Raw genomic sequence first — 60948 nt, 5'->3', positions numbered from 1 at the left:
ACCAGACCAATGCTCAAGAGCATCAGAGATGGAGAAAAAAATACATACATGCATTTTCCTAAAAACTCAGACATTCAAATCAGTCTTAACATCTTCGGTGTGATTCGACCTCCCTCTCATCACAGCTGATGAAACAGCCTTTTCAACAAGGGGGTAGCCTGCATGATCAGTCATTGATGACAGAGCCCCACTGGGGCCACGCTGGCTCGTTTTAGGACCAACAACTCGATTCCGAACTCCAAACAGAAGTAGGACACGGGCCTATGTTTTGGATACTTCAGCCAAAAGGCCTTCACTCATCTTCCCATCATCTCGCACGAAACAGCAGAGACAGTTCACACTTTTAAAACCAACACGCTATGCCTCATCTTTGATGGATCTAGGTTTTCTTAAGACAAAATTCCAGTCATATCATGACAGTGTAGGCTCAAGCAATAATTCAGGGTGCACAAGATACCTGTCCTTCACACCTAGACCAAGAGGCCTCTGTTGAATGACCGCTTTGTATTTTTGTCTCCTCCCCATAAAAAGGAGCATAGTCCATAAATTTGGAGCCACATTTAAAACTGAAGAAAAGAAATGAAGCCAAATGTTGTATAATCCAAATGCTAAAAGTCCTTCTTTCTCCTCTTTAAGAAAAACGAAAACAAACAAACAAACAAAAAACACTTGACTACATTAAACATGAGGCTTTGCAAACCCTGTGAGCGTATAATGTACAATAAAGCAGCTGGAAAATGGATTTAACATTCTGTAGCTTATTTCTGGAGTGCAGCTTTTTTTTCTCTTTCCCTTTGGGGAAAGAGAAATACACTCTCCCTCAGCCTGAGGGACACTCACTCTAACTCAGAGCCCTGGGCCTCAGACCCAGAGTTTTGTTTCCAGTGACATTGACTGAGCACCTGCTGTCCATCAGACAATGTCTTCTGTGCCTTCACATAACCTGCTCTTTCTTGCTGATCTTACTCTTGTGGAATAACGTACTCTTGTGAAGCAAGAGACCTGTTTTTTTTTTGTTTGTACTGACGATAGTAACATCATTATAGCTTTGATACTATTAAAATCCATAAGAAGCGGGGGAATTTCTAATTAATTTTTTCCCCTCTTTTTCACTAAAACCCTGGTGTTCATTTAGGGCTTCTAATTCAGCAGCTGTTTTATTTATTTGGGTTTTCTTTTGTGTGTGTGTGTGATTAGACAATCGTATCCAAGCAATTTATAAAATGGAAACTGTAGGACAACTCAATGGGGACACACATATTTCGGTTGAATTATAGTGACTTAAAAACTTAAACTATTTTCTCCGAGGGAAAAAAAAAAGTCGCCAAGAACAAACCATTCAAGATCAGCACATCTTGAAAACAGCTTAGGAAGCGGAATTTCTTGCATGGTGGTTTATGTCACCAGGTGACCTCTACCGCCACCTAGTGAAGGATGGTGGAGTGGCAGCTGGATTAAAACAGCTCTTGCTTTGCTTGGGCAATAATAATTTTCCATGATTTTGCTTTGTTTGGAAACAAATGATAGGAAATCATTATTTTACAGGCCAGGGGATACTGTCTAGGTCACATAAACTATAAGCACAGGATACTTCCACCAGGAGAAAATTCAGGCCCCTGACCCTGCCATGTAAGTGACCATTTCCCTCCAGCTCTTTCTTAGTACCAGAGATGGAGGGGAGGCACTGGTCCTTGCCATTCTGACCTACATCACATCTCATTTCAAGTCACTCCCAGTTCATCAGGAAAGATGGTCATGGGTCACAGCTTCATGTACATAAGATGCAGGTGCAGTCTGTGTCATCAACACACTCTTTCCTGCACGCCAGGTCTGGGGCTTTGGAAGCCCCGCTCTCACCTGCTTTAGGATGAGAGAGGCCATCTACTCAGACAACTCACAGGTTTCTGCCTGGCAGACGCGTGTGGCTTGAGCAACAGTTTCACTCACCAACCCAGGCCTTCACCCTGTGTCAACTTCATCATGCAATGAAAAGTGTGCTTGGTTTTGTTAAGAATCTTGGAAGGAAAAGGAGGGAGAGAGAAAGAGAGAGAGAGAGAGAGAGAGCGCTCACAGTTGTGGAAAGTCAGCTGACTGAGGGCTGGGTCAGAGCATCACCTGCGGGGGGAGGGGACTACCTCCTTCTGGGTAATCACTGAACACTGATAAGATGATCACTTCCTGGCCTTTGAACCCCCTCTTGGCTCTTTCTGAAGGCCTGGGTAGGCAGTCCGGGGTAGCAACGCTATACGAGCAGAAAAGGAATGGGTGCACAACAAGCAGAAACGGCCGAGACAGACAGTTCCCAACTTTTCTCAGACGTGAATGTTGGCGTCTCAGTGTGGAGCAGAAAAGGATAGACTGTCAAATGAACCAACTAGAAAAAAAGATAATAATGACTTCAAAATGAAAACACAGGAGTCCCCGAAAACAGAGCTCAAAAAACCCACTCCAAAACAAGCTGATTAACAGAATTTCACGGTTGAGCACTTCCTATGGAGCTCGGTTATCTGAGCATGTGTTCAGTGACTACAGGTCATCATGTGCAGCAGAAAATCAGACCTGGGGCCGCTGACCAGTGCCAGCAGGAAGCATCGCAGATGGTGGCAGCCACCCCTGAGTCTGAATTAGAGTCCCATGAGCGGAGACGGCCGTCCCACGGTCAGCTCTACCAGTCCAGCTTCAGGTCGGCCTTGCTCCAGACGTACTTGCCTCCTCGCTTTAGAAACGCCTGTTCATCAAACCCGCTGAACTTTATAGCTGCTTCCACTCCGACATCCAGGATGGACTTAGAAGGGTCCTTCCGCCCCTTTTGACAGTTCAGGAAGCGCATCTAGAAAGATGGATGACAGGATTGGGGATGTTTCCATATCATTTATCCTAGGAAACTTAATTTTGGAACTTAATTCGTGTTTCATGGTCTTCTGATCATCCCAACAAAGGTTTCCCGAGAACCGTGGGCCAGATACTATACTGAGAATGCTGAACCCCTTGGACATCATGTCTTCAGACAACCAGCTCACGTTAACCCATGTAAACACATTACATCGGCTCAGTGCAAGACAGACAGAGCTGTAGACATGCTACCCCAGGGGCGTGTTGTCCCTGTGTTAGGTGGGTGGGGGTGGTGCTCAGGAAGGGCTTCAGAAAAATGGCGACATCTATCTACATCATGCTTTGAAATTGTTAGCTGGAGGGGACTGTGTTGTAAGAGCCCAGAAGCACGGAGCAGGACCAGGTGTTTGGGCAGCCTCAGGTAGCTGGTGTTGCTGGAATAAAAACTGTGTGTGCAGGAATGGCTAAGTGTACACACTGACAGAAGCTTCTGTGGAGATGGGGGAGGGAAAGCGAGAAAGGCGCTCCCTGGGCAGGGGCACCAGCTCCCGGGGAGTCTCACTCATTGCCTTGTGGACCAGAGCGAGGTCTCCCCACTCCTATGATCTGCCTGAGCCCTCGGCATCTTGTAGGAATACTTGCGGAATCAGAAGGCTCTGAAATGGCCCAGAGTTCTGGTTCCGCTGTGTGTTGTCCCAGTTGCTTGGAGACAGAGACTCTGTTGAGAAACTTTGATCAAAATCTCCAGCCAAGGATGGCAGTTTGAATTCCACAAATAAACTCTGTCTGAATTCACCTCTCTCCCTGAATCCACAAACTGATCATTTGTGCTATTTCCTTTCTTTCCCCTTATGCCCCAAAAAGGAAAAAAAAAATTGCTGTGAAGTATCTTTGATTAACTTGAAAACAATAAAATCACTAAAAGTCACAATAAGCATTTCTCAAAACATCCAATCCATCCAATTTAAATTGTAAAGTCATGGTTCTTGTTGTAACTTGTTATTAAAACAAAACAAAACAAAACAAAACAAAACAAAAAACACAACAAAACAGATCTTTGAATGGAATTGTTTGTTCTAGTCTAGAAATACCAGCAAAGTTTTATGAATCCAAACCAAAAAAAAAAAAAAAAAAAGACAAAGGAAAGAAAAAGTAATAGAATTTTGAGAAGGGTAGATTTTCCATTTTCTTGGGAAGGCAGTGAGGGTAAGGATAATGTCAGTGGCTTAGGCAAAGGACGGTCACCTCTTGTCACCATAGCCAGGCTGAGTTGGCAGGACCTGAGAGATAAGAGGTGTTAAACTAAAGCATGTGATAGGACTTCCCCCCAAGGTGCCCCAGGGGCCCTGTCACCACAGAACCCCTACCCGAAGATGGCATAAGAGAGGACAGCTCTGTGTCACATCAGCTTCACAGTGACTTCTGAGGACCCGTAGCCACACAGGAGAAACCATCACGGGGCAAGTACAGGGACGAGGCTCGAGGGGAAGCCTGCACAGCTGCTCCGCTCAGAGCCTGACACAGTGTAGTCAGGACTCGGCGACACTAACACTGCTCTGTGACCATGGAAATCTGAGATGCTGGCTAAGAAAGGATGTGGGCTAAACGTGTGTGCTTGTGACTCAACCCCAGCATCACTGCTCAATTAACTTTTAATCGATAATCCTTGTGTAATTCATCGGGGAGACTCACATATTCATCCAGAATAAGGTAGGAGTCTTTCATCTGCAAAGGAGAAATCAAACCCAAATTCAGTCTCACATGTACTTTTCAATAGGTGTGCCCCAGGGCCCATCTCATGGGGTTTATGTGTTTGTATTTCATTACTTTGGGGTTCATTGTGCCTCTATCGCTTGAGTGTTTGTGGGTATGTCCCTCACAGGGGAGCCGCCCCACCAAACACACCGCCAGGGACATCTGGTTGTGTCCGTGCAGACCCAGGGTCATCTCCCAACTCCTCTGGGCAGGGGAGCCTTGCTCCTCAGTGTTCAGCAGTGTTCCCGGGGGCTGATTCCAGCAGGCACATAAGTTCCCCCTTTTCCAGGTGGGCGTTACAAGGAGGGAGGTCGTCACTTATCTCACACCCACCTCCGTGGTAGTATTTCACCCACTGGTGGGGAGGTGTGCCCTTGAGCTCAAAGACCCCACAGCAGGGCCAGTGGTGACCTCCACCCTGAGACCATCCCCTCCCCCACTCTCTCCACGAGGATCCCTGGCCCTGTGGGACCCTCTGGCATCAGGTCAAAACTGTAATGGCGCACAGAGCCGCGTTTGCCATGGACAAACCTTGTCGTTACACTCGGGCACCAGGCAGGACACCTCCTTGTGGCGGTCCAAGAAGTCTTCAAATTCCTCCTTGCTGATGAGGAACCTCTCGGCCTCCTTCAGGGCCCCCTCGCCGGAGTTTTCCCCCTCGATCAGGAGGCACTGGAAGACCTGAAAAACCAGTGTGGAGCCCGCTTGGCAGAGAGCTAGCTCTCCACCAGGTTTCTCCCCAAACCCCGGGTCCGCCCCTCCACCCTGACCCAAGCCTCATCCCCCTCAGCAGGGGAGGCTCCTCAAACCGAGGGACCTGTCCAGGAAGACAGTTCGCTCTGGGGAAATGGAGAATTTGCCCTGAAATTCAAGAAGCACAGAAATTCTTAAAATGTAAACAAGAAATCTGGTTTCGATTAGATTGGATCTCGTTTTCCAATCTACGTCTTTTTTCTTCCGACTACACAATAACAAGGGCTCACTGAAGGACTGAGGGACCAAACGAGAACATCAGGCCTGGCAGGGAGGGTGGGACACTCCAGCAGGCTTGGAGTCCCCAAGCAGACCTGAGGCCCAGACTAGGAAGGACGCACATGGGCGTCTTCCCTGGCGAATTGGGTTCTCGAATCCACTAGCTAGACAAAGAAGGTCTCGGGGGGGATAAGGCCAGGTCACAGAGTCTTGAAGAACAGTGGGAGGGCAGTAGGATGGAAGGGGGGTGGGGGGCCAGGGGGCCCACCTGGTGTTTCTGGAGCACGCCTAATGGGGACACCTCCAGGGGACAGCATCCCCCCTCCCCATAGATAAATACCACAAGGGTCTTTAGCTAACTCCCAGGAGAGCTCAGTGCTGGTATTTTGTTGATGGAGCTTGCAAGCCCAGGGCTTCCCTGGAGGAGGCAGCGTTTTTGAAAAGCGTGGTTCTGCAACCCATGAGTGATTGATTGCACAAGAAGAGGCACCTGGTCCCAACCCGGGGCCATTGATTGATGTCAGCAGGCAGCCTGTGGATGCCAACGGTCTCAGGTGAGGAAATTGCTTTGCAGACAAGTAACAGCTAATCCTCTGCCTCCAAAGAAATCTGGAGTTGGGAGAAGCCATTCTAGAGGGAATCCGAGAAGGCAGGACCAGAGGAAGAGCCAGAAGATGGGAGGAAAAGGCTTTTTTTTTTTTTTGTATTTTTCTGAAGTCAGAAGCAGGGAGGCAGAGAGACAGACTCCGCATGCACCTGAAAGGGATCCACCCGGCATGCCCACTAGGGGGCGATGCTCTGCCCATCTGGGGCATTGCTCCATTTAAATTGGAGCCATTCTAGCACCTGAGGTGGAGGCCATGGAGCCATCCTGAGCACCTGGACCAACTTTGCTCCAATGGAGCCTTGGCTGCGGGAGGGGAAGAGAGAGATAGAAAGGGAGGAGAGGGGGAGGGGTGGAGGAGCAGATGGGCGATTCTCCTCTGTACCCTGGCTGGAATCGAACCCAGGACTTCCACTTGCTGGGCTGATGCTCTACCACTGAGCCAACTGGCCAGGGCCTGGAAAAGGCTTTTCCTTAGCTATGCGATGGAGAAGAAGAGATGGGCACCTTGGGCAGACCAAGGCACTGAAGGAACTTAACATAGCACAATGAGGATGACAGTCAGAGCAGAAGGAGGACTAGAAGGAAACTCTAAGGACTTGGGGCTGAGCCCTCCGGTCCTCATCTGTCCCTCCTCATGAGCTCCTAGGCTCTGCTCCTCCTGTCACACTTTTTTTTTTCTAGCTCCCCCCATCCTTGTTACTCTTCAACCTGGAAGAGCGGCCGATACTCTGCTTACCTCTCTACATAACCAAAGGGTAAGTTCCAAGCATCCATTTGAGAATTCAAAAAGTTAAGCCTTGTTTCCATCTTCCCTTGATCCATTTCCAATCACTCTCTTTCCCATCTCACCAACTCAATGCAGAACATGGATGCGGGTTTAAACACACCCCAGGCAGCTTTGGAAGGGACAGTTGCCTTGTGCAGCATGTCCTATAGCCTGGACACAGCTTTCTCCCCAGACTGCCTCCGGACATGGAAATTCTGTCCATTTCTCAGTGCCCAGCCAAATACGGCCTCTAGCATGAAGCCTTCCAGGCGCTCTGGCGAAACTAAACTTGGCCTGCTCCTCCTTCCCTTGTTATCCTGGTACCCGCAGCCTGACATCACAGAGTCCCCTGCCTCTCCTCTTTACTAGAATGGAATCCCACATGCATCTAATTTAATTTTCAGTTGCATGGGCTCACAGGTCCAGGCGCGGAGTCTGGTTGACTTATGTAACAGTCGCCAGGACAGTTTGGGAGGCATCCGTATCCGTGGACGGGCCCTGCTCGTGTCAGCCCATTCCTGACCCCTTCACCCGGGTCCTGTGTCAGGACCCCGGGTATGCAGTGGGTGAGGTCAAGGAAACTGTTTCCTACACAGTTCCCTGAGTTGATTCTGAAGAACAGCCTGAGGCAGAAAAGTTTCACTTACACTTATTTGCAAGGCCGCACCCTGTGGCTGGTCTACCCTGAACAGGTTTGCGTGCCTTTGAAGGTGAGGTGTTTTAGTGACTGAGAGAGGGACCAGTCCTAAAGCACACACCTTGGCGAGTAAATTTTGCTACAACATGGAAATGGCTTTGCCTTTAACATTTTCCTCATAATTCCATAACACATCTACAGATCAGAATTTATGAAGGAAAATACCCATTCATTCATAAGCCAAGAGTTGTCAGATGGAAGCCCAGTCTGGTTACATTTCCTAAATCAAGAGAGGTGAGGCTTCCTGTGGACGTATTCCTCACCACATCACCCAACATCTAGTCTATCTTCTGGCCTTTATCTTCACACCATTCCAGAAGAAACTCGGCCCCCGTTTTCAGGAGGGGAAACTGAGGCAAAGAGGAGGTGAAGGAGTTTCAAGTCGAGTGGCTAGAAGAGCGAGGACCAGCTTCCCAGCTGGCTGGCTCTCCACGCTCAACGACCAGGGACCCCTCCGCGTTTCTGACTGCCCCGGGGCCTTTTCTCCGAGCAGCTGTGCTCCCCCACAGCTGTGCTCCCCCACAGCTGTGCTCCCCCACAGGGGCCGTCAGTAGGGGTGACCCCGTGCTCACCTTCCAGCGGACGGGCCTCAGCTCCTGGATGTGCTCCCTCATGTCCTCGCCCACGTTGAACCGGTTGATGACAGAGTTGATCTTGAACGCCACCCTGTAGTCCCGGCACCACCCCCTCAACCTCCTTAGGTTCTCCACGTGGTTGATCTTGCCCTGACCACGGCCGATGAGGACATTGACCTCCTCGTCAAAGCTGTCGCAGGAGATGGCCAGAATGTCCAGGTACTGGCCTGCGGGAGGAGGACTGAGTGTTAAGAGCTTCCATCCCAGAACCCGGCCTGTTCGGGCGTGTTTATCCCCTTGTGGTAAAACATACCTGGTTTGTGTGGACACTTTAATTAAACGCACGCGCGCGCACACACACACACATTTTCCATCATACCCACCAAGCTCACTGAAATGTGCATTATACTTGGTTCTTGTGGAAAGTAATTTTAAGAAAGTGAGGCAGATACCCTTTGGCTCTGAGACTCTGCCTGTGTGGATGTATATGAACGCTTGTCAGCATAGTTAAACGAGGAGGTTCATCAATGGCCGTGTCTGGATCGGGTAACTTCTGTGATGGTTCGATATTGTTGATCTATCAGCACCTGCAGACCTACGTGTCTTTTCTCATCACTTAGATATCATTGCTCTGTGTAAGAACCCAAATATTTTTTTTGCCAAGTTCTTTGGCTTCTTTTGAACCTCCTTTCTATATTTGATTCATCTTCTAAATATTGATGGGTACCCTTCATGTATAAGCAGGGCACGACTGCATTGGATGCTGGAGAAGCCGAGATAACAGGAGAGTTGGGGGGGAGTCAGCACGCAAACAGCACCCCCCTCGCCCCCGGCGGCACAACATGTGAGGAGCTGTGATTGCGGCCCTCACGGGCGCAGCAGGTGCTGGTGGGCACCACCTGTGTTTGGGTCTCTCCCAGCTCTCTCTGGAACTCCACGCCCCCAACCCCGCACTTCCCACGACCGCTGTCACGTCCTCTGGCCCTGCAACACCCACCTGTCCCTCTTTAAAGTGTCTTTTCACCTTCAAGGTTATTCCGTGTCAGTTTCAGATGGACAGCGAAGTGGCTGGAACACCCCGTCCCTCACAGGGTGGTCCCCCCTACCTGTCTCTTAGACACGGGATGGCTCTACAGCCCTGGCTGAGCGTCCCTCGTTCTCAGGGCTGCTGCAGAATCAACTGCAAAGTTAGTTCTCAAAACCCCCTCTCAAATGAATGATAAAAACCTGGGGTTCCAGGAACAGCGAAAATGACAGCTTCAGTCCAATCGCTTACTTTGCAGGAGACTAATAATAATAAAAAAAGGGTTCTCTGTTTAAAAAAATAAATGGAATGAACAGTAAAGGTCAGGGTTTGCGAATGGTGAGCTGCATTCATGTTCCCTGCCAGGTGTTCAGCCAAAGCCTTAGCCTCTTACCACCTGCCTCCAGGGACGGCACGGAGAGGACTTGTGCTTTCTAGCACATTCTCTTATCAGCCCGTCCCCACCTGTTTACGCGGAGCCCGCAGAACTGGAATGCCCTTAACTTAACACGCCGCATGAGAAGAGATTAAAGCACATCTGGTGTCCCTACCCCGGGCCCCAGCCATCCTGGCACGAGGCCTGGGCTGGGAGGAAACAGGGCCTCCTCTGTGCTAACCACCGCCAGCAGGGCAGCCGGCCGCAGTGCCCCCCACCCAGGGGAGAGAGCCCAGCCTACCGTAGCTCGCGAACCAGCGCTCCTGGATCAGGCTGCCGTTGCTGACAATGCTGACACTGGGCAGGCACAGCTCCTCCTTGCAGAACTGCACCAGCTTGCCCAGGTACTGGCCCCGGGTGTGGATGAAGGGCTCCCCACCCGAGAAGTTTATCTTCTCCATACCTGGGAGACACAAAGTAAAGTACACACACGTTCCTTCTCGCCCTCCACGCCACCAGCGCCCGTTCTTTTATCCATGGTGACGGTCATGGGGTCTCAACATCACCAACATGACATAGACCTACTTTGCCGTCTCAGATCCCAGCTCCCCAACCACTGCCTCTCATGGAAACCACCATGCGTGTCACCCAGGATCTCACCAGGGAATAAAATCAGCCAGAGTGTTACTTTTTCTTTCTTCCTTAGATGAAAACAGACGCACCGTCATGCAGGAAATTAGCTACACAGATGGTGGAACTGCTCAGAAGTTCAAGGGTGCGATGGGGCCACCCAGGGATTTGCAAAGCAGAACACCTCGCCCCGCCCCCCCATCTAGAACCATCTACAATGGTTATGGTCAGGCCTGGGGAAGCATTCTCCATTGTTCTTGGGTTCCTCTCCCTCCCCCCTCTGCCCCCACCCATATGCTGAGGCCTCTTATTGGAATCCTTGACCTCTCCTGGTTTCCCTTAGTGGGAAAAATTCTTTTAAGACGTTCCTGAAGAAAAAAAAAAAGTCAATTCTGAATTAAAGTGAGGACTTGGATGGTTTAAAATAGAGTTGGGACCCGTATTTTGGCCATGGGTAGGTAATACTCTGGGTGAAATCACTTTGCCCTCTGAGTTGCAAGAACCTGGCTATTTTTTTTTTTTAAGATTTTTTTATTTTTATTTTTTTTACAGAGACAGAGAGTGAGTCAGAGAGAGGGACAGACAGACAGGAATGGAGAGAGATGAGAAGCATCAATCATTAGTTTTTCATTGCGCATTGCAACACCTTAGTTGTTCATTGATTGCTTTCTCATATGCGCCTTGACCGTGGGCCTTCAGCAGACCGAGTGACCCCTTCCTAGAGCCAGCAACCTTGGGTTCAAGCTGGCGGGCTTTTTTGCTCAAACCAGATGAGCCCGCTCTCAAGCCAGCGAACTCTGGGTCTCGAACCCGGGTCCTCTGCATCCCAGTCCGACGCTCTATCCACTGCGCCACCGCCTGGTCAGGCGAACCTGGCTATTGTCTTGTATTTTTTCATAGTCGTGTTCAGAAGTCTGGCAACGTGCTTATAAACAATCCCGTTTAAGTCCGTGGCTTTTATTTTTTCTCTTCCAGAAGCTTTCTTGCTAGTGCTCTGAAATTTCCAGGCAATGCACCTTAGTGGAAACAGCACAGTAGGCCACCAAGTTCCTTGAGTGTGTTCTCTGTTAATCCATCCTTTCAATAAACGTTGCCCCTGCACAGGCCTGAACCCTGCGCTTGGCAATTTAATGTGTACAGTTGTACTGTATGTAACACAGCTTTTAAAGATGCCATCTGGACCCAGTTTCCAGGTCCTGGCTACAGGCTGGTCGGTTCCTCTCTTTCAGTAGCTGAGTAATTGGACACCCCAGCATTTCCTGTCCTGGGCTCACATGCTGGGACACTGTACCCTGCCCTGCACACGCTGGGCAGCCCCGGAGCCCTGAGCCATGGGAAGGACTTGGACTAGCAGCCCATGCTCAGCCGGCTGGCCCCACTCTCCCTGTCTGCTTGTCCCACAAAAACCACAACAAAAGCCTTTGCCCATTGTTCCCCTCCCTGCCTGGTGACCAACCCCAGCACTTCCTCTGAGCCCTGTGTGACAAGTTGTGTGCTTCCTGAGACACTATATAAGGAGGGTTGACCTTCCTCCTACCCTGCCCACTGAGTCACTGCTGTCAGTCCCTTCTACGGCTCCCCCATCCGCTCCTCGCTGTGTCTGTGAGGGGACAGGGGCGACTGGCATCACCGTATAAGCCAGTGGTTCTCAAAATTTTGAAGTCGGGGTGCATTTAAAATCCTACAAATAATTGTAGGTGCACTATATACAAATTTCTGAGAAATATTATAATAATTAAGTCAAATATTAAAGAAAAAATATAAAGTCCAAGCGTGCTTTTATGGTAATTACACAAAATAAATATGATAAAATTAAATTTATTCTGACATTAAAAACATTTTTATGTTACATTTTTGAGTGATGCTTTTTAGAATTTGTAAAAAAAAAGGGTTAAAAAAATGACAAAAAAGTTATCTTTTTATATATATAGATACATTCTTAGTAAGATTTAGTAAATTCAGCATGTCCTGGCACAAATGTGTTAAGTTTTTTCATTCTTGTGTTTATGAGAAACATGAGCCTGATGTGTCCTAGCAATTTCTTCAATGTTTGGGCATATATTTGAAAGGCAAACTCTCATTTTCTCATCAATACATTGAAGAATTCCTCTTTTTACTCTTAATTGTGTTGAGTGCAGAAAACCCCCAACATACATATCATCTTAACTTGACACCAAACAAAGGATAGAAGAAACTTGCCTCCAGTCTTTCCGGGGAACATGGGGGGTAGTGTAGACAATCCAGCACCACAGCTTAACAGCCTTTTGCAGCCTAATCAGGCAAGTGAGGTGGGGGTTTGGGCAGACTGTCAGTTTACAGCCAATTCCCCACACCTCTGACCCCCCAAAATCTAAACTCCAAAAACCCTGTTGGTTTTTTGGTCCCCAACAAACACATATTTCTCTGGAATACCATAGGGCGCACCTGGAAATCTAGGGTGCACCAGTGCACCCTGGCGCACACTTTGAAAACCACTGCCATACAGGCTTGGTTCAATAGGGGCAGGTAACCTGGGGAAGGAGAAACTGTATTTTCACAGAAATAGGGCATGCGGGCGCATGGGGACACTCTTGAGGAGTCCAAGGAGCAGGTGTGTGTGGGGGGGAGGAAAGAATGAGAAAAGTGACCACAATTGTCCCGCAGATGAACAAGTGGGGTTCACAACGAATGCATTCTGTCAGCCTTCTCCATTCACAAGCCAGAGAAGTGAATAACATAGAAGTGTCTTCAGCCAGAGGGGTACATTTTAATTCTAAACCTAGCATACATTCAAACAAAAGTGAATTTAAATTATAACGTGAATTCAAATTTTTAATCATCATCGAAATAATTTTCCTCTATTAGCCAGAAATCTCATTTGAAGGATGCATCACCCATATGAAACCTTAACCATTTTACCTAACTTCACTTTTATTGACTTAAAATGGAAAGTTTCCTTCTATGAAAGCATTAATTGTAATCTATAAAACACGGAAGCGTTCTCTGTGGGTGCCTTGTAAAATAGTCTGAGGTTGTATACAAGTTATTATCGCTAGCTACATTTTAGAGATTATTAAACTGATATTCAGAAAAGTTAGATGTCTGGAGAAACCTTGTCATGGAGAGACTCAAACCCAGGCCTTTGTGAATCAGGAGTTGAAGGTCTTTCCACGAGGCAAAATGGCTTCTCATTCATTTGTGCACCATGAATTCATCGCTCCCAAAACATTCTCACTCCTTGGCTAGGCCTTAAAGATCCAGAGATGCTAAGACTCAACCTTGGTACTCAACTCTTTGGGGACTCGGGTATTCAAAACAAAACAGCAGACAACTGTGCAATTTAAGAAATGCTGTGATATGTTTGTGTACCAAGTACCCTGGGGTCACACAGTTGCAGAGGACAGGACCTTAATTTAACTCTGCTGGAAGAGGACCAGGAACAGTTGTAGGGAGCTTTACACGTTCACCAGACAGACTGGGTGGTCGGGACCCCAGGAAGTCAGAACAGTATGATCACAACAGGTGTGGCGATGTGGTGTTGGGGGAGCAGGTGTATGACGGGATGTGTCCGCAGCACAGGGGACAGAGGGCATTGGGGTGCAGGGCGCTGAGCTGGCCCTGGGCCCTGAGGTCAGTGCTAACCAGTGTGGGGTCAGAGGCCATGCAAGAGAGTTAAGTGTGGGAGAGGAGTTAGAGCACCAAAAATACACTTTTTTTTGGCAAGATCATGTGCTTTCCTGCAGGAACAGCGGACACCATGAGATAAAATGCAACCATCCTGCTCAGAACTGGGGAGACCCTAGGCCGGTCCCCCACAGAGGGCAAGGTGGTTCTATACTTGAGGCAGCGAGGGGTGATGGAGCCAATAACATGGGAAGCAGAATAAAAGCCAGATCCGGGGAAAACGGACACTGTGCAATCTGATTACAGAAAGTGCAAAGTCAGGCCACCTCCATGTGTGCTAGAAATAGGGGTGGAGGGGTGGGGAGAGAAGGGCAGTGGCTGAACTGGAGCCGGCCCTCTGGGGGCTCAAAATGCGTAGGCGAGCCTTTATCTACCTCGAAAAATTTAAACCAGTGGAGAAGAGAAAAAAAAAAGTGGGTGAGAGTGTGGAGATGGCCAGTTCAGAGATGCTCTGGGCAAGACAGGACAACGAGGTGATAGGAAGACAGATTAGGAGGGGGACAGACAGGCTGAGTTACCTCTGAGGTGCCTTTCCCTCACTAATCTCAGGGAGTTCAGCAACCCAGCCTGGAGGGCCAACTCACTGACATATTTGAGTTAGAGTTTCTGTCCAGTCTCATGCTCAAGGGCACGCGCACAATACAAAAGGAAGGACTCAAAAGTCTTTTTTTGTTTTGTTTTAGACTCGCTTGCTTCTTCCACTGTTTCTGAAAATCCCGGATCCCTCGGTGCTTTGCACAAACACAGATGGTGCCACAACCTTCCCAGCCTGCCTCTGCCCCAGTGCTGGGCAGGCTGCCCACCAGCCAGCTGCGGTTTTGGGAAAACCTCGACGCCCACCCCCAAAGTCAGCCACCACCGTCTCCCAGGATGGTGACCTCCCCTCCCTTGGCAAACGACTGGGGTCCCCCAACTTGTGTGTATCTCCAGGTCCCACCCATCTCGGCCCACCCACCGCACAGAGGCCAAGCACCCTGATTTCCCCGGGGGATGGGGCACTCACCGGCCTCCTTCAGCATGAGCAGCCCCCTCTTGGCCTCCTCAAGAGGCAGCACGAAAGACGTCTTGGCCGTGTGGAAGCAGAAGCCACACTTGTAGTTACACTGACGGGTGAAGTGGTAGTTGACACTGGTGGGGACCAGGGGTCCATCGCAGCCACCACCCTCCTCCTTGTTGTCCTCCTCCTCCTCCCTCGTCTCCTTGGGTTCTTCCCTGTTTTGCTGCTTCTGTCTCCAGTTGGTCCCCACCAGCCAGAAGGTGGCCCGGAGCCAGAGGAGTAGGAGCCACAGGCTGCCCCATAGGAAGGTCAGCGGCTTCCTGAAGGCACTGAGCAGCCTGCCAGCAGAAGCCAGGGGCACGAGGACCCCCATGGTGTCAGGCGCCTGTGGCTGACCAGCCGGCTCAGAGACTCACTTTATATCTGTGCAAGCAAACTGTCACCGGGGAGAGTAGACACACCCCCTTTGACTAAGGCTCAGCTGAGTTTGGGTTTCGATTTTCCCTCTTCTTGAAAACGAAAGTTGGAGGAGGGCCAAGACTGAAGGCCGAGGATTCCTACCGCTGCCTTTCTCTGCCTCGGTACACAGGGCCTGTAGCCCTCTCCCTGCCCTAGATCAAGACGCTAGAATCACCCTGTACCACTGGCACACAGAACTGGACAGACAGCCACGTCTGGGGTGGTTCTATTACTCCTGCATGACAGGACACCTAAAGGCTTCTACCCCATCACCCTCCACATGATGGACCCGGGGTGAATATTTGTTACAAAAGCTAAGAAATGCAAAGACTGACCTACCCACCTGTCCGTGAAGAATGACAGCAGATCCCACAAGCCTCAGGACCCTTTTAGACCACAGTCAAGACGCACAGGCACACGATGACATGCGTGCCTCCGTCCTTCCTGAGCTACGCATCTGAATACATGCACGCATGCTCCTAGTGTAAAAACACAGATGTTTTTATTTTCCTGTGGTGTCCGCCTGTCTTGAGCACACCCCGGGAAACCCAGGGCTTTCCCACAGTGGGTCTTTATCCGCAAGAATGTGGCTTGCTGTTTATGGGTTTTCTGTTTATGTTTGCAGTGTTCTTAAAAAGCACTGTGGACTGGCAGACTGAAGTTCTCTTTCTCTTGGCTCTCTTTCATCAGATTGGTGCTGGAGCCTGTGGCCCTCTGGTGAGGCTCGTGGTGGAAACTGAAACAGTCTGAGTGTTTTATAGCTTCTGGAGCCACCAAACCGCTCTTCACCAATCCGAGCTTGTCACCGAGTGGCCCTGGGGCTTTGGGGGAAGTTATTGCTCTTTCCTCATCCATTAAGACCAGATACCTCATGAGGTTTTCTCCTTTAGGGGAAGCGCTTAGGACAGGGTCTGGGCAACTGTCCACAGTCTGTGAGGGTTGGCTATTGTTGTAGCGGGGTTCTCATCTGAAAGGAAACAGATACTAATGGTGTTTCACTGAGAAGGGGAACTGAAAGTTATCAGGAAAGGCATCAGGAAGATAACAGAACAGATAGCCAGTGTGTGCTGATCGATGACCCGTTGTGCAACACGGGAGGCCTGCCAAGTACCTGCGATTGCAGCCAAAAATGTCGAAACTTCCCACCAAGTTCTGGCTCAAACCAGACACACTTTTTTATTTCATTTATTTATTTATTTATTTGCTAGCTCACATGTGTATGAAGAAAGGAAAGAGAAATCAGTTTATATTTTAAGGTCAAGCACCATGGGTGACACAGTGGCGAACCCATGCAAGGTTTTGAAGCCAAACATTTTAAGGTATATATCCTTGTTTCACTAACGTTTACTTTGGGGTGAATTCCTTTACCTGCTTGTTCTTGGTAACAACCCAGCTGGAAAGTACGAGTCTTAGCGAGTAACTTGTACAGGGCCTTTCAAGGATGACATGACCTAACGTATACAGCACGCACTGAGAATAGAGGTGGCCATCAGCAATTAGACCTCTCTGTACCCAGGTAGCGTTGTCTGCCGGGCCCTGGGCTGCTCTTCTTAGGCACTCACTCATTTTACACCTGGAGAAACCTGTGCCCATGGGTGTAAGGGATTGAATGAACTAGGATTTAGACACTTGGAATACTGCTCAGGAACCGATTGTCATTATCACATGATTCTGTTGTTCCTTCGTAAGTCTGCTCAGTGCAGCCCAGTTTCTTTTCTTCATTCATTCCCTCATTCTGTCACCCGTTCCTTCCTTCTTTCCTTCAACAAGTGTTCATCATCCATAGCCTCCTAGGTATCAGATAAAATGGTAATGTATATGAGAAACATAAATAAATAAGTTCCAGTCCCCTCTTGGTAAAGAGCAACACAGAAACCCAAGTTCACGAAGGTCTTCTTGGAACATGTGTTTACGTCTTCCTACCTTGTCTTTCTCCACCCACGGAAGAAGGAGGTTCAGGAGCGGGAGGGAGCCTTTCTTCTTCAACGTCCTGCTGTTTAAAGGCCAGAACAGGATTTCTTCCCACTGCTGAGGGGAAGTGAGCTGGAGGGAGGTCGGGGCAGTGCCCCCCAACTCTCCGCTCCTCAGAGCTGGCCGGCCATCTCTAAAGGAATCCAATACAAGTGGGGAGCGGCCACAGGTCACCACCAGTTTTCCTCAGCCCAGGACATTCTTCTCTAAACTTATCAACATTCCTAACACATTCCAGGCTCTCTGACGTGGACGGTCCCCTGCAGCAACCTCGAACACTGGCTGCAATGTAGCAATGGATTGAGGGATCAGTTTAGTTCTTTGTAATCATCTTATTTTTTCTTTGGCAAACCTTTTACAGAAGCCCACTATCTCTAACGAAAAGTGCCTGATATCATGAGTGCACATTAATTTATAAATATACAGCACAACCGGGTTTTTTTTTTTCTCATAGAATGAACACTTGCATGTAAGTGTTTGAAAAAAAAGAAAAAAATCCTTTACCAAGACTTGGACCCCTCCAATACCCTCCCCCAGGCCCTAACACCTGCCTCTGCCCCACAGGCAGTCCCGTCCTGTTCCCTACAACCACACTATAGGCTGGCCTGCTCCAAATTGTGGATGGACTCTGTCTACCCCACACCCCCCTCGCCAGGCACTAGGCTGCAGATGTGTCCATTATGTTGAGTTTAGCCACAGTTTGTTCATGTTCATAGCTCCCTGGGATTCCAAGGTTTGACTATACCACAATTACTTCCTGTCCTTTTATGGAGAGCCTTTGTAATGCTTTGTTATTATGTTGGGAAATTCCTTGTGCCTGTCCTTTGGTCAACATACATATATGCCTTTACGAACTGGGAGTGGTCAGTGGTTCCTAAAGAACATGCCAGCGTTTCCCTTGGCTCCAAAGAGTTCCTAAAGTGCTCAAGCCAATGGGCACTCCAACCAGGGTAATGTAAGGGAGCCCCTGGCTGCATGTCTTCCTTCTAGCTTGATACTGTCATGGCAGGGTTGTTTGTTACTTTTTGACCACCCGGGTGGGTGTGTTGTGGTGTCTCCTTGTCATTTCACAGCAGAGTACTTTCTGGTAGTCTGCTGACTAATCACATTGAGCATCTTTCGACACATGTGCTAGTTATTTGGATTTTCTCTTTTGCACAGTGCCTGCTCAACTCTCCTGTCCACTGTTGTATAGGGTTTTCTGCATTTTTATAATGGCAAGGTCCTTTCCTTCACAGGCACAGAACTGGTGACACTTCTCAGTCTTAGAGAGTCAGCAAAAGAAGAGGGTGAGTGCAATTAAGAGGGAAAGACACGTGTAAAGGGCAGTGAAAAGGACAATGTTCAGGCCACAAAAGCAGCTTCTGGTCGGACTTGGGTCCTAGAGAGCACAGATGGGAGGTCCGAGTAAGGGAGCTGAGGTTGGCAAGAGACTGCAGGGCCCTGCAGCTCACTTCGGTGCAGACCAAGGACAACTCACGGGGCCCCGGTGCCACCTGCCCTCCTGGGTCTTGCTCAGGGGAGGCAGCCCTCGGCGGTGGCGCCCTGGGACCGCGGAGGCCGGCGGCGACGCGCACCTGCAGGCATTGCCTCCTAGCCTCCGCCTGCGGGCGCAGACCTCGGCCGAGCCCGCCTCCCACCCACTTCCTTCCTCCCACCTCAGCCACTTCGCTTTCGTTTCCCCTTCGCACCGCCCGGCCGCGCCCAGATTTCCCGGGCGCGCGCCGCAGAGACGCCCATGGCCTTCGCCCGCCTCCCGCGCGCCCCGCTGCTCACGCTCCGGTCCGGGCCTGTGCGCGAGGCCTGCGCGCGGACCATGCCGCGGCCGCGCCGCTTCGCGCTCGAGCTCCCCGGCTGCACCCTGGCGCACTTCGCCGTGGGCACCCACGCCCCCGGCGCGCGCCCCGACCCGCGTGTGGCCGAGCTCCTGGGCCCGCCGGGCCGCAGCTACTCGCTGTGCGTGCCGGTGGCGCCGGGCGGGGACTGCGCGGCCCGGGTGCGGGCGGCGCGGCTGCACCAGCGCCTCCTGCAGCAGCTGCATGGCGAACCCCTACAGCGCTGCGAGAGGCGCCGGCTGCTGTGCTACAGCCCGGGCGGCGGCACGGGCGACCTGCAGCATGGCGTCCTGCTGCACGACCCCCACGACAGCCCGGACACCCGGCGCGCGCTGTTCGCGCTGCTGGACTCGTGCCTGGACGACCCGCGCCCGCGCCTGGTCGAGTTCCTGAGCGACTCACTCCAGCAGCTGTGGCAGCACCCGTGGGAGCTGCGGGACGGCCACGGATGGCAGCAGGCGGACCCCGAGCCCGTCGTGAGGGCCCCCGAGCCCGTGCTGCATCCGGTGGTACCCGACCTACCCAGCTCCGGGGTCTTCCCCCACCTGGACGCCGCCCGCGCCGTTTTGGAGGCAGTAAGAGTTCCCCTCCCTTCCCATCACTCAAGGTGGACCCCCCAGGTCCGCCAAGTAGACAAAGCGTGGAGCAGGGGGCTGCAGCTAAAAATACCTATTGCTCCGGGGCGTTGGTTTACCCCAGTGTGCACATTGGGTCGTGAAGGCGGCCTGCATGCCAGGCTCTTGCTAGATGTGGTGGCACTTTTGCAATTCAGGCTGGCCAGGACCACCCACAGTGATGTGGGAAAGTGGTACCCTAGCACAGAGCAGTGATGACAGGTTGCTGCCTAAGGACAGAGTTCCCTAGGTATGGAGGAGATGACGTCATCTCTCAAGGACTCTCCCTGTTCCATCTCCCAGGAGTGGAGAAAGGGCATGCCTGTGGGGGCTTAAGAAGCTTGGACTTAACCAAAGCCTGCCTGCTTATGGGGCTTAGACCAGAGTCACCGAGCTCCCCTCACTTAATCTTCCTGTCATATGTAAAATGCCTATCTTGCAGTGTTTCAACAATTAAGGAAACATGGGCCACACAGAGAGAGGATGCTCAGTTCTTGGGCGTAGGGTTCTCTGTGACCACAGCTCACGCAGGGTGGGAACGTCCTGATACTCCGCAGGAGGCTGCACTGTAGATCTTGGATTTATTTTACAAGCGTCTGGGATAGCGTTGGGGACTGTCTAGGAGTGCAGGGCCAGCTGCTTGGATTGAAATCCAAAGCCTGGCATGTATTACCCATGTTACCTATTCAGTGAGTTTTCTTACACATTCTTTGCATTAGATTCCTTATTCCAAAAAAGGGAATAACCAGTCACCCCTCACAGAGTGGTCATGAAGACTGGTCATGCTAGCCCATAGAATAACCCTTGGCTCAGAGTCAAGCCCACAGATAAATCAGTGTCCGGGCGTCTGCGTAGAGATGCCAGGGGTGTGTGGTTGGTGTGATGCAGGGTAAGAACTCCGATTCCCCGGGTGCAGGCTGCTCGCTCCCTGACTGCGCTGCTGAGGCACTCAGGCCGGGTGATGATGGCCGGCCATCTTTGGAGCCCATAGTGTGGCTGATGTTCCAAATTTGACACGCTGTTCCTGGCAGGGCCTAGAGTCCCACTGTCGGTGAGATGCTGCTCCGTCGTTGGTGTGTCACTCTTGTCCTTTCTGCTCTGCGGGAAGTGGGTCAGGAGGGCTGCAGATGGAGGGACCCTAATGGTGACCACCTCTTTGAGTGGCAGCCATGTAGTATATGTACAGCCGGCCAGCCGTTCTCAGGTTCCACAGACCTCACCTGGGCCTTCCCAGAGTGGGGCAGGCTTGCTCTCAGCTATTGGATCTGGCTACTGTGGCGGCCAGGTTGCTTCTCAGCTGACGCATGGACCTTGCTTCACAGTGCACACCCTTCATCCCTGAAGCGCGAGCCATGCTGGCGCTGGTCGACCGGTGCCCAGGACAGGTGCAGAAAGGCACGTTCCCTGTCATTGTCATCGAAGGACTGGATGCCACAGGTAAGAGAGTGTTCCCTTGTAGTTATGGTAATGGGATTCATCAGTCAGTGGCAGGCGACACGGATGGGCTTCGACATACAGAATGGTACACAGAGCTCAGATATGCCTCATGGGAGCCTCTTGCAGGGGCTGGCAGGGAGCTAGGCAGGCTGGAGATGCTGAGATGCACAAGTTCTTCCAGGTGAGGCCGTGGAGGGCCCGGAGCACTGAGCCTCACCTGAACTTGGGGGCCACCCGGGTGTAGAGGCCAGGGACTGGAGACAGGGTCAGGGAGAACTTGGAAGCTGGATTGTGTGTTCAGTCCAGAGAAGGGCTGGTTAGCTGAGGAAGGCAGGATTGGTCCCCCCGACAGAAGAAGGTGTGAGACCCGAGCCAGCATTGTGCAGCCAGGAACCTCAGGCCGAACCGAGGCCGTTTTTGTAGCAGAAGGTGGAAGAGGTAGGAAGTGGAGGCCAACTGGATGTCAATGTACAGTGGAGGGGCCTGCCCTTAGCTCCGAACATCGAAGCAAATGTGTGACCCAAGGGCAGCAGGAGAGAACCCAGGACAAAGCTGATCTAGGGAAACAATAGTGTCACCTGGTTTGGAGGCAAGGGTGACTCTTTCCCAGGTCAGCTGCAGAGAGTCACGAGATGTGAGCCAGAGCTGATAATGGGCCTGGGGACCAGAGGCCACTGTGCATTAGTCCACGAGAGGTCCCCCTTGGTTTCCGTGCCAACTGCTCTGACACCAAAGAGAGGAATCCAGAGTTTCCAAGGGCCTGCACCTTTCTGTAGAGAATCAAATTATTTAGTCAATGCCTTTGACCTACAGGGGGGAAGGAATGAATGTCTTCACTGGTTCGGTGGTCATTTTCGGGCGCGGCCTGGTGGTGAGGGGTCAGCTGTGCTGTGTTTTCTCTGACCTACAGGGAAAACCACGGTGACCCAGTCCGTTGTGGAGTCCCTGCAGGCTGTCCTCCTGAAGTCACCGCCTGCCTGCATCAGCCAGTGGCGGAAAATCTTTGACAATGAACCGACCATCATCCGAAGAGCCTTCTACTCTTTGGGCAATTATATCGTGGCTTCGGAAATAGCGAAAGAATCCACCAAATCCCCTGTGGTTGTAGACAGGTGGGTAGAAAGATGGATTTGGGATTGTCTTCCTGACATAGAAGTACGTATGCATGTGTATGTGTGCATGTGTGTGTGTATATCAATACATGCACACAATTGTGTTTGTTAAGTGGAACTGCATCGTGATACTATGAGTAATGTCGAAGATTTATTAACCACCTATACCACTGCAGGGCATTTTTGCTAAGAACACAACATCCATTGTACTAATAGCTGGAACAATGACTTGGGGAGGTGGATACTTCACCTCACCCCCGTTTTACCGATGAGGAACACAGGTCTGGGAAAGATGATGTAGCTTCCCTAAGTGAGGGAGCTAGAAATAACATTTGAGAGGTAGTAATCGAAGTCTCTGCTTCACAGAGCAGTGCTCTCGGTGGCTAGTTTGTCCATTGGCTCAGTGGACAAACCTTTCTCGGCCACCTGTGGTATGCCAAAGACCGTTGTCAGTTTAGAGACATCAGAGGTGAGTGAGCCGGTCAGTGCCCTGCCTTCCTGGCACAGACACGTGCTGGACGGAGAGGATGGTGACCAGGGGCGTGAATACAGAAGATTGGTGCTACAAAGAAGATAAATCAAGACCATGCGAGAAGGAACGGCGACACCCACCCCTAGATATGCTGTAGGTGGGTCCATGTCACCAGGTACTGTTGACCCGAGTTCTGAAAGTCCAGAGAGAGATGGGGGTGGAATTCGGGAGTGAGGTAAGGCACGGTGGAGAGAGGTGACCGGCGGAACAACACCCAGGTACGGGGAGAAGTTCACATATTGGAAGACTAGGTGGATGAGGGGGTTTCTTTCTGGATGAATGAGGAGAGAAAGGCAGGGGACGGGGCCCGGGGTAGACAGTGGCAGTCAGGAGTGGAATGTGGTCAAGAATTGATCATGAGAGCTGTGAGAGCCATCAGAAGCTTTTGAATAAAGCAGTCACATAACCTGAAAGATACTTTTGAGATTTTCTACCTAAGCAGTAGCTCCCAATGCTACAAAAAGGGTCAGGGACAGGTCATACGGGCTTACACCCCATGGCTCGGTGTCAAGGAAATGGCAGGTGAGATGTGACCCAATTTCACTCTCATCAGACTGGCGGGAACTAGCTGCACACATGCTGGTGCCCGGAGCTGGCACTGCTGCGGGGCAGTGGGAACTCCGACGGGGCTGGTGGGAATGCATCCTGCTATGGGGCCCTGGGGAGGAATTTGAGACCACATAGCAGATGGGAAGGCGCTTCTACTCCAGAAGAATCACTCATGAGAGTTGTTTCAGCTTTGTTTACACTACTGAAAACTTTGAGAAGCCTAAAGCACACCGGAGAGGAGACAGACACCCATGTACACATGGGGCAGCTGGACAGCGGTGTAAACTTCACAGCAGGAAGTGACAGAGCCTTAGTTTCAAAGGAGAATAAGCAAGGGGGCGGAAGAGTGGGGTCCCCGGGCCACAGAGCACAGGGCACAGAGGTGGTGTTCACTTCGGGGATGGCAAGACAGCTGTGTCGAGGTTTGTAAGTCTCAGGGAATCCTAGGGAAGGGTGAGACGCTGCATTCCTTTCTGAGACTTCTTGGCTTGCATGATACCTTTACCCCCATTGTTAAGTACCTGATGCTACTGTATCTGATATCTTTTATTCATTCATTTGTTCATTTATTTATTTATTTTTACCATCTTCTTTATTTCCGGGAGAGAGCCTCCCCTTTTCCTAACAGAGCGTCACACCGTCAGCCCAAAGGGACCTACGAAATTCCAGCAATGTTGTCCCTGAGCCATGTTGGCCATTCTTGACTGGCTGGTTTTATTATTATTATTATTATTTTGTATTTTTCTGAAGCTGGAAACGGGGAGGCAGTCAGACAGACTCCCGCATGCGCCCGAACGGGATCCACCCGGCATGTCCACCAGGGGGCAATGCTCTGCCCATCTTGGGGCATCGCTCTGTTGCAACCAGAGCCATTCTAGCACCTGAGGCAGAGGCCACAGAACCATCCTCAGCACCCGGGCAAACGTTGCTCCAGTGGAGCTTTGGCTGCGGGAGGGGAAGAGAGAGACAGAGAGGAAGGAGAGGGGGAGGGATGGAGAAGCAGATGGGCGCTTCTCCTGTGTGCCCTGGCTGGGAATCGAACCCGGGTCCCCCGCACACCAGGCCAACGCTCTACCACTGAGCCAACCGGCCAGGGCCTTGACTGGCTGGTTTTAAGATTGTATTTTTGGGGAGAAACAGAACATTACAACTATAACAGGAAAATCAAATTGGCTGACCCTCTATTTCAGAATGCCCAGTGGAGGCACCGTGGTCCCTAAGAAGTCCAGACAGCCCGGAATAGCACCAGCTTCTGTGTGTGGGCGGGTGCCTCGCGTCCTGTTTGCTGTCTGGGGATGGGGTGTGCATCAAACCCTCCCTGCTGACCGCCAAGTCCTTCGTCCCCTGTCACCTGTCCTCATAGAGGGCAGCACAGTGCAAGGCCACAAATGCGACAGTGTCATCTCACCCCAAGTGCAGTTTCAGCGGGGTGACAGGCCGTGTGAAGGGCCCACTGCAATCTTCCCACAGTTGTGGGTTTTACCCTTTCCATTTGATAAATACTCGAAAAAAAAAAAAAGATGTAGTTTTATACATTTTTAATTGACACAAAGCTAGGAAGGCCCGAGCAGAGCTATCCCTGGTTTCAGCACCCTCTGCAGCTGGTTTTTGGGGGCCCCCTTGACTTCCTGTGTGGATGGCGTGCTCACCACCTGCTTCCTTCTCAGGTACTGGCACAGCACAGCCACCTACGCCATCGCCACCGAGGTGAGCGGGGCTGTCCAACACCTGCCCCCGGCCCACCACCCCATATACCAGTGGCCACAGGACCTGCTGAAGCCCGACCTGGTCCTGCTGCTGACCGTGAGCCCCGAGGAGAGGAGGAGGAGGATGCAGGACCGAGGCATGGAGAGGACCAGAGAGGAGGCGGAGCTGGAGGCCAACAACGTGTTTCGTCAAAAGTAAGTGTCTTGCCCTGGCTGGTTGGTTCAGTGCTAGAGCATAGGCCCAGCATGTGGAAGTCCCAGGTTCGATTCCCGGCCAGGGCACACAGGAGAGCGCCCATCTGCTTCTCCACCCCGCCCCCTCTCCTTCCTCTCTGTCTCTCTCTTCCCCTCCCACAGCCAAGGCTCCATTGGAGCAATGTTGGCCCGGGCGCTGAGGATGGCTCCATGGCCTCCGCCTCAGGCACTAGAATGGTTCCCACCACAACAGAACAACACCCCAGATGGGCAGAGCACCGCCCCCTGGTGGGCGTGCCAGGTGGATCCTGGTCAGGTGCGGGAGTCTGTCTGTCTGCCTCCCTGCTTTTCACTTCAGAAAAAATAAATATAAAAAAATATGTGTCTCCATGCGATGTGGGTGGCAGGGCTCCCCACCCTGCCCGCGGAGAGAGCCAGGGATGCTGATGTGACCTTGTCCCCACTTCTCAAACCCGAACGAGAGGCGATATTCTCCAGGTTAGCGCAGCTTCGTCCAGTGGGACGGTCCCCTGGGGCCACCGCCCTGTCATTTTAAAGCCGTGGGGTGTCTGACAGGGGTGCAGAGTTTCCTTGTGCCTGCTGTGCCGGGAACAGCACGGACCCGAGCACAGAAACATGCGTGTCAGGGGCTCGGTTTTCCCCACCGTGACATAATGGGCACAGAGCGCTGTCCGAGGACTGGGGACTGCCACCTCGCGGTGCGGCTCTGTGACAGGCACGCTGCCACTCAGGCTCCGTCTTCCTTGCGAGGAAGGAGGTCATGAGCTGTGTTTTATGGTTTATGGAGCTGAAGCCTGAGGAAGGAAGTGATTTGTCTAAATTTGCACAGGTCCCAACTAGGAAAACGGGGATTAAATTCAAAGTCGTTCGAGGGTAAGGCGCTGCTGTCGGATTTGTGAGGACGTATGACCGCAGTAGTGGGGGTCTGGACCCCTTCCTTCCCAGCCCCTGGCTGAGCAGCAGTTCGTTCTGCAGAGCAGGCTGTGGCGGATGAGCTTGTGTAAAAACACAGTGATGGCCCTGCCATCTGAGCACAGAGCTGTGGTCACTAAGCGACAGTCTCGCTGTGGGCCAAGAAACCAGGTCAAGTCCTTTACTAGTAACAATTCCATTAAGCCTCATGACAAACTTGGCTGAGAAGGCATGATGTCAGTCCTCATCTTACTGATGAGGAACACAACTCTAACCCACAAGGCCATCACGCCTCAGGAGTGCGTGGGCATTGCGGCAGCTGACTCTGAGAGGGGACGAGGGACTCTGGTGACATTTCAGATGTCCCCAAGTGGAAACACCATGTGGGCTAAGGCAGTGGTCCCCAACCTTTTTGGGCCACGGACCAGTTTAATGTCAGAAAATATTTTCACGGACCGGCCTTTAGGGTGGGACAGATAAATGTATCACGTAACCAAGACAAGCATTAAGAGTGAGTCTTAGACAGATGTAACAGGGAATCTGGTCATTTTTTAAAAAATATAACATCGTTCAGACTTAAATATAAATAAAACGGAAATAATGTAAGTTATTTATTCTTTCTTTGCGGACCAGTACCAAATGGCCCACGGACCGGTACAGGTCTGCGGCCCAGGGGTTGGGGACCACTGGGCTAAGGGCCTCGGGCTTGTTCAACACTTGGGTCCTCTGAAATCCTCTGTGTGCAGACTGTGGAGATATTTGTCATTGTGCAAATGACTGAATCACTTTGGGCCTCTGCTCCCTTTGTTGGCAAAATGGGGGTGCCCATGCCTCCTCCTCTAGGTCACTTTGAATGTAAGCATCGTGCAGAATCCTAATGCCTGGCGACAGCAGGTACTCCTACCTGCAAGCCATTAGACATTGCGACTAACTTGTGTATTAAACATGGTGTCTCCCACAGGTCCTGTGGGCAAAGCTCGTTGCTAAGGGGGCCTTGTGTCCAGCAGTGTCTATAATGATGGGAAAATGCCATCCACAGGAAAAACTATGTTGCCAAGTGTGCCAACCCTGTTCATTCTGCCCACCTCCAGGGTAGAAGTGTCCTACCAGCGGATGGAGGGCCCCAGCTGCCAGGTGGTGGATGCCAGCCCCTCAAGAGAAGAGGTCCTCCGGACAGTGTTGAGCCTTATCCAGGAGAAGTGTATTGGGCCGTTGTAACTCAGGCCCCGTGACACACTTTGCACCACGTTGTTACACAGCCCACGACTGGTTACGCATTTTCCCAGGTTCCTGTTGTGTAAGCATCTTGTGTAGTAGAAACTGGGGACCCAGCGTTTCGGTTTTACCTCAATTATTATACTTGCTTGTGACGGATGGACCCATCAGGGTTGAGACTGCTCACGTCCATGAGAGGCTGGTGATGGCTTCCTACCTAGTATAGCACATTGTTTTCTTGGAATGTATTTTTAACTCCATCCCTACCAAAGGCCTCTAAGGTTTGTCTCATCCAGAAGGTGTGAGGTGTGCAGACACAACCAGCAGGATCTTCTGACTCAACAGCCATCCTGCCCCCGGCCTCTGCCATGTCTACACCTGGCTCACTGAGGAGATGGGGACATGGGCAGTGTTGATGTCTTCCCAGCCCGGCCAGCCTCACCCCATCCTTCTGACTGGGCCCCAGATCTGAGCACTGAGCGCTCTTGCAACACATGCCTCTGTGTCCCAGCTCCCATGGAGCTGTCTTGTGGGGAGGGGCGCTCACCCTGGAGGCGTCCGACCTGTGTCTGTGGCTTGCAGCCCTGACAGGGTCCTCCCCTCAGCACGTCTGAGTCAGACAAGGAGACTGCCCACCCATCAGGCTCTCAGGGCAGATGCACCAACCTTCCTTGAATGGTAGTCTTCACTCAGAGTCCTGTCCCTCCCTCTGCAGACAGGGCTTTGGCTAGAATGAGGGTTCTGCCTTGAACGGGGTGCATTCAACCTTGCCAGAGCAGCCATGCATTGATGCTGATGTTCACCTCAGATTTTCCATGGCGTCCGGACAGTGCCTCGCTAATTAAATCGGAAGCCAGGAAGCCATGGCTATGCCGGCTGTGTGTTTTTGTTATGTGGATGTAATTTGTCTTTCTGAATGAGCACAGTGGATCCTGGCATGGGATCCCTTAGTAAATCATCTTGCACTCGAACGTCTCAGGACTGCACATAAAATCAGCTTAGCAATCACTCTTGCTTGGAAACAGTAGCTGAGACAAGAGGAAACGTAATAGCTTGGTGGCCTTGGGTGGGTCACGTAACATCAGGGGTCCGTGGGGTTGGCCGAACCAGGTGATTACCTATAATTTCCTCCAGCTCTAAGATAGATGATGCTGTAAATTCAAGGAGACATTCGCCCCACCACCAACACACACACACACCCTCAATAATTATATTCAAGGCCTTACCAGGTTTGTAACATGGAATCTTAGATGATATTAAAGTTTAGTATTCACTGTAGCACACTATTTTTCCAAAACTGTAGGTAATTTGTACATAATCTATCTCTGTATATACATAGGTCATTGATTTCAGTCGAAAAATTGTTAAAGCTGATAGAGTGTTAGGGTAATCATTATAATGTGATCGCTAATTACGTTCTTGGTGTTAATCACTTTAAACCTTCTGAGAAGCTGACACTGGCTGCCTAGGAAAGCAAGCATTTGATGCTGTCTTCATGTACCTTGCAGATGAATAAACCCGCTGTGTTTCTTTTCCTAATCTATGCTGTTCTCACAAGCGTGTGTTGGTTTTCTGCGGGTACCCCTCCAGAGTAGCTCTTGAGTAGGAGGAAAATTTTGGTCAAGGAAGAGGTCCTTAGCTCACACGATGTTTTCACTTGGGGACATCTAAAACATCACCAGAGTTTATCATCCCCTGTTGAGGGGATGACAAGAAGGTCAATGGAGGTGTGAGCTCCTGGCTCAAGTGCAATTTGCATCAAAGCGCTTTGGGAGGAAGGGAGGGCATTTTATTTTATTTAAACACCACTTCAAGGTCCTGGGCCATTGGCTCAGCAGTAGAGCATTGGCCTGGAGTGTAGAAGTCCCATGTTCGAATCCCAGTGAGGGCACACAGGAGAAGCACCCATCTGCTTCTCCACCCCTCCTTCTTCCCCTTCTCTCTCTTTCTCTCTCTTCCTCTTCTGCAGCCATGGCTCGAATGGTTTGAGTAAGTTGGCCCTAGGCACTGAGGATGGCTTCATGGCTTTGCCTCGGGCTCTAAAATAGCTCAGTTGCTGAGCAATGGAGCAGCGGTCCCAGATGGGCAGAGCATCAGCTAGTAGGGGGCTTGCCAGGTAGATCCTGGTTTGGGCGCATGTTGGAGTCTGTCTCTGCCTCCCCGCTTCTCACTTAATAATAAACAAACAAACAAACAAAAACTTCAAGAATGTACGATCCCTTCTTCATTGCACATACTAATGGAATTGTCTTCTAATCCACTGAACCTTGGAGCTCCTTATTCACTGGTAGAGGATACAATGTGGGAATCTGGGATAAGACAGTGCCTCTCACCCAGACACTAGTGACAGGGACTGTGTGCTTGGCTCTGTCTTATTACAAGGCGAGGTTCACTGCTCTTCCTGTGAGAGCACTTTAAAAGCTGCCCCAGATATTTATCCTCCTGTTCAGCCACCATCATGGATGTTTTAGCCCCACACGTGGCTGCTGAGGATTATGGGTTCATTTCTAAGGCCCGTGACAGCTAGCGTGGCCCACTGACCACTCCCAGCTTCTTCTAGTAACCCGTGAGCAGACCCAAACCACAGAAGGTCAGAGGAGGGAGACCCTCTCTGTTGTGGACCGTAAGGCAAAAAGCCATTGTAGATTAGAGGCTTAGCAAAAGGCTAAGTTCTCCCCTCTCCATCTCCATATTTGGCTTTGATGCTGAGTGTTTGCACCCACTCCACTTGCTTCCTTGGGTTGCTGGAAGCAATATACATGCCTTTCCTCTGACTCTTTGTTTTCGGATGTTGGTAGATTTCACTAATGCATCCTGTTTTATGCCTTGGGAGAGTTCCTGTCTTAGCCTTGGATGTGCAACTTTGTATCAGGGTCCTTGATTTGCATATGACTATATAATAAAGCGAACTGGGGCTATGAGGCACTCGGATACTGCCAGGCATGATGAAGAGTCCTCCCGGTCCCATCATTTTTGTTTTGATAAGTGTGTTTCCTTAATTCTGCACCAGTATTAGGAGCGGTGCTGGTCCGCGGCACCTCTCCCCTCTGAACCCTTCACACTGGGGCCAGAGCACTGAGCTCTGCTTCCCATTGACAAGTCAGTCTACCAGCAAGTTCATTGTCGACTCCTGTAAGTGCTGCTTTGTTCACGAGCTTGGACATGTTCTCGGGAGGAGTGGGGAGAGGAGGGATGTGCTGGCCTTTCTTTTGCCACGTAGGTATTTTTATTTCTCAGTTCCCAAGTGCAGTCACTTCATGACATTCATTCAGCCTGCACTGCACTCCACAACTAGGAGAATGTATCCCTTTCCGTTGCCTGTGAGTCAACTAGTCTTTCTTGTGAGCAGCATAACTGGTCAGTAGAGGAAAAAAAAAAACCCAAAAAAACTCAGACAGGGTTTTGCCTAGAATGAGAGATATTTTAGAGAAAATGCTAGTGTCTCGGATTTCTGAGACCTCCAAGGCCCACTCTGGCCTGGCAGGAGGGGTCCCAGCCTGCCATGGAGGAAGAGAGAGGATGGGTCTATGGCAGCGGTCCTCAATCTGTGGGTCACGACCCACAGGTTGAGAACCGCTAGTCTATGGTCACGTTACCTCTGGCTACCTGGACTCAACAGCCCCGCTGGTGTAGGCAGTGGAAGTGAGTCTCCTGTTGCCCCTTATGACACACACACAACCTCCGCGGCAGCCCCCTTGGTGCCTGGGTCCAAGTCTCTGACCTCCGTCCGACCCTGTCAGGTCACCTTCATACCCAGCTTTAACTCCACGGTCACGGGAGTATCCTCTCTGGGGGCCCTTGTTCTTTCAGGATGTGTTCAAATGTCAAGGGACAGAGACAACAGCCAAGAATGTAGAGGCCCCTTGCCCCATGCAGTCCAATGCTTATGCTCAGCAATTATCATGAATGAATTGATTTTAGGGTTCTCGTACGTTGAATGCAAAACCTCTGACTCTGGCCCGTGCATTTCGTGTGGAGCCTGTGCCCTGGTTTAACGCTACCATGCAGCATTTTGTTGCAGGACTTGAGTATATACATACGTGTGTGTGTGTGTGTGTGTGTGTGTGTGTGTATTTTTTTTTTTTCTTTCCAATAAGTGGAATATTTAAGATGCTTGTGTGGCAAACCAGTAACAGATTTTGTCTGGGTCCATCCCTGGGTACGACGTGGAGGTCAAGGAACTCTGAGCCAGTGCATCCCATGCCCTCTAGGGGGCGGAAAAACACTCGCCCAAACCACTCAAGGGGGAGAGGGCTGTCCTTCTGCTGAGATCACCACGTCCCTCCTTCCGCGCACACACTCTGCTCTGAGTCACAACAGAGGGTCCTTTCATTCCTATTGCAGCATCTGCTCTAATGGGAGAACAAAGGATGAGAAACTCGGGACCTTTCTAGGTCCAAGGAGCAAGCCTTCCAAAGTAGGCTAATGTCTTCTTTCAAGACTTTGTAAATACAGCCCTGGGGTCAGAAAAATAAACATTCAAAGAAAAGACCCTGGGACCCTAGAACTCAGTGTCTTTCTTTAGTAATTGTGGAAAACAGGGGCCCTGGAAAGGCTTGCCCCGCCCAGGGTCAGATAACTGGTTAGCAGCAGATGTAAGGCTGACAAATTTTTCCAGTTATTTTTCTGCTCCTTGATGCCATCCACCTTGTACACGCACATCTACACACATATATATGTATGTACGTATATGTGGGTGCACATATTTTCTTCCCGGCATGTGAAAGGTGACTTGGGAGGTTTAGGATTTGATACCTGGCGTCAGGAAACACTCTGGGACTTCTATATGTTCTTGTCCCTTTGCTCTTCAGCCCCCCCCAGCCCCCCATCAACTCCCTTCCTAATGCTAAAGAACTCCTGGCTGTAAACAGATGTACCTGCCACATTTTTTTATTTATTTATTTATTCAATGAGAGGAGGGGAGGCAGAGACAGACTCCCGCATGCACCACTACTGGGATCCACCTGGTGAGCTCACTAGGGGGCAATGCTCTGATCATCTGGGGCCCTTGCTCTGTTGCTCAGCAATGGAGCTCTTATTAATGCCTGAGGCAAAGGCCATGAAGCCATCCTCGGTGCCCAAGGCCAACTTGCTCCAATCAAGCCATGGCTACCGGAGGGAAAAAGAAAGAAAGAGAGAAGCAAGAAAGGGGAAGGGGTAGAGAAGCAGACGGGTGCTTTCTTGTGTGCCCTGACCAGGAATTGAGTCTGGGACATCCACATGCCAGGCCAATGCTCTACCACTGAGCCAACTGGCCAGGGCCTCACTTCTATTATTTTAATTCATTTGAAATTACATACTAATTTTTTGTCTTCACCTCTCTCCTGAGTTATTCTGATGGCAAGAAATGCAGTTAGCCTTTCTTTGGAATCTACCTAAAAGGTAGCAAAATGTTCAGCACACACATGGCGTAAGCACTTACTGATAAGTTGCAACAATATGTATACTTTGTTTTAATAAATATTAGACTACTAACACGTAGAAACTGCTTAGTAACCAACCATAGCTTCCCTTTATTGAACACTTTGTGCTGGGCTCTCTACAACTGGACTTGTTTTAACTCTCACAGCGTGCCAGGTATGTATTATTGTCTCTATTTTATACATAAGAGAATGAGTGGTCTTGAGGTCACAGCTTGTGAAGAGGCAGAGCTTGGACTCGGACACAAGTTGGTGCATTTTCAAAAACAAAACAAACACAAAGTTTTCTAATATCCGATGCTGTTGGTGATGGTGGAGGGTGGAGGTATATGATGTATAAGGGTGCAGAGTCACCCCTTCCAGTCTGTCACCTGGAATTTTTAATACTAAAGGTTCGGTCTCTACATCAGAGATCTTACTGAATTGGATTTCAACCTCTTCACTGCCTATGGAGCCCGGTGAGGTGAGACTTACTAAATGTCCTGCGTGGGTTTCTGTCCCCGGTGCCCCACATTCAAGCACTTCATGGTGATAACTTCCTCCTAATTGGTTGTAACTAAAGCACCGCCATTCTGGAATGTGTCGCTATGGCAGTGTTCCTTAGCAAATGGACCGTGTTCCCCATCTAAATGGAAATGCCCATACTCCGAAGAGCAGCTGCCTGGGAGGCATGTGGCAAGTGGGACCCAGAAGCAAGAGGTGGCCCAAAGCCTGGGGCTGAGTGGGCAGTGGGTGGCCTGGGAGAGGCCACCTTCTGCTCAGTCTCCTTTGGATGAGGGAGGATGGCAGAGAGAACAAGACCCGGCAATTGGGAGACTAGGGGGAGGCAGGCCTCTGCCCAATGTCAGGAGGTAGGGTCTTTCTTCTTCGAAGTCCGTTTCCTCATGAAGAAGGCTCAGTTCTGTCTGTAGTGTCTGATCCTGCTCTGCGGAGCCCCAGGGGCCCCGGAGAGGAAGGAGAGTGGGGGGGATGGTGTCCTTTGCTCTTGTGCTCATTGCTCTCTGCTTTGCCCATCTGCTACCTCAGGTGCCTGCAGAGAACAATATTCAAACCACTGAAAGTGACGGTCCCCAGGGAGCCCCCTGCTGTGACATTCAAGGTCTTCCTCCTGCATCCCATCTCCAGTGGCACTAACCGCAGAGTGCTCGGTGAAGGTCAGCAGGACAGGCACGGTACTGGGTGCAGGTACGCAGGGCAGGCACTGTGCTGGGTGCAGGTCCGCAGGGCAGGCACGGTGCTGGGTGCAGGTCCGCAGGGCAGGCACGGTGCTGGGTGCAGGTCCGCAGGGCAGGCATGGTGCTGGGTGCAGGTCCGCAGGACAGGCACGGTGCTCGGTGGAGGTCAGCAGGACAGGCACGGTGCTCGGTGAAGGTCAGCAGGACAGGCACGGTGCTCGGTGAAGGTCAGCAGGACAGGCACGGTGCTGGGTGAAGGTCCGCAGGACTGGGAGAGTGCTCGGTGAAGGTCAGCAGGGCAGGCAGGGTGCTCGGTGAAGGTCCGCAGGGCAGGCACGGTGCTGGGTGAAGGTCCGCAGGACTGGGAGAGTGCTCGGTGAAGGTCAGCAGGGCAGGCAGGGTGCTCGGTGAAGGTCCGCAGGACAGGCACGGTGCTGGGTGCAGGTCCGCAGGACTGGGAGAGTGCTCGGTGAAGGTCAGCAGGGCAGGCAGGGTGCTCGGTGAAGGTCCGCAGGACAGGCACGGTGCTGGGTGAAGGTCCGCAGGACAGGCACGGTGCTGGGTGCAGGTCCGCAGGACAGGCACGGTGCTCGGTGAAGGTCCGCAGGACAGGCACGGTGCTGGGTGCAGGTCCGCAGGACAGGCACGGTGCTGGGTGCAGGTCCGCAGGACAGGCACGGTGCTGGGTGAAGGTCCGCAGGACAGGCACGGTGCTGGGTGAAGGTCAGCAGGACAGGGAGGGTGCTCGGTGAAGGTCCGCAGGACAGGCACGGTGCTGGGTGAAGGTCCGCAGGACTGGGAGAGTGCTCGGTGAAGGTCAGCAGGGCAGGCAGGGTGCTCGGTGAAGGTCCGCAGGACAGGCACGGTGCTGGGTGCAGGTCCGCAGGACAGGCACGGTGCTGGGTGCAGGTCCGCAGGACAGGCACGGTGCTGGGTGCAGGTCCGCAGGACAGGCACGGTGCTGGGTGCAGGTCCGCAGGACAGGCACGGTGCTGGGTGCAGGTCCGCAGGACAGGCACGGTGCTGGGTGCAGGTCCGCAGGACAGGCACGGTGCTGGGTGAAGGTCCGCAGGACAGGCACGGTGCTGGGTGAAGGTCAGCAGGACAGGGAGGGTGCTCGGTGAAGGTCCGCAGGACAGGCACGGTGCTGGGTGAAGGTCCGCAGGACAGGCACAGTGCTCGCAGTTCTGGGGGGCTGCCAGGACCCCTGGTTGAGTGGGGGCAGCATGGAGGTTTTGAGGAGCTGGCAAAGTCAAGAAAAGCCCTTGGGAGCACCCAGGCTTGGCACCTGACAGGAGCTGGTAAACAAATGTGTCCCCTGTGAGAGGAGCTAATGGAGCAGACGGTGACTTGGGGCATCTGTGTCCCCATGTGGTGTTTCCAGGGCTGAGAGGGACTGAGGACGTGGCATGCCAGGCTACCCCGGCTGTCTAACCTTGGGCAATGCCACCTGGAACCAGGGGCCGCTTCCCTGGGTAGGGGCACCTGATTTCAGGAAGAGCAGGCCAGGAGCCTCCGGGGGAACCCATGAAAGATGTATCGATCAATTGAGATGACATGACATGTTCAGATGGAAAGGCCTCTTTTGCTTGCTTTCAGCTAAAACAAGAAAATATCACTGAGCTCTCTCTCTCCCCCTCTCTCTCATCTATATTCTATGGAGCAGTGATTTTCAGTACTCCAGGGGTCTCAGGTTTCCATGCCAACTACAGTAAGATTATAAGTAAAATCATAAGTTACAAGTGTGGATGTCAGTGTGAGTTCTCACTGCCTGGGGGCCAGGCTGAAGCCCACGAACTTGAAGGGGCCAGACTGTGCAGGGACATCACAATGGGAGGAAAGGGAAAAGAATGTAGAGGGCTCCGGAAGGAATCTCCCGTCTCACTTTCAGGAGCTGGTGGGGCTTCCGTAAATGACGTAACCTGCCTGGATGTCATCTTCCACACCTGCTGAGAGAGGGTGGATTGGAGCTCGGACTCCTGAAGGCAACATTCACAGGTCCCTGCCAGGTTTGTTTGGAGGATTATCAGGGAAGTCTTGGCTTCCACCTAGTGTAACGTGTCCCCGGTGTGCTCGGTAGGTAGTGGCTGAGTTTGCATGCAGTGACCGCAGCTCTGCTGGCCCTGCCTGTCCATGGGGGCTTGTGATGCCCACTTCATCTTTAAGTCTAGCCCTGTGGGCAGGCAGAACCCACCACGCACCTGACCTGCTAGGACAGCATGTCATCTTGCCGGGCCTGTGAAAAGGTCAAAGAATCCAAATTCAGAGGACATGTTTGAAGACTTGTTGAAGTCCCAAAAGATAGTTTTCTACCCTTGGCCACCCAATTCCAGACTTTCCCAGAAACCTGTCCAAAGGAAGCCGAAGGCAGAGATACATGTTGGCCCCAGACTGGAAGCTCCATCCTATCATTCATTGCTCACCCATATTGGGGGGACAGCCACTTGGGGCCTGTTGGCATTTCCTTCCCTGGGGACTCCGCCTACTGGACATCATGGCTGTGAAGTCCTTTCACTGTCCAGTAAGCCCTGTGACTCTCTCTCTCCCCATCCTGGGAGCATGGTTTCTACAGTGGAATCCAGAGACCTGGTTTGATGCGTCCACGCTCATGGTGGAGGAACAGAACTATTCAGATTTGAGGTGGTCTGCGGTGGGCCCTGTCTGAGAATGTTTCCGACGACTCCAGCCCTCCTTTTTAAGCTTACGGAACTGCCTTTCACGCCAGTTCGCATTTGCTGTGTTGCTCCCAGAAATCCTGCACCTCCCATTTCCCAAACACTGTTCTCCGGGCGGTGGGAGCCGCCCATCCGCAGGAACTGCGCGGCTGACAGCGTGGGTTCTGGGGACTTCTGCTAACCAGAAAAACAAGCAACTTAGGAGTTTCTTACACAGTTTAAAAACTAGCTCTTCTATTTTTAGTACGCACAGTTTAATTTTGTTTTGCAAATGGCTTCCTTTTTATAAAATTTAATTTAAAAAATTGTGGCAAAATACACAAAATTTACCATCGTGTTAACTTTTTTTTTTTTTTTTTTTTTTTTTTTTTCATTTTTTTCTGAAGCTGGAAACAGGGAGAGACAGTCAGACAGACTCCCGCATGCGCCCGACTGGGATCCACCCGGCACGCCCACCAGGGGCGAAGCTCTGCCCACCAGGGGGCGATGCTCTGCCCATCCTGGGCGTCGCCATGTTGCGACCAGAGCCACTCCAGCGCCTGAGGCAGAGGCCACAGAGCCATCCCCAGCGCCCGGGCCATCTTTGCTCCAATGGAGCCTTGGCTGCGGGAGGGGAAGAGAGAGACAGAGAGGAAAGCGCGGCGGAGGGGTGGAGAGGCAAATGGGCGCCTCTCCTGTGTGCCCTGGCCGGGAATCGAACCCGGGTCCTCCGCACGCTAGGCCGACGCTCTACCGCTGAGCCAACCGGTCAGGGCCCGTGTTAACTTTTAAGCATACCGGCAGAGGTGTTAAGTATATTCACCTTGCGAAACTGAAACTCTGTCCCTATGAAACGAGCTTTTCATTCTTCCCTCCTTCCCTCCCTCTCTCCTTGCCTCCCTCTCTCCTTGCCTCCCTCTCTCCTTCCCTCCCTCTCTCCCCCCCTTCTAGCCTCTGGACATCACCCTTCTTTCTGTGTTTTATGGATGGGACCTCTGGCCTGATCTGAGTGGAATCACACATTGTTTTTCTGCCTGTGACTGGCAGATTCCTCTCATTGTAACGTCCTCAAGGGTCAGAATACTCTCCCGTCTTCTCGAAGCCTGAGTGATGTTCCGTTGTGTGGAAACCCCTGCAGAACAGGCTCAGGAGCTTTTCTGTGCTCCCGAGGAAGGACTTAAAGTGGTGCCCGTCTCAGTGGTCACTCACTCCCACTGAGCACCCTGGATCCCAGGGTGAACGGGTCCCAGGGTGGGGAGGGCGAAGACCAGAGAGGTCATAGAGAGGTACCCACACGGGGTCTGGAAGGCGGTGTCGGCCTCACAAACAGGTGCAGTGGACACCAGGGCAGGGAGGGTGTTAAAAAATGTTGCCACTGAAGCAAGGCACACATGCTGATACCACACTTCATCCTCATCTTTGACGTTGGGGCGTGTGGGTCTAACATTTTAGCAAACATGAAGACTATTTTCTATTTTGTGATCTAGTCAGAAACCTCTTTTGGCTCCACCCAACGACATGAAAAGCATACATGAGGCAGTCACCCAATAAACTGTATGAAAATATCATCAACTTAGAACACGAGGGACCAGGCAGAATGGGTGTGAGTTAATTAGATTCGCCAGATGTGGAAGCGTTGCTGAGAAATGTAGGTCATCCTGATGGCTGGGCATGTCCACTTATTACAGTGTGATGTTTTAGGTCAACTGATAATGGCAATGATGTTTCCTATACTTTGGGGTAAAATCCTCAGTGGTTTGGGAACGAGAGGACCCGGCTCCTTCGGTTATCTTGACGACATCTGTCGTATTCTCGCCTGTGGTCGTAGCTTTGGGCTGCGTCTTGGCCCCTCTCCAGTCTTGTCCTGTCATCTATTTATTCCTTCCCTCCTTTTGAATGCTGTTCAATCTGCTGGTTCATCAGACAGCCCAGATTTTCAGTTAAGGTTTGTTGATGACTGAAGATTCAATACGAGTGTTGTTTCTTCTTCACATTCGGGTCATGTTCATCAGAGAGCGTGCCTGTGTTCATCTTTCCTCGTGCACTTTCCTTCCAATTTGCACTTTACCTTCTACTTCTGTGATCGTGCGAGTTGGCTGCCGTGACTCTGGGGCCTGGCTCTGGGTTCGGGCCAACTGGGCAGCACACCCCTGTCCGTTTCGGTGGCTACAGCCTGAATTATGCGCGTGAGGAGAGATCTTAGACCAGTGATGGGCAATCTTTTGAGCAGGGGTCCCCAAACTTTTTACACAGGGGGCCAGTTCACTGTCCCTCAGACCATGGGAGGGCCGGACTATAAAAAAAAATATGAACAAATCCCTATGCACACTGCACATATCTTATTTTAAAGTAAAAAAACAAAATGGGAACAAATACAATATTTAAAATAAAGAACAAGTAAATTTAAATCAACAAACTGACCAGTATTTCAATGGGAACTATGAGCCTGCTTTTATAATAGTTAATGAGATGGTCAATGTGCTCCTCTCACTGACCACCAATGAAAGAGGTGCCCCTTCCAGAGTGTGGCAGGGGGCCAGATAAATGGCCTCCGGGGGCTGCATGCGGCCCGCGGGCCGTAGTTTGGGGACCCCTGCTTTTGAGCTTGGTGTGTCAAAATTCGCCAAACACCTGAGCATAACTCAGGTGGTGTGTCACTTCGAGAAAAAAACCATAATTTCGCGATATTTATAGTTTAACAAAAATGTATAATTGTAATATATAACTGTATATAATAAACCAAAAACTATTTAACTTACCTGCTTAGTGACTTCTTTGTTCATCTGTCAGTCGGTTTCTTTTGTTGGTCTTGATATTATTTAACTTGTGTGGGGTGCCGTGAACTAAGATAAGGAGGGGCAGGAGGAATTCTTTAACTAACCTGCCTATTAGTGACTTTTTTGTTGCTGAAATTCATTGGCTAATTCTTCAATTGAAGGTTGGTATTTTGTACACTTCGAGCCTAAGCAAGCGCTACTAACTTCATCTGTCAATCTGTTTTCTTTTGTTGGTTTTGATATTATTTAACGCTGAGAATAAGGTCTCACAAAAGTACGTAGAGGGAAAAATTGTGAGTAAAGCCATTGCTATATTTTTCAGGGTGCTAAAAGTGTCTGGTAATTGGTTCCAGGCACTCCAAATTTCCTGTTCATAGTGGCACTCCTCTTGATTCTCCAAGTGGCACCTTTCCAGATTCTCAAGCTTTGACCTCAAGTTGACAAACACCTGAGCCCAGATGCTGTCTTGAAATTCTGCAAGTTGCATCTTATGCAAATGAAGATGGCTGCTGCTATTTCTAATGGCAGGAAACAGCGCCCATAGCGCAGGCCCTCGCCTCTCCCAGTCTCCCCCTCACTTATCTCAGTAATGATGGTCAATTAGAAATCCACGACACCCCAGAACAGCAGATTGGATGATGGTGGCTGTGGTTATGTGGTTGCTGGTAATGGCGATCACAGGGCCCCCAGAGATGCATCCCCCATGGCATTCTGATGCTCCCTGCTTCCTCCGGAAGTGAGGTCAAAGATCCCTTAACGGCCTAACCGGAAGTCCCAGAACTAGATGTTCTGTGTCGGGAGTTCTGTTGTTTTGGCCTAAAGACCTCCTGCATAGAGTGTCTTCACTACAGCAAATGTTTTATCCTCGGCTACTGCACCTGGCCATGCAGGAGCCCCATACTTCTATGGTATGCAGCTGCATGCGGCCGTGTGTCATCGAAAACATTACACGTGTCAGTGCTGACACACGTGTCATAGGTTCACCATCACAATCTTAGAGCCATGACCGTGTCTGTGCTTGCTAACCGTCACTTTCTGTGTGTGAGAGTCAGCATAGCCCAGGGCTCTCAGAAGGTGAAACAATAATGAGACTGAACCCCAACAACAGGGAGTGGGTGTAGTTGGGCACACCTGGAGGACCAGGACCTTGGGGAACTGAGACCAGGACCTGGAAGACCAGCGGTGGGCGACTGTCCGACTACCGTGCGTGCCCAACACTTGGACTTTCTTGGGTTCCTCCCTTTTTCTTTCCCAGCCTCCATCTCTTGCTAGCCCTCCGTGTCTTAGCAATGGAGCAAAAGAAGGACCGCTGTTTCAACTCATGGCCAACTGTGGCTCGCTGGTCCTCCAGCTGCGTTGCTTCGGTCTCCAGATTCACAAAGCTTCTGGCAATGCCTCCATCTTTCCCTGGCCCTGGAGAGCAGATGTCCCGCCATCCCTCTCAGCCACCTCTCCTTCCTCCCAGCCTGTCTTCTTCCCATTCCCACACGCAGCTCCTGTCTACATCAGCACACACAGATGGCCCCGAGCAGTGCGGTGCTGTTTATATATTAGCCACATCCTGGAGGCTCTGAAGACCTCAACCACACCAAGCCCCTAAATTGACAGTCCTCTGAATTCCCTGAATCAGAAAACCAGGGACAGTGGGACACGGTATTTATAATCAGGCATCCTAGGTATTAGTTGATGAAGCTTAAGGGATACTTAGCGAATAGGCTAAGCACGAGCATGCAAGCTCCCAACCGTACCAGGGACATAGAGCACACATGTGAGACACGGCAGGAGGGGCTTTCTGTGTGTGGATACTGGTCTTCACAGCCTCAGTGGAGACTTGACCTCTTTACATGGAGCCAGTAACACCATTATTCTGTGAGGTAATTTGCTTAACTTCACATGGGAGGGGGGCTGACATCATTCTAACCCGGTTTGGGCAGATAGATAATGAAGACCGGGCTCTCGTCACACTGCCGCATGCTGGGGATGTGTCCAGTTCATTTTAATCCCTCTCCTGGTCCAGGTCATCCCCTCCAGGGACCAGGTGGCTTTCCCCCCTAATTAGAATGAGATTCAGATATCTCAGCAAAAGTTATCAAAGGACTGTTGACAGAAGAAGCACTGGTTCATGTTGGAGCTCATGATGGAGTTTAGTTCCAGATTATCCCAGCTTTGGGTTTGTGCTTTGTCCCCTCGCACTAAAGACAAGTAGCCTTCTCTGATCTGAAGCTTTCTGATCACCGGCTCCCACTGACCCAGCTCTGGGTCCTGGGACTTAGCTGGTGCCCGGACATCTTGACCTCCAGCTCCTCCTGTGCCATCATCTCCCACAGAGGGTCCTTTTGTCTCCAGAGGTAGATGGGTGGGAGGTGGGATTCTCCAAGAAACCCCTAGACTAGAAGAGGACGAAAATGGACACGAAGCAGCCAGAGCTGCACTCGGAGGCACCGAGGTGACACACCTGACCATGAGCGAGAGGCGGGGAGGTCTGCCACACAGTCCACCCAGACGCATCAGAAAGGGCGCTGTCTGTGAGGACAGGGCCACACTTACTGAGAGGAGCCTCAGGCATCCCAGCTGCCATCCTGTCTTTGTTGGCAGCTTGACCCATGTGTATCACAAGTGGCCACCCTGCCCCAGTCAGAGGCTGTGCAATATTCCTGCCCCGTGGGTTCCCCGCCAGGCTGAGCCTGCAATGTTATGAATGGCTTGCGTCAAATCCGACCTCTTAACGGCTGACTCCCAGTCTCTGTAATTTGTCCAGTAGGAGCAGAGAAAAGCAGCTATTTCAGAAAGTGCCAGTAACCTTGCCCGTGGGGGGAAGGAATCACTGCCTGTTCTGATTTATATCAGCACAGCGCGCAGATTGTGCAACGTGCTTGGAGGTATCCTCCTGGAAGACTGAGTTGTAAGTAAGATAGGCCTTTTTGCCCGGGGAAGACCTGCCTCTATAGACCCACCTGGGTCATCAGTGTGGCAAAATAATATAGTGGAAACTGAGGGGCTGACCAATGAGGGGTGGGTGGCTCGCCCTTTGAATTAACCTTGGCACGTGTGTGGGAACCAAGGCTCTTGGATGACCAGACAGTGAAGTCTGTTGATAAGTGTTTGTAAGTGGGCAACAGATCATTATTTTACAAACAAGCCAAGCAACGCCAATGTTCTCTGTGGCCCCAAGAGGAAGAATGACGTTGTATCTTTGAGCCGTTCCGGCTCAGATTCCAGCTCACTCGAAGCTCTGTTCAGCACAGGGAGGGGCTCTGTGTTGCGATGAGGACAGCCTGTCCGTGCGACATCTAAGTTAGATGTCCTTGTGATATACTGTGGGCTGTTGTGTTTGCCTAAGTTGACTTCAAGGGACACTTGGAATGCTGAGATAGCATCGTTGCTGTTCAGGCACATTCTGCAGAAGGGAGGAGGAAAGAAAGGCAAGGTCTCAGCAGGTGGGTTCTGTTCTGTCCTCTCACAGTTTTTATCTGGAAAGCAGGACCACTCTGAGCAATTTTAAACTATACATTTAATCAGTTTACATCCTACCTGAAATTTAAAAATCACTCCCGATCTCATCGTGCTCACATAACAACTATCTTCCTTCCTTTATTCACAGAAAACTCGTACTTTTCAGGGTATGTGGGTTTGTTTTTGTTTTGCAGTTGTAATCATGACACATAAAAAGTTTAGTAAAAGTCAAGATTTTTGAGCTTGTCTTCAGAAGATTATAACTAAAAGCAATCCTTTTTCTCACTCTCTGTGATATTAACATCAATGATAACAGGTATTAATAAATGCCTATCAATAATGAAATTGTCCCCTCAGAGTTGTGCATACATCTGTTTATCTATAGAAATATCACTTGATCAAAAGCAAAATTTTTTGGCCTTATGTTGTCTACTGAGCTTTTTCATAAACTGAGACGCCACAGTTAAGCCTGAGACAGTAAACCACTTGAAATTATATATATATAAATTTTGGCAAGAGTGTCTGCACGCTATTTTTTTATAGGACAAAGATTGGCGTGTTGATTCATTTCTCAAAAGTGTCTATGGTCCCTAATTGCTTCAGCACCATTGCATCTAGAAAAGAAAGATTTTTAGTGGCTCATATGAGACCCCCTACACACACACACACACACACACACACACACACACACACCTTGACCCCTGGCGTCCCTGAAAGGAACTGTTTTTGAGGGCTCAGGTTGTATGTGATCCTGCCCTGGGCTTCTCCGGACCTCTTAGGGTGCTACACGGGTGCAAAACCAGTTCTTGTGGAAGAGAGAAAGACCAGAGGGACACACACTGTCACCACCCTCTAAGTGTTCTCACAGAAATACATACGTCATTGCCCTGCTGGTTACTAAACAACAGAAGTTTAACAACCCACGTCTCAGAGACAGAGAGAGGGGGCAACAGGAACTCCCTGTCCTTCCTGTGAGTTGAAAGTCGCATTTCATCTCCCAATCTTCCTATGTGGTGGTTTTTATCTTTCACAAAGATTCTTGACTCGATCGTGCGATAATTCAATGTGTGTAATTTTCCATGATTCTTAACACCCACAGTATGCTTTTATTTGTTATTTGTTCAGGTATAGTCTATGGACTCATTGCATTTGAACTCAACATCGTGCCCTTTGGAGAATGAGATGCCCATTGTCATGCTGAGGCGTGGCACCCTCCAATGGGGTCCATTTGTCCTGAGGCTGTGGGCTTGGCTTCCACATCACAGAACATCCCCCTTACTTCTTTTTTTCTTTTTCTTTTAACAAGTGTGACAGAGAGATAGAGAGAGAGACAGACAGGGACAGACAGACAGGAAGGGAGAGAGATGAAAAACATGAATTCTTCGTTTCGGTGCCTTAGTTGTTCATTGATTGCTTTCTCATATGTGCCTTGACCCAGGGGGCTACAGCAGTGACTCTTTGCTCAAGCCAGCAACCGTGGGCTCAAGCCAGTGACAAAGGACTTCAAGCCAGCGACCTTTAGGTTCAAGCCAGCAACCATGGGTCATGTCAATAATCCCACGCTCAAGCCAGCCACCCCACACTCAAGCCAGATGAGCCTGCGCTCAAGCTGGCGATCTTGGAGTTTTGAGCCTGGGTCCTCTGCTTCTCAGTCAGATGCTGTGTCTACTGCACCACTGCCTGGTAAGGCATCCATCCCCTTTTTGTATCTTCTGCTTGGTCTCTTGATCCCAGCTTGACAAGTGTCCGCTGGGGAGTGGCTTTAGGAAAGGAACACACAAAATGTTTACCAGTGGGGAACCGTCCTGCAGATGGCGGGGTGTAAAGCACAGTGTCAGAAACAGGGATGAGATCAGTGTTGTGGTCAAGACAAGACTGAGTCAAGACCACCCTGGGAAGCATGATTGCGTGCCTCTGCATGTGTGCATGAACACACGTGCATGCCGATGGTAGATTTGTGGAAAGAACAAGAGAAACCCAAGCCACACTGGCTGGGAGGATGCCACGGCTCTTTGGTTCCATGTTGCGTTCACCAGAATGTCTATCCATTGGCCTATCACTTCTGGGTGTGAGCGAAGTTTGTTGCATTGATTCACAGGTGCTTGTAGGAGAGAAATTAAAATCTGAGAATCTGCCTGACCAGGCAGTGACACAGTGGTTAGAGCATTGCCCTAGACATGACCCCATAGTTGCTGGCTTGAGCCCAAAAGTTGCTGGCTTGAAACCCAAAGCATTGGCTTGAGCCCAAGGTCGCTGGCTTGACACCCAAGGTCTCTGGCTTGAGCCCAAGGTCACTGGCTTGAGCAAGGGGTCAGTGACTCAACTAAGGCCCCCTGGGTCAAGGCACATATGAAAAAGCAGTAAATAAATAACAAATGTGCCACAACAAAAAACTGATGCTTCTCATCTCTCTCCCTTCCTGTCTGTCCCTATCTGTCCCTCTTTCTGTCTCTGTGTCCCTTGTTAATAAAAAGGAAAAAAAATTCCAGAATATAATTAGAAACTAAGGGACTAGAAAATGTCACCTAATGGGAAATTTTGTGTCCCTCCACTGTACAGAGGTTCTTATACAAGTCTAAAGGCCTCTTAATAGAAAACTAGCTTTTGGCATTAATAAGCTAAAGTTGGACAAATGCTGAGATTCACTAAAGATTCTACTTTGTTCTTTTTTTTTTTTATTAAATTAAGTGAGAGGCAGGGAGGCAGAGAGACAGACTCCTACATGTGCCCCAGCTGGGATCCACCCAACAAGCCTCCTGTGGGGCGACACTGCCCATCTGGGGAAGCTGCTCTGTTACTCGGCAACAGCTATTTCAGTGCTTAAGGCAGAGGCCATGGAGCCATCCTCAGCACCCAGAGCCATTGCTCAAACCATTCGAGCCATCGCTGTGGGAAGGAAGGAGTGAGAGAGAGAGAGAGAGAGAATGAAAGAGAGAGAGAGAAGGGTAAGGAAGCAGATGGTCACTTCTGTGTACCCCAACTTGGAATTGAGCCCACCCAGGACATCCACAGGCCAGGCCAGTGCTCTACCACTGAGCCAACCAGCCAGGGCCTCTACTTTGTTGTTCTAATAAAGTGTCCTGATGTCACTAAGTAACAGGTGATGCTAGATGTCCCTGCTGTGAGTGCCCACTCAGATTCCCTGTCTCAGTAGCTTTGCAGGAACCCAACCAGGTCCTCCTCTTCCTTCTTCCGTTGGGAAGCAAGGGTGGATACACCTGTGCATGGGTTCATGGGGTCTCTTTCTCCCTAGTATGACATCAGACAGCTGATCAACCTCTCTACAGTGTGTGAGCCATTTTGGGAAGATCACAATTCATTGTTAGACAAAAGCTGGGAAGAGGAAGAAGTCAGTGCTCTCTGTCCATTGTCCTCATTGTGAAGCTATCAGACATTTAATACAGCATTCCGGGCCCCTGAGGTCAGTGGAGGTCAGCCCGGAGTGGGGTGGGGGGCTGTAGGTCATCCACAGTGTTGCCATAACCTTTGAATGAGTGTGTTCTTCCAGCCTGCTAGAGAAACGTCTTCCCCTGTGCCTGGCCCACTGGTCTGCAGGGCCAGCACTAGTCCAGCCTGGCTCAGAAGGGATGGCCTTCGGATGCCCTTAGACATGGGATTAAGCCTCAGCTGGTTTTGGAGGAAAGAGGTGTTCTTTCTTTCCCACCATCCCAGAGCTGGTGTGCTACTCCAGGCAGAGAAATGATTGACCATAGCAGAGTTATGGAACCAAATATACAGTTACGATGAGCCTGTTACGTCCCAGACCGGGGTCCTTCCTGGGCAGAGTGACACGAACCAGACAGGATCACCTCCCAGGGCTCAAGGGCAGCTCTCTCTTTGTTAGAGTCAAACAGAACATGACTCGGAAGCGGATGGCTGCCGGAAAGGTTGTTCAGATTAGCCACGTGTTTCTTCTCCCCCGTGGAACTTCGTGGAGCGTCCATGACCGCCGTGGTTGGTCCACCGAGTACCGTGTGACCTCTGATCCATGCAGGAGAGGACAGACACGCGGTGTGGCCCTCCTGCGAGAGGCTAGGCGGCGGCGGCCCGGTCGGGCTGCTGGCTGCTAGGGAAAGGAGGGTGGCTGACACTGGGAAGTGTCCTGTGACAGGCACCGTTCTGCCTGGTTGTTGCGTCTTCATTGACATTCAAGAGTGATGAACAGACCGTTCCCACCCAAACTTCTCTTCTTCCCCCACTGAGAGCCTTCGACCTGCTTTCGCTCCTCCCCATGTAACCTGCGGAAGAAGAAAGGGAGGAAGACACCCGTCACAGGCGCTCATGGGAGTTGTGCCCAGCCTGGTTACTTGCGACACCTCTTCCTTAGAGGCTGGTTTTATCCCCAGCATTAGACTCAGAAGCGTCTGCATGTCCAAGGCCACGTGGGATAAATGGCATTTACATCCTGCATGGTCTTCCTCACCAACCAAAGCCTTCCCACAATTCTACAGAATATGTGACTGGGTTTTAATCACAGATGATAGGTACTGAGTTCTTTCCGTGCACACGCACTGGGTCTACCGCGGCCCTGAGGGCTCTCACAGGGGAGGGTTCACACACTCCCGCTGATTATAGTGATGCTACTTTGCAGATAAGGGACTGGCACACCTCAGGACACAGTCACGTGGCGTGATAACGGTGACAGAATCCATTGGGGGTAGCCTTCGCATTTGGACCAGGGGATGGAGTCATTATTTAGAACTAAGCAATGGCCTTCCCCTTTTCCTTTGATTTTTTTTTTTCCCTTGGTCTTGTCACACGTTGCATCTCTATTGATAAACTGAAGCCATTATGTAGGGTTTTCTGGCCCGGAAGCTCAATAATTCATGCAAATGCCCTGGTCTGTTACCGAGAATGACATGTCTGCCACACAGAAAATGAAGCAGGGCTCTGTTCTTTAGCAACGTGAGCTCCGAGGGCCGACCCTAAATCCTCTTTCCTTCTGCCTTCGTCCGCACTGAGGCAGGCAACCAGAAAGGGGCCCCGCGTATAAAACTTGTTTATTGCTCCCCACAGCCCACCTCGGCTGCCGTTCCTTGGTTGAATGAAATTCCCAGACGGACTCGATTTCTTTTTATTTCACTGTTTCTCAAGTCTGACTGTGACAGCGCAGAGGATGTGGGCGCACTGCTAGGGGACGCTGCTCATGCCGTGTCATTGGGAAACAGCCCGTCTGCAGGGCTCGCGGGCGTAATTACGGGATGTGAGAGTGGGTGAGGTGAGCCCAGAACCCACAGTCGACGGGGCTGCCTCTGGACATGCTTGTTTTCACGTCCCGAAAATCACACTGACAAATCTCAGGGGGCGTTTTGATAGGCCAGTCAGAAACAGATGCGTTTCTTTAACTGCCAGGGTACATGACCAGGTAAGGTTGGTGGGAACTTGTGTCACTAAAACAGAATCTCTCTTTTCATCTTTTTTTCCCTTCTGTCTTTTCAAAGTGGCCGGTCTGCAGGCAGCCCGAACTCAGAGTGGCAAATGTTTGTCCAGCTAGAAGTGGCACAGTGCCCTGGGGCCCCAGAGAGGTCACCAGTTCCATGTGCAGCTGTCCAGTTTGGTAGCTAACCTTCCAGAAGTTCTGACCCAGGGTGGAAACCCTTGATAACTTTATTCCTTACCTTTTATTTTGGGCTGTACCTGAGAAATTCTGCCTGGGGACTCAAGAGTTGATTTCAGAACCTTGGAAAGCAAAAGCACCACACTCTCCTCCACCCTGAAAACCGTAGGAACCCCTCCTCCCTTCCTGGCCCCCCTGAACCTCAGGCAGTTCTCCTGGACCAACCGCACGCCTGGTCCCGCCTGGGCCGGCTCCTCCCCCACCGCACCCCTGGCCCCCGCTGTGGCCGGCTCCTCCCCCACCGCACCCCTGGCCCCGCCGGGGGACCGGGAGTGGTGACCTCAGGCTGTGGGGCGTCTGCGGCAGCTCCACGCAGCTCCTTGGTTTGAGCTGTTATCCAGCCTGAAGGACTCAGGTGTGTTGATCACCCCTGGGTCAGTGGTGCCACAGGCAAGCGCCATCCCCGTGCCACCATGAGAAACACCAGAATGACACGGCAGTAGAGGACCTGTGACTCTCACAAGAGCAGTCGCCCCCTCCACCTCATCCTGCTCTTCTGTGCGGAAACCTCGAGTGTCGCTGACGGACCAACTTCACTCCTTACAACGCCTTCCTTCTCCATCAACTTGACCTTCAGCACGCGACCTTCCCTCCCCTCCCGCCCAGGGGTCCACCTTGGCTATTTCCTGGGTGTCCGCTTGGATCAAGCTCTCAGTAACCAGCTCCATCCCCTGGCTCCTGCCAGGCGGCTCTGGTGACCAGCACGGATCTCACCCATGTTGGGATCTTGGTCCTCCACGCCCTCCGCTCCTAGGTGATGGTGTCGTGGTTGGATGAGGTCAAATTGTCCTTCGTGCTTCTCTGCTCTCCTGCTGAGGAACTGTTATCATCCTGCCTGTTCCTCAAGACAAGGCCTGACTCCTCCCTCCCCCAGGAAAACAGACTCTGAGAACGGACTCGACATCTCAGTGGACAGAGCTTAACAATAGCAATGACCACCGATACCCTTCTTTGTCCTCGTGCTGACACTGTGACATTGGTGTTATCAGTGTACCCGTTTTGTGGATAAAAAACACATTGAGCTAATTCTTAATATACATGATCTCACTGAATTTCGCCTAAAACACCCTAGTGACAGAGCTTTTAGCCCCATTTCACAGATGAGGAAACCGAGGCCAAGGGAGAAGGGATGACTGGAACATACGGTGGCAGAGCCAGGATTTCAAACTCAATGACAGTTTGGTTGCCTATGTGGCATCATACTTTATTTTGTTCTTAAGCATTAGGCTGAAATAGTTCAGTAAGTGGCCTCTATGGTCATTGAAAAAAAATTGCATTATACATGTTGGGATAATCTCCATCTTCTTCACCTGTCTGCAAGGTTTGTTCTTTATTTTTTCAGAAATCTCTGTAAGTTTGTGTTATACAGCAGGTCCTGAAAAAAAAAAAGAATTCTGCCTAAGGACACTGGTCGTGTGGAGTTGGTAAGAGCTCCTGGGACTCTGGGTTCCTCCACGTCACAAAGATGTGCACATGTGGAGTGTGGTGTGTCTTGAGTGACTGTGGGGTGCCTGTGGGTGGCCCAGTGATGGTAGGGCACCCTGTCCCAGCGCGGTCCTGCCTGGTGCCCTGAAGCTCTGGACACCGAGACCATGACCTGGAATCGGTGTTTTAGAAAAGATGTCTCTTATTTTTATCCACCTTTCTTCACTGTGCATGTAGATCTCACGTTTATTTCTATGTTTAATGTTAGAAGTGTTTGGGTCTTTATTTAGAAGTTTGGTCACGTTTCCTTGGACAGAAATACACCATAGGGACTTAACTCTTCTCTCAATTAGCCTGGGGAAACATTGGTTTCATTGTACACTGTTTTTGCTTAAAGGCACAGTTTCCAAGGACCGAAGTGATAACTTCCTGTGGGAGGGAGAAGCGGATTTCCACCGGCTCCATGATGGGGTCACTGTGGTGCGTCTCTGTGCTGGTGGGGTCTGGTCCAAAATTGACTAGACAACAGTGAGAACGCCAACAAATAAAACAACACACTAATTTTTATCTTTGTTTAATTAACCCAGCAGACATTTAAATGTATTGCTAAAAAAGAAATCCAGCAGTGATGTGCTCATAACTTTGCCTTTTGCTTCCCGGGTGGAGCTGTTTCTGCCCCTAAGTACTGGTAACTCCTGCATACTTCAGTGCTTTAGAAATAGCCTCACCCGAGCTAATGGCATGAAAATAAGGAGCTATGTACACCCAATGGTACATAATGGGGTTGTAATTCCACGGAGACGCGCCCGAGTGCCCCGCTAATGTCATGAGAAATTCGGCATGGAGTTCCAGGCTCCAGTTAACATGTAGGGCGGTTGGACGGGTGTGCCTGCGTGGCCGTGTGAGCTGCAGCCCCCAGGGTGCGACCCCGCTCTGTGGGGTCCGGAAGAGGGCGCCGAGGCTGGTGAGACGTGGGGCCCTGAGGGGCCTTCTGCCCCTTGCTACCTGCAGTGCCCTGCCGAGCTCTCTGCAAAGATGCCCTTCCTCCCATGGCATCTGCACTTTTCCAGGATGTCTGACGAGGACTTGGATTCCTCTTGGTTACCCAGGAGGTCAGGGTTAGGGCCAGGGCCCTGCTCGAAGGACTGTGCCAGCCACCCTTGATGGAAAGACGGTGGGCATAGACAGCTGGTAGCTGCAAAGCTGTGTGAGCTTCCAAAGGGCCAGGGTCACGGGGAGCCTCTGCCTTTGGGGTCCAAAGGAGAGGGTTGGTGTCTTGCCCTCGGGACTGCCGTGGGGATTCACTGAAATCCTGCAGGTACCGCACCTGAGCTGGAGAGGATGGGGTTTTTGTGTCCTTGGCCTGAGCCCTCTTCCCTCCTACCCCCTTGCCTTCAGCTTGGATGCCACTGTCCCTGACGGACCCCTCTACTGCTTGTGTCCTGTGTAGGCATTTGAAGATGTAAAAGAGGGGTGCTTTTTTCTGCTATAGCAGCATGCGAGCAGCGTTTCTAGACATCACCGCATGGTGCAGAATGAAGCAGTCAACTAATCAGTTGTGGGGAAAATGTGTCCAGGGGTACAACCCTGGAAACCTTTGTCAGTGACATAAAAAAGGACCTCATGAACACAGTCAGATGGTTATCAACATGCTAAATGACTGAGGCAGCCGTCAATAGTAACCCAACCTGGAAAAAGACCTGAGGTTTGCCCTCAGGTGTGGGTGCTGAGGCATTCGCTGTGAGCAGATGACAACAACACTCTCAAATCCATACACAATAGGACCTTTAAAAAAAAGATAGTTTTTATTTAAAATTTCCTAAAAATAGGTGTATAGAGTTTTACAACCCGTTGGATAAAATGATAAAACTGCCCCCCAATTTTTAATGAGCTTGACGAAGAATTGATGGATATTGAGCACAAAGGACATTTAGAAGCTGGGTTTTAACATAATGATACAAGTCTTTATACAGTTGCTGGAGGAGATGGTGGTACCCAAATGTAGACAGCACCGCCGATGACTCATTCCTGTTTGAATTCAGCTATTTTTATGAAATGTATTTTTCAACTCTGACAAGTAACACCAAAAATAAAACCGCAACCTAGAACGTCAACATGTTGTATCACAGACTGTAGAACCCCTGTAAAGGAATAACACATCTACTTAATCATATCCCTTTCACTAAAATAGCAATACAATGCTTATGATGGCACGGAACTATTTCATTTGTCAATAAAAATAAGTTTTATTGAAAACATGATCCATTTTCTCATATCTCATACTTGAAGGTGTTTCATTTTTCCTTTGTTTGATAATGTACACGTCTTTGGAAATAATGTATATAATGGATGAGTACCTAACTATGCATACAATTTTTGGGGGTGGGGTATTTTTCTAAAGTGAGAAGCAGGGAGGCAAAGAGACAGACTCCCGCATGCGACCGACTAGGATCCACCTGCATGCCCACCAGGGGGTTATGCTCTGCCCATCTAGGGTGTTGCTCTGTTGCAACTGGAGCCATTCTAGTGCCTGAGGCAGAAGCCATGGAGCCATCCTCAGCGCCCGGGCTAACTTTGCTCCAATGGAGCCTTGGCGGTGGGAGGAGAAGAGAGAGATAGAGAGAAAGGAGAGGGGGAAGGGTGGAGAAGCAGATGGGCACTTCTTCTGTGTCCCTGGCTGGGAATCGAACCTGGGACTTCCATATGCTGGGCCGATGTTCTACTGCTGAGTCAACCGACCAGGACCATGATATTTTTTAATGTTCTGAGATTGTTATTGGATTGGACACTCAAGCAGAGAACACAGACCAAGAGATCGTCGTTCTGTATGAGCACATGGCCATTTAAACCTCTAATCTCTAACCACATCAGGGGTGGGGGTGCATGGACAGCCGAAAGCCAGTGAGGAGGGAAATCCCTCAGGGACATCAGATGCTTACTCCTAATGAACCTGATTGTCAGAAGATATGAACACCTCTGTGATGAGAGTGACACGTCAGCTGTCAGCTAGTTTTACGTGCATTAAAAGAGAAAAATCTCTGCATGGTGCCAATGCTGAACTCTGGCATTCTTTACAATGTTCCTTATCATTCTTATCTTTTTATCATCAATATGTTTTAGAGTTAAAACAGTGCTGCGTGTGCTTCACATCCAGGTAAGGTGACAGTTTTCAACTGTCACAGACCCTGATTATCGAAGACCCCGGAGACTATGACAGTGCCATCCACACTGGTCACCTCTCTCCTCACATGCCTGACAGAGTGGGCATTCAGTGAGTATAACCTAATTCTCTGAGGGGGGATATTTTGGGTTATTGCTTACAATATTTCTCATACTTGATAATTTTTCAGCCCATAAAAATAGCAACTTTGCATGGTTTAATCAAGAAATTTAATGTGATTCATCACATAAACAAAAGGAAGGAGAAAAACCGCATGATAATTTCAATAGATACAGAAAAAGCATTTGAGAAAATCCAGCACCCATTCATGATCAAAACTCTCAGCAAAGTGGGAATACAGGAAACATACCTCAACATGATAAAGGACATCTATGACAAACCCACAGCCAACATCATACTCAATGGGCAAAATTAAAAGCAATCCCCTTAACATCAGGAACAAGGCAGGGGTGCCCCCTTTCACCACTCTTATTCAACATAGTTCTTGGAAGTTTTAGCCATAGCAATCAGACAAGAAAAAGAAATAAAAGGCATCCAAATTGGAAAAGAAGTAAAACTATCATTATTTGCAGATGATATGATATTGTATATAGAAAATCCTAAAGTCGCAGTCAAAAAACTATTAGACCTGATAAATGAATTCAGCAAAGTGGCAGGATATAAAATCAATAATCAGAAATTAGAGGCATTTTTATACACTAACAATGAACTGTCAGAAAGAGAAATTAGGAATCAATCCACTTTACCATTGCAACCAAAAAAATAAAGTACCTAGGAATAAATTTAACCAGGGAGATTAAAGACTTGTACTCCGAAAATTATAAAACATTGATAAAAGAAATCAGGGAAGATACAAACAAGTGGAGGCATATACCGTGCTCCTGGTTAGGAAGAATAAACATCATTAAAATGTCTATATTACCCAAAGCAATTTATAAATTCAATGCAATACCAATTAAAATACCAATGACTTACTTCAAAGATATAGAACACATATTCCAAAAATTTATACGGAACCAAAAGAGAATACGAATAGCCTCAGCAATCTTGAAAAGGAAGAAGAAAGTGGGAGGTATCACACTTCCAGATATCAAGTTATACTACAAGGCTATTGTACTCAAAACAGCCTGATACTAGCATAAAAACAGGCATATAGATCAATGGAACAGAACTGAGAACCCAGAAATAAACCCACACTTTTATGGACAACTAATATTTGACAAAGGAGGTAAGAGCATACATTGGAGTAAAGACAGTCTCTTCAACAAATGGTGTTGGGAAAATTGGACAGCTACCTGCAAAAAAATGAAACTAGACCACCAACTTACACCATTCACAAAAATAAACTCAAAATGGATAAAAGACTTAAATGTAAGCCGTAAAACCATAAGCATCTTAAAAAGAAAACATAGACAGTAAGCTCTCTGACATTTCTTGCTGCAATATATTTGCTGATTTGTCTCCACAGGCAAGTGAGACAAAAGACAGGATAAACAAATGGGACTTTATCAAACTAAAAACCTTCTGCACAGCTAAAGACAATAAGAACAGAATAAAAAGACAAACTACACAATGGGAAAACATATTTGACAATGCGTCTGATAAGGGGTAAATAACCAAAATTTATAAAGAACTTGTAAAAATACCAGGAAGACAAACAATCCAATCCAAAAATGGGCAAAAGAAATGAATAGACACTTCTCCAAAGAGGACATACAGATGGCCAATAGGCATATGAAAAAATGCTCAACATCACTAATCATTAGAGAAATGCAAATTAAAACCACAATGAGATATCACCTCACACTAGTCAGAATGGCGCTCATCAATAAAACAACACAGAATAAGTGCTGGCGAGGATGTGGAGAAAAGGGAACCCTCCTGCACTGCTGGTGGGAATGCAGACTGGTGCAGCCTCTGTGAAAAACAGTATGGAGATTCCTCAAGAAATTAAAAATCGAACTGCCTTTTGATCCAGCTATCCCACTGTTAGGAATATACCCCAAGAACACCATAGCACTGTTTGAAAAGAAGAAATGCACCCCCATGTTTATGGCAGCATTGTTCACAATAGCAAAGATTTGGAAACAGCCCAAGTGTCCGTCAGAGGACGAGTGGATTAAAAAGCTTTGGTACATATATACTATGGAACACTACTCAGCCATAAGAAATGATGACATCGGATCTTTTACAACAACATGGATGGACCTTGATAACATTATACTGAGTGAAAGAAGTAAATCAGAAAAAACTAAGAACTATATGATTCCATACATAGGTGGGACATAAAAATGAGACTCAGAGACATGGACAACAGTGTTGGGGTTACAGGGTGGGGGGAAGGAGAGGGCGGGGGTTGAGGGAGGGGAGGGGCACAAAGAAAACCAGTTAGAAGGTGACGGAAGACAATTTTATCAATGTCACCCCATTAAAATTAATCAAAAAAAAAATTTGTCTCACTGCTAATTCAGGCAGTTAGAAGAATAGTATAAGGATGCTAATTCTGCTTCTCAGGCCTCATCCTGCAAAAGGGGCCCCAAGAAAATTGGTGATTTGGCTCCTCTGATTTTGCCAATTGGATTAAAAAAAAAAATAGGTCAGGGATGCCCTGAAATAGAATTAACAATACATAAGCACAAATTTAAAGGACTTTTAGATACTGGAGCTGATGAATCTGTTATTGCTTAGCTACATTGGCCTCCTTCCTGGCCCACTCATGCAGCAGCCACAGAACTACAAGGTATAGGCCAGAGTAAAATCCCCTCAACAAAGTTCTAGTTTTCTAAATTGGGAAGATTAAGAAGGTCATTCTGGATTTTTTAAGCCTTATGTGCTCCCTGGATGCCCAGTTAATTTGTGGGGTAGAGATGTTTTGAAAAATATGGGAGCGTTGCTTGTCAATCCTAATGGTTTAGTCAGTACTCAGATGCTTGATCGGGGATTTTTGCCCACCAAGGGACTAGGGAAAGAACAGTGAGGAATTCTCACCCCCATAGAAGTGGCACCCAATACCAGAAGGTGTGGATTAGGATATCAAAATTTAGCATAGGGGCCTTGGTAGCTCCTGCTACCCCAAGAATGCATTGTGCCGACCCAATTACTTGGAAATCAGATAATCCTGTATGGGTAGACCAATGGCCCCTTTCTCAGGAGAAACTTAGGGCAGCTGCTCAACTGGTACAAGAGCAGCTACAGCTTGGGTACATTGAACCATCTAATAGCCCTTGGAATACACTTCCATATTTTGATCTTGTTGCCTCCTGGATTATCAAGGGGCATAGGCAACCCTTACAGCTTATAGGTTTTGAGCCTCAAAATTAATGTTCTTCCTTTTCACAAAGGATCAACAACAATGGCTCTGGGAAACTTCCACTAAATGGCAAATCGCTCTTGCAAATCAATGAACAACTTTATACTGAAACTGTCAACTTAAAATCAGCTCAAAGACTAGAATTATATGCCATTATCATGGCTTTTCAACATTTGCCATATTCCCCCTTTAATCTATATACAGACAGCAAATATTAACTTATGGTGTTTCCACTATAAAGACTGCTGTCTTAGGGACAAATGCTGATGAACTATTTCAGCACTTCCTCCTTCTTCAAAGACTTGTATATCAACATAGAGCTCCATGTTTTATAGGACATACTCGAGCTCACTCCATGCTCCCTGGAACTTTAGCACAAGGGAATGCCCTTGTTGATCAAGCTACCCAAAAGAAAATTATTTGGAGTAACCATGACAAATTGAGCAATTCAGTCTCATACTATTCATCACCAGAACGCTGCAGTCCTGTGTAAATAGTTTCAACTTTCTTGGGAAGCAGCACGGCAGATTGGGAAATCCTGTCCAAGGAGTCCTATACTACAATCTGTCCCTTAATTTGTAGTTAACCCTCAAGGACCCCTACCAGGACAACTTTGGCAAATGGATGTTACTCATATACCTTCATTTGGCAAACAGTCCTATGTCCACGTTACAGTGGATACCTATTCTGGATTTATAGTAACTTCTGTCAGAACAGGAGAGGCTGCTAAGCATGTTATAGCTCATTGTCTGTATTCATTGTTCTATTATTGGATTTCCTAAACTGGTTAAACTGACAATGCTTATGCATAAGGAGCAAAAGCATTTACTGTATTTTGTCAAATCTTTTGAATTATGTGTATTTCTTACAATCTTTAAAGTCAAGGTATTATTAAAGTGTACCCAGAAAATATTTTAAGGTCAATTTAAAAAAATTTAAAAGGGGGGAGTCATATCCTGGAACTCCTACTGGTCTACCATACCATGCCTTTTACTTAAAAAATTTTAAATTTCTTTTGAATGCTGATGAACAGGAGACACCAAATCTTTTTCACCTGCAAACTACTACCTTCTTTATTTGATCTAGCTAATAACACTGTTTTGTCTTTTTCCAAATAGCCCCAGATATATGGAAAAGATTTATATAGGCGGATGGGGATGCTCAAACCCCTCAGCGAGATCTTCTGAGTATGGCTTTTAAGATACCTAGAGGCAGAAAAAGCCCAATAGAGATCAGGGGAACTACCAGCTTTTAGGATACGCCCTTAAAGGCTCCAATGCCCCAAAGGGGTCTCGTAGAATGCCATCTGGGTCCTGCTTCAATAGTGGAAAGGAAGGACATTGAACTAAAGCCTGCCAGACTTACATGCCTCTGCTGTGAGGAAACAGGGACACTGGAAGGTATGCTTCCCCCTCGCTCCTCTAAGGGAGGGTTCAGTCTCTTCCAGCCCTGTTCCAGCCACCTATGACCTAACCTTGCCCAGAATGCTGGGGTTTGCCACTGAAGGCTGAAGGTGCCCAGGGCCATCGGCCCCATCTACGACACTGTAGATGAGCCTAGGGTATTTCTTCCAAGAAGCAGGTAAACTAATCTCATTTGCACAAGGACCACTTAACTATGTCTTGCCTGAATAGTCAGGTTTTTTATTCTTCCCTCGAAGAACATACAACATAGGTTATGGGTGTTGATAGTCCTATTTTTTGCTGCTTTGTTTAATATATAGTGTTTCTTTTATTCCTCCTACCTCAATGCCCACTCATATTTCAGGCTGGGACCTACTTCTAATTTAGAACTCTCTTTCCCCCTTTTGCCAACTTCTATTATGAATCTCCCTTTGCCACCCAGCTTACTGTATCCCAAGGTTCTCTTTACCAAGCCACAATCACAGAGCTCCAGGGAAAAATAACCTGGTCTCATCTCTCCAGACAGAGGAGAACAGAAGCTCCATCTCCACACATGCTGCAGATGGCTTTTCCAGTCTACCTGAATCAGTACCAGCTAGAAGCAGCGGTCATTGGGACTTGGACGTGAGCTGCAAAATATAGAATTGTGACAATTCCAGTGCCATGTGGACTTTTCCTGGATGTGGACTTTCCCTGGACTCCTGCTCCTTGGGACAGCTCCTAACAGACTGAACTGGGGTTGGGTTGCATTTATCAGGGACTTGGCATGGTATTGGGGCCAACTTGGACTTGGTGAACTTGTTAAGGACACTACTCTTTTATGGATTCTTGCTGTATTGGCCAAGAGTTTGCTTAAAGGCTTTAATCACTATAAAAAAAAATAGAAGACTGGATAAAGAAGATGTGGCACATATATACCATGGTATACTATTTAGCCATAAGAAATGATGACATCGGATCATTTACAACAAAATGGTGGGATCTTGATAACATTATACAGAGTGAAATAAGTAAATCAGAAAAAAACAAGAACTGCAGGATTCCACACATTGGTGGGACATAAAAACGAGACTAAGAGACATGGACAAGAGTGTAGTGGTTATGGGGGGCAGGGGGAGGGAAGAAGGGAGAGGGGGAGGGGGAGGGGCACAAAGAAAACTAGATAGAAGGTGATGGAGGACGATCTCTGTTTGGGTGATGGGTATGCAACATAATTGAATGACAAGATAAGCTGGACACGTTTCTTTAAATATATGTACCCTGATATATTGATGTTACCCCATTAAAATTAATAAAAATTTATTTATTAAAAAAAATTTCTGGGTTAGAGGGAAGAGTGGTAGATTGTAAAAGGGACCAAATAGACAGCTAGACAGTGACGAAGACAGCTTGACTTTGGGTGGTGGGCACACAATACAGTATACAAATCAGGTATCAGAAATGGACACTTGAAACCTATAGGATCCTATTCATCAACATCAATCCAATAAATTTAATAAAAATTTTTTTCAGCACTCACTAAATAACTCACAAGTAATTAGTTGAAAACTTCATTTTTTTTAAAAAGATGCTGTATTTTCTCCAACATCATGTTTTACTGTATGGATGAAAAGGACAAGCACAGAAGCTGAGATTGCTCACGCTGACATGAACAGGAAAGGCCAGAGATGGCGTCTACTTCTGGATGCAAAGGTTTTGCCAGGGTGCTTTCTGCCTCGTATACAGGCACAATTTTCTGATTGGAGAACCAGCTCATTCAGGAATAAGGGTTTGTAAGCACCTACTGTGTGGCCAAGGAACCAAGCAGATAGGAAATGGGGAAAACGCACAATGGGACGCACACCTCTCAGCAAACGATGGTGAGTCGTGGACCACGAGGGGCTGGGCAGAGGCTCGGTGGGCAGGACTGATGTCGGGCTCTCTCTCTGTGAAGGGGACAGAGGAGCAGGTCCAAGGATGGGCAGGACATGGAGACCAGCACTGAGACCACAGACCAGGGCTCAGTGGGAAGCCTGGTGGGCACAATCCAACCTGTGTTGACTTCATTTGGAATCACTTTCTCGACACATTTTATTTCACAGGTGAGAAAACCAAATAACTGGATATATTGTAAAAGGATGCACCCAATGTCACGTCCGGTTCCCCTTAGGGTGAGATTGTATTTACATTGTGGTTCTAAATCTGGGAGCATACCTGCCACTCTTTCCAATTTTGGGGTGGGGAGGTAGGCACCCTTCCAGTGGAGTTTTGTTTGTTTAGAAATTGGAATTGGATTTTTGTATATACATCTATGTATATGAAATACAAATCAATTAAGCAATAAAGTAAATGCATTTAATTTTATTTACCCCGGGAATATGTAATCACCAGGATAGCTACTTTCGGGGAGAAAAAGCAAAACAAACAAACAAAAAACAACCCCAAACCAACACAAAATAGAAACCCTTTCTCAGGTCTGTGCGCCCTGCCTTTTATGGGCATTCTCAGATTTCCCCGCCAAGGTGGCTTTGAATCAGGACCAGGTCTTCTTTCCTGTGAGTAACTGTTTAGAGATGGGGTGCTCAGAGCAAGCAGCTCAGACCAACTTGTGCTGTCCAGGCTGTAGGGGATGGAGAGCTGCGAGGGGACCACTGGGTGGCGCTGTCGCTCCACGGAGGGTGCACGTGTCTCCCCAAGGAATAGGCTGAGCTGAGCATAAAAGGTGGCATTTCTGAGGCGTGCACAGTGATTTACCTGGTGGAGCAGTCTGCCCCATTCCCCCCAGCCTCCCATGGAGGTCGGTGTCTCGCTGGGGACCCTCTTGAGCCGTGCACGTCAGCAAGCACCCTTGGCCCCCGTCCAGGGACACGGTAGCTCCGTCCGTGTCACGGGGCAGCTGTCCTTCCCACATCACCTAGGAGATTAGAAATACACTGAAGCACATGTCACTTCAAAGGGAGCACGGGAAAGGACAGGGCAGGATGGGGCACGCTTAGCAGAAAGGGCTGCTGGCTCTTGATTGGAAGCGCATGGGAAGAGACCGGTTGTGGGGCTGGCCAGCCGCTCCCCTTTGCAAAGGGGTGGTTGTCACGTTATTTACAT

At 49.5% G+C, this 60948-nt stretch overlaps 2 protein-coding genes across 2 annotated transcripts; one reads left to right on the top strand and one right to left on the bottom strand.

Moving 5' to 3' along the window:
- Positions 1 to 517: 517 nt before the first annotated feature.
- Positions 518 to 15325, bottom strand: RSAD2 (radical S-adenosyl methionine domain containing 2). Its single transcript, XM_066385853.1, has 6 exons — positions 14901 to 15325; positions 9906 to 10067; positions 8202 to 8431; positions 5119 to 5268; positions 4525 to 4557; positions 518 to 2830 (listed from the first exon to the last, which is right to left on the bottom strand). The coding sequence occupies exons 1-6, from the start codon at positions 15265 to 15267 to the stop codon at positions 2666 to 2668; spliced, it is 1107 nt and encodes a 368-aa protein (XP_066241950.1). The 5' UTR covers positions 15268 to 15325; the 3' UTR covers positions 518 to 2665.
- Positions 15326 to 18889: 3564 nt separating this feature from the next.
- On the top strand, positions 18890 to 28995 carry CMPK2 (cytidine/uridine monophosphate kinase 2). The gene is made up of 5 exons (XM_066385852.1): positions 18890 to 19734; positions 21096 to 21210; positions 22121 to 22322; positions 25071 to 25304; positions 27329 to 28995. Exons 1-5 carry the CDS (start codon positions 19063 to 19065, stop codon positions 27453 to 27455), a joined length of 1350 nt encoding a protein of 449 aa, XP_066241949.1. The 5' UTR covers positions 18890 to 19062; the 3' UTR covers positions 27456 to 28995.
- Positions 28996 to 60948: the final 31953 nt, after the last annotated feature.

The sequence above is a fragment of the Saccopteryx leptura genome, chromosome 5 (genome assembly GCF_036850995.1).
Source record: "Saccopteryx leptura isolate mSacLep1 chromosome 5, mSacLep1_pri_phased_curated, whole genome shotgun sequence".
NCBI lineage: Eukaryota > Metazoa > Chordata > Mammalia > Chiroptera > Emballonuridae > Saccopteryx > Saccopteryx leptura.
This window is presented reverse-complemented; position numbering and strand designations above follow the sequence as displayed.

What these genes read in the sequence shown, in the direction of transcription:
- CMPK2 (XM_066385852.1), top strand. Translation starts at nt 19,063, where the DNA reads ATGGCCTTCGCCCGCCTCCCGCGCGCCCCGCTGCTCACGCTCCGGTCC. An exon ending in CCCGCGCCGTTTTGGAGGCA is followed by an intron (nt 19,735 to 21,095) that starts GTAAGAGTTCCC and finishes CTTGCTTCACAG; the next exon opens with TGCACACCCTTCATCCCTGA. An exon ending in AACAACGTGTTTCGTCAAAA is followed by an intron (nt 25,305 to 27,328) that starts GTAAGTGTCTTG and finishes GCCCACCTCCAG; the next exon opens with GGTAGAAGTGTCCTACCAGC.
- RSAD2 (XM_066385853.1), bottom strand. Translation starts at nt 15,267, where the DNA reads ATGGGGGTCCTCGTGCCCCTGGCTTCTGCTGGCAGGCTGCTCAGTGCC. An exon ending in GCGCTGGTTCGCGAGCTACG is followed by an intron (nt 8,432 to 9,905) that starts GTAGGCTGGGCT and finishes CTCCTCCCGCAG; the next exon opens with GCCAGTACCTGGACATTCTG. An exon ending in TGAGGCCCGTCCGCTGGAAG is followed by an intron (nt 5,269 to 8,201) that starts GTGAGCACGGGG and finishes CTGGTTTTTCAG; the next exon opens with GTCTTCCAGTGCCTCCTGAT.